Source organism: Myxine glutinosa, chromosome 5 (genome assembly GCF_964187855.1).
Source record: "Myxine glutinosa chromosome 5, kmMyxGlut1.1, whole genome shotgun sequence".
Lineage (NCBI taxonomy): Eukaryota > Metazoa > Chordata > Myxini > Myxiniformes > Myxinidae > Myxine > Myxine glutinosa.
In genome coordinates, this window is record NC_136265.1 from 192,573,046 (window position 1) to 192,645,134 (window position 72,089).

At 43.5% G+C, this 72,089-nt stretch overlaps 2 protein-coding genes and 1 non-coding gene across 5 annotated transcripts; 1 reads left to right on the top strand and 2 right to left on the bottom strand.

Moving 5' to 3' along the window:
- Positions 1–3,577: 3,577 nt before the first annotated feature.
- Positions 3,578–54,712, bottom strand: PTCD1 (pentatricopeptide repeat domain 1). Of its 2 annotated transcripts, none has more exons than XM_078779289.1 (9): positions 54,632–54,712; positions 53,932–54,371; positions 51,261–51,401; positions 47,747–47,965; positions 16,986–17,087; positions 16,049–16,879; positions 4,357–4,473; positions 4,044–4,226; positions 3,578–3,867 (listed from the first exon to the last, which is right to left on the bottom strand). In XM_078779289.1, the coding sequence occupies exons 2-9, from the start codon at positions 54,316–54,318 to the stop codon at positions 3,691–3,693; spliced, it is 2,157 nt and encodes a 718-aa protein (XP_078635415.1). In that variant the 5' UTR covers positions 54,319–54,371; positions 54,632–54,712; the 3' UTR covers positions 3,578–3,690. The 2 variants fall into 2 exon arrangements, with proteins under 2 accessions (XP_078635415.1, XP_078635416.1); XM_078779290.1 differs by having other exon boundaries at positions 54,475–54,659.
- On the top strand, positions 19,473–20,718 carry LOC144892442 (uncharacterized). Of its 2 annotated transcripts, XR_013623655.1 has the most exons (5): positions 19,541–19,655; positions 19,773–20,006; positions 20,093–20,189; positions 20,282–20,437; positions 20,560–20,718. XR_013623655.1 is itself a non-coding variant. In XM_078779291.1 (4 exons), exons 1-4 carry the CDS (start codon positions 19,603–19,605, stop codon positions 20,477–20,479), a joined length of 582 nt encoding a protein of 193 aa, XP_078635417.1. In that variant the 5' UTR covers positions 19,473–19,602; the 3' UTR covers positions 20,480–20,612. The 2 variants fall into 2 exon arrangements, 1 of the variants encoding a protein (XP_078635417.1); XM_078779291.1 differs by having other exon boundaries at positions 19,473–19,655; positions 20,282–20,612.
- Positions 54,713–68,756: 14,044 nt separating the features above from the next.
- TRNAV-CAC (transfer RNA valine (anticodon CAC)) lies at positions 68,757–68,829 on the bottom strand. Its single transcript has one exon. It is a non-coding gene; the product is annotated as a tRNA-Val (tRNA).
- Positions 68,830–72,089: the final 3,260 nt, after the last annotated feature.

Consider the following 72,089-nt stretch of genomic DNA (forward strand, 5'->3'; position numbering starts at 1 on the left):
AATACCTTCCTCTGTACTATACCATAATGTGTGATTTAAAAATGCGCCATAAGTAGAGACATAGCTGTGGGCCATTAGTTAGTTACTTAAATATCTCGAAACTGACTAAGTGGAGTACATCGGAAAAATCTCGAAACCGATTCATTCAAAACAATGTCACATTGCCATTTATTTCACTGGACCATATCACAGGCCGCCTGACCAGACGTGAAGATGGATAAATCTATAAATTAATGGTCTTCTGATCTACAATGCAACACAACTGGAATTGTTTTTATATTTTGTACTGAAACACTGCATTTGAAAATGGAAAGTTTCCAATTTTACAATGTGCTCTGAATATAGAATGAATAGAATGATCGTTTTAAGGCCATTTTCCCCGCTAGAGCGGGGTTTGCCTTGCGGGCCCCATGACAATCATGGTTCCCTGTTTGAGGCAATGTTTTTATGGCCGGATGCCCTTCCTGACGCCAACCCTTGGTCACGCTCTTACGATGCGCAGGGATACTGTGTACCTATTCTAAACCGGGGTACACACCGGGATCATTCATCCCAGCAAGCTGGTACTCAATTTGCCGACCTCGGAAGGATGACAGGCTGAGTCAACCCCCCTGGTGTTAATTCAGCGATCGACAGGGATTCGAACCCAGGATCCTAGGATCCCAAGCCGGCACCCTAACCACTAAGCCAACAACAGCTCTGAAAACTAATAATTTTCATAATTCTTGCAAACACAAAAATAACGAGAAAGGCACTCGGGAGAGCACATACCTCCTCCAGGCTGAACAATTTATGTTTCTATCCCACCGATAAACCGCATCTGGATCTTAACCAAAATCGAATCGGCTTGTTCTTGTTTTCTCACGTTTTGAAATACCGTGATGTGTGTGTGTGTGTGTGTGTGTGTGTGTGTGTGTGTGTGTGTGTGTGTGTGTGTGTGTGTATGTATGTATATATATATATATATATATATATATATATTTCCACACGCGCGCGCGCGCACACACACACACACACACACACACACACACACACACACACACACACACACACACACACACACACACACACACACACACACACACAGCCAAAAATATTGGCACCCTTGCACTTTTTTCAAATAACTTACAATCTTCTCGAAAAATAAATTGAAATTGACAAAAGTGTTTTGTCTCCACAATTCTTGATTTCACTGTTAATATTACCGAACCTTTGTTTTTGATTCAGAACTTGGTATATCTTTTAAATCAGAAAATAAATAGAAATGGCATCGACAAAATTATTGATAGCCGAGACTTAATATTTGGAAGCACAGACTTTGGACAAAATAACTGCAGTCAAGTGCTTCCTATAGCCATGAATGAGCTTCCTACACCTCTCTACTGACAGTTTGGTCCACTCTTCTTGTGCAAACTGCTCCAGTTCTCCCAGATTTGAAGGGTGCCTTCTCCCAACTGCTGTTTCCAGATCTCCCCACAGGTGTTCAATGGGATTTAGATCAGGACTCAATGCTGGCCACTTCAGAACAGTCCAGTGTTTTGTCTTGAACCATTCCTGGGTGCTTTTTAAAGTGTGTTTGGGGTCATTGTCCTGCTGCAAGACCCATGACCTACGACGGAGACCCAGCTTTCTGACCCTGGGTTGAACATCGCGCTTCAAAATACCTTGGTAATCTCCCGATTTCATGATTCCATGCAAACATTCAAGGTACCCAGTGCCAGAAGCAGCACAACAACCCCAAAGCCTCACTGAACCTCCTCCATGTTTGACTGTAGGGAAGTTGGTCTTTTCTTTGAAGGCTTCATTATGTTTTCTATAAACATAGAGATGAGGTGCTTTACCAAAAAGCTCTAATTTGGTCTTATCTGTCCATAAGACATTCTCCCAGAAGGATTTTGGCTTGTTCAGGTGTGTTTTGGAAAACTCCAGTTGGGCTTTCTTATGTCGCTCTCTCTCTCAGCTGTGGGGTCCTCCTGGGTCTCCTACCATAGAACCTCCTTTTATTGAGTTGGTGGCGGCTGGTGCGAGTTGAAACTGTCATACCTTGTGTCTGAAGGTCAGCTTCAATCTGTTTGGCAGTTGATCGAGGTGCTTTCTCCATTTGAAAAATCCTTCGCTGCAATCTTCGGCCAAGTTTTCTCTTGCGGCCACATCCAGGAGGTTGGCTGCAGTGCCATGTGCCATAAACTTCCTGATAACATTGTGTACGGTGGACACAGGAACATCTAGGTCTCTGGAGATGGACTTTTAACCTTGAGATTGTCCATGCTTCGCTACAATCTTGTGTCTGACCTCCTCAGACAATTCTCTGGTTTTCTTTCATTCCTCCATGCTCATTGCGGTCGGTACATACAGTGACACAAAACAGCAGAATGACTCCTTTTCTCCATTCAAACTGGTTGATGAGTGATTTTTATATTGCAGGCACCTGCAACTCACCACACATGAGTTCAATTCGAAAGTATAGGAGAATCACCTGCTTGAAATCGAATTATTTCTAACAACTTCGAAAAGGTGCCAATAATATTGTCCGGGCCATTTTAGGATTTCTGTGTGGAATAAGCTAAGAATTAGTTATTTTTTCACCTTTTTTTGTTTTGTTCTATTGGGAACCAAAAAAATACAAATGTGGATACCAAAACATTTTTTAATTTCAACAATTATCTGGAACAAATTGTGAGTTATTTGAAAAAAGTGCAAGGGTGCCAATATTTTTTAGCCACGACTGTATATTACTATATATAATTTAGTGCTCCAACCTAATGAGCGAACGCCGTGACGTCACCGCCACGTACGTCCGTCCTGTCTGCTAAGCTCCAGAAGAAGCATCCCGCAGCACTAACATACATCATAAAGATGTTAATTCAGTTACCGTCACAGGTGCATGAAAAACTGTATGGGACACCTTACTGGCGGCTCTCCCCCCTTACAGTATTCATTATGGATTCATTATGGAGAGCAATGCTCTGGAATAGTTCATATAAAGTGGCACCATTTTGATTCATACAGCTACATGAAGAAGTAAATGTATTTTATTTGCCAGAAGAAGGGCATCCCCCTATAACTTTTCTGGAGCATTACTTGGTTCCTCCTCAGAACACAAGGGTAGTCCAGCATGCAAACGAGATTTTTTGAATGTCCCTTATTTTGTATTGTTTGGCATTTTCTAGAAGCTATGGAATGTCCCTTCTTTTCTATACTTTGCCACATGGCACATACCCTTATATAAAGGGGCCTTTTATATGCCCCTGGCATTTTACCCAAGAATATTTTTGAAATGGATGACCCTGTGACTAAGACATTGATAATGATGTCTTTCACAAAGAGCAAGAGAGGTGTTGCCAAACTGAAATTATGGATTCCAACCCAAATAATCTTCAATCTAACGTAAAGCCTGGCAAGCCAGTTCGTGAAAGACTTGGGTCAAAATTGTTCCCCAGCCAACTCCACAAAGTTAGAATAATCTGGGATTAAAGAAGTAGAAGTCAAAGAACATGTCCACAAAATGAAAGATTTCAATTCTTCCTCCTCTTTCCCCTTGTGCTTATGGAAAACAAGGAGTCAAATTTACCCTGGCCAGCTTGCATATTTTTATTTTTAGGCCTCACTCGTAATATATTGATGGCACAGAGAGACTGAAGATAAAGACGAGTAATGCTGGGAGGGAGAGTAACCCAGTTCAAGGAAGTGCTAGACCATGTTCTCCCACTTTTCCCTTTCTTCCCGCTCCTCTTTTTTAGGCTTCTTAGGGTTCCGAAACTGTGCCCAAGGGTGTGGAGTGTCCACACCACACACCCTGTGCTTCCAGTCCTGGAAATAACCCCGGAAACCATCAATTTTCTCCAGGTAGATGTTTGGTGAAACGTACTGCAAACAGAGAAAAGGACAGTAAAAGAGGTGCATGAGAGACACGTACACAGACAAACATGGAGATGGAAATTGACATGGACATACCAGAGGAGAGAGGGATACAGACATGAGAAAAATATAATAGAATGCAAAGTGAGGTAAAGGAAGGGAACTTCACCATTACATAATCTCACCTTGTCCATACCGGGAGGGTACCGTGATGCAAACTCCAGCTGGTGTAGGATGACCTCATTGACAGGAAGATGAGCCTTCTCCATATCATGAAGCAAGGAAATGAGGTAAGCGTAGTCGAGCCTCCGAACTGCATTGCTCACCAATGCACCCAGGACTTTCTGATTGGGTTCCATGCCCGACATCTGAAACACACAAAGCCACAGGCTCAACAGACTTACTCCACTAAAATCATTGGATATAGCAATGAACTAGGTAACAACCTATCGAGGCATGCAACAGGGCACGATGACCCTCAAGGTAACAATATCGTACTCGCATATCATTTAAGAGGCGTATTCCATCTGCTTCCTTCTTGCAGCCCACAGCAAGGCAGCAGTACGTGGCCATGTCTGGGATGAGGCCTTGCTCTGAGATCAGTCCGATAACCTCCTACAGGGAAATGGAAAAATCAAACTACAAAATGCCACATAAAGGTGTTTTGCCAAAATGCATCAGTGACCAATCATCAAGGGAAGAAAGAAGTCAATCCATGGTCTTTTGTCAGACGTAAGTGAGGTCAAGCAAGCACTATTTTCATGCTACTCCTGATTGCAACTGAAAATCCTGCCTCGCTAGGTGGTAGGCAGATATTAACGTTGATTTATGACATACAAGGTGCAAACAAAAAACATGTTTAAGTAACAAAATGGCTGCAGTCGACCATCTTGGATCTGATCTTGAAAAACAATGATGTGCATATGCAAGCCATCATTCATTATCTGTGTGCCAAATTTGAACAAGATCGGTAAATGCATCTCCGAGAAATGGTTGAGGACGTGTTCAACATCGGGGGGTTTTTTTTACAACTAAAATGGCCACCAGTTGGCCATTTTTAATCGCATCGCGAAACAAAATGATGTGCATATGTATACTATCATGTATTGTCTTTGGGCCAAATATGAACAAAATCGGTCAATACATGTCCGAGATATGGTTGCGGACGGACGAACGCACGAGACCAAATCCAAAAGCCCCCGTTTTGTACTATGTCCAATGGGGGCGAATAATGTAATTAGTGCCTTGAGAAACATGTAACATACAATAACAATCCACATCTATCTATAATTCCAGTAATCTCTGTGTGTATGTTTGTATGTCTGTATGTCTGTGACCGCTGTTTCTCGACAACCACGGGTCCGATATACTTTAAACTTGCCAGGTATATTGCTGGGGACCCAAGGATGTGCCTTTTCAAGGTTTCATATTAATCGGAGAAGTAGTTACCGAGCTATGTCCAAAAAACGATTCAACCAATCAGAGAGCAGCGAGCTATCACGTGTGCCGAACGTGGCGAACAGACTCTGCCTCGGACGGCACATTTGAGAGCGTATTCATTTATTTCACGTTGGAAAACTATGTTGCCGTTAAACTATGTTTTAAAACTAATTAAAACTAATTTGCGATTCATTCGCTTTCCTGCGCGTTTGTGCACGCGATGGCGATTTCTTTACCAAACTCCGCAAGCCGTTCGCTTTGGACCAAACCATTTCATGTAAATAGAGGGGGGGGATTGTCACCGTACTCGCAAGCCGTTCGCTTTGGACCAAACCATTTCATGTAAATAGAGGGGGGGGGGGATTGTCACCGTACTCGCAAGCCGTTCACTTTGGACCAAACCATTTCATGTAAATAGAGGGGGGGGATTGTCACCGTACTCGCAAGCCGTCCGCTTTGGCTTTGTGAATGGACCAAACCATTTCATGTAAATAGAGGGGGGGGATATAATTTTAGATATATATATAGTACGGGCATGTCCTAGTAAAAACAAACTGAATAGCCATAGAGTTAACTATGTTCGTACTCTTTATTTCATAATTCCGTTGCAATTTGTTTAAAGTCAAACCTCATTTCACCTGGACGAAATCGCTTTGCTCCTTTGCCGAGTGACTAGATGAGCAGTTTGCAAAGCGGTTTATACGGAACATCTGGCTTGGCAAGCGATAGCAAGCTGCTTGCTAACGGAACATACCATTTGTGAAGAAAGTCACTTCGCAGGCTGACAGGATGGCCTGGAGGTACGCACACTCACCTCTAAGCCGTCTAGCCTGGGTTTGAATCCTGATCCAGCTATAAACTGTCAGTTTGGTGTTTCACAGACAGGATGATTCATCAATGTGTGTGCCGTCCATCAGATGGACGTTAAACTAGGAGTCCCGTCTGCCAGCAAGGGTGGGTGGATATTAAAGATCCCATGGTGTCCTTCGCAAAGGGTAGGCAAGCTACCACTGGCACCATGGCCAAATTCCAAATTCCTGCCCTAACTCGGTTAATGTCAGGCCTGGCTAGCCAGTTCGTGAATGACTTGGGCCAAGCATCTCCAGGCCAATCCCTCAAGGTGGGATAATAGTGGCCGTTAAAGAACAACAACTTTGATGTTGAATTTTGCGTATAATAAATGCCAAGCAATCCCATGGTGTGCCAAAAATGTAATAAACAAATAAATGAGGAAACACACGTCACCATGTTTCCCGCTCATTTTGTCCAATGAGAATGGTGAGGAGAGAAGAACGAGACGAGATTACCTGCTTGTCCTTGTCCTCAATACCAAAACTCCACACACCGAGTACGCCCACCTTTTCGATCTTTCACAGGATGTTGTCTCGAGTGCTTACATGCTAATTCTAATGGGCAGAAGTGTCAGACGATCTTTCACAGAAGACATGCTAATTAGGTAGGGTTTAAAGATAATTTCCCCAGTGTGTGCCCCCCCCCCCCCCCGTGATTTTTATGCCTCCGCCCCCGAAAGGTGGCTGGAGGCATTGTTTTCGGGTTGTCCGTCCGTACGGGCTAAACCGCGTTTTTCTCAGCAACCATATGTCCGATTGAGACGAAACTTTCAGGGTAGGAGTGACACCCATGCAGAATGTTTTTATGATAATTGTGATATCATATGTCACGTGGTATGGCAGCCATCTTGGATTAAACACAAATAATGAAAATTTCTGAAACTTGGCACATTGTCAGGTACTCCCAATGGGGAACAAAAGCATGATAATGATGACATCATAGGTGAAGTGGTATACCAGTCAAAATGTTTTAATCGAATTCCTTATCCTAAAAATCTGAAATTGCATGCACATGATCTATGACCCATTTGTATTGAAATATTAAATTTATGACATCATAGGTCACATGGTTTGGCAGCCATATTGGATTTAACCTAAAACCTTAACAAAACATTCTCCCAAACCACCAAATCGATTGACTCGAAACTTTACGTGTGTCATTGACTAGGCATGGTGATTAAAATATGATCACCAAAACATCATAGGTCACATGGTGTGGCAGCCATATTGGATTGAAGGAAAATATTAAAAAATTATATCTCAAACTGCTTGCCCTATTGATGCAAATTTCCCAAATATCATCTAACACCACTGTTGCATATTGTTTGAAAATGATGATGTCGTAGGTCACGTGGTTTGGCAGCCATCTTGGATAGAAAAATGAACCTTATCCGATCAACACAATACTTCACAAAGTGATCCCCTACCCATACATATGCAGAGTGTACATTTTTTAAAGGTCATATGCCATGTGGTATGGCAGCCATATTAGCTTGAAAGCCGATATTTAAAAAAATCCCTTCTCTAAAACTGCTTCACCGATCATGAGAAAAAATAATAAAAATAATAAAAGAACAATAAAAAACCTTTAGAGCCTGTTAAAGGTACCCTCCAGAACCCATTAGAATTACCCTCTAGAACCCATTAGAATTACCATTGAGAACCCATTAGAATTACCCTTTAGAGCCCATTAGAATTACCCTTTAGAGCCCATTAGAATTACTCTTTAGAGCCCATTATAATTACCCTTTAGAGCCCATTAAAATTACCCTTTAGAGCCCATTAGAATTACCCTTTAGAGCCCATTAGAATTACCTTTGAGAGCCCATTATAATTGCCCTTTAGAGCCCATTAGAATTGCCCTTTAGAGCCGATTAGAATTACCCTTTAGAATTACCCTTTAGAATTAAACAGTGGGGGTAGAAAGCATTTTTTTTTTTTTTTGACGACTCGATTTTTTACGGACCGGGACTTAGTCGTGGCAAAAAATATTGGCACCCTTGCACTTTTTTCAAATAATGCACCATTTCTTCGAGAAAATTGTTGAAATAAAAAAATCTTTTGGTATCCACATTTGTATTTCTTTGGTTTGGAATGGAACAAAACAAAAAAAGCTGAAAAAATTACTAAATCTTAGCTTATTCCACACAGAATTCCTAAAATGGCCTGGCAAATATTATTGGTATATTTTAGAAGTTGTTAGAAATAATTGGATTTCAAGCAGGTGATTCTCCTTTACTATGGAATTGAACTCACCTGTGGTGAGTTGCAGGTGCCTGCAATATAAAAATAACTCATTCAACCAGTTTGAATAGAGAAAAGAAGTCATTCTGCTGTTTTGTGTCACTGTGTGGATCGCAATGAGAATGGAGAAAAGAAAGAAAACCAGAGAATTGTCTGAGGAGGTCAGACACAAGATTGTAGCCAAGCATGGACAATCTCACGGCTACAAGTCCATCTCCAGAGACCTTGATGCTCCTGTGTCCACCGTACACAATGTTATCAGGAAGTTTAAGGCCCATGGCACTGCAGCCAACCTTCCTGGACGTGGCTGCAAGAGAAAACGATATCGTAGATTGCAGCGAAGGATTGTTTGAATGGTGGAGAGAGAACCTCTATCAACTGGCAAACAGATTCAAGCTTACCTTCAGACACAAGGTATGGCAGTTTCAACTCGCACAATCCGTCACCACCTCAATGAAAGGAGACCCAGGAGGACCCCACTGCTACACACACACACACACACACACACACACACACACACACACACACACACACACACACACACACACACACACACACACACACACACACACACACACACACACACAGACAGAGAAAGACAGAGAGAGAGAGAGAGAGAGAGAGAGAGACAAAAGAAAGCCTGGCTGGATTTTTCCAAAACACACCTGAACAAGCCAAAATCCTTCTGGGAGAATGTCCTGTGGACAGATGAGACCAAATTAGAGCTTTTTGGTAAAGCACATCATCTCTATGTTTACAGAAAACAAAATGAAGCCTTGAAAGAAAAGAACACCTTCCCTACAGTCAAAGATGGAGCCGGTTCAGTGATGTTTTGGGGTTGCTGTGTTGCCTCTGGCACTGGGTTCCTTGAATGTGTGCATGGCATCATGAAATCAGGAGATTACCAAGGCATTTTGGAGCACAATGTTCAACCCAGTGTCAGAAAGCTGGGTCTCCGTTGAAGGTCATGGGTGTTGCAGCAGGAGAATGACCCCAAACACACTTCAAAAAGCACCCAGGAATGGTTCAAGACAAAATGCTGGACTGTTCTGAAGTGGCCAGCAATGAGTCCAGATCTAAATCCCATTGAACGAACACCTGTGGGGAGATCTGAAAACAGCAGTTGGGAGAAGGCACCCTTCAAATCTGGGATAACTGGAGCAGCTTGCACAAGAAGAGTGGGCCAAACTGCCAGTAGACAGGTGTAGGAAGCTCATTCATGGCTAAAGGAAGCCCTTGACTGCAGTTATTTTATCAAAAGGCTGTGTCTGTTACCAAATATTTAGTCTCGGATGTCAATGATTTTGTCAATGCCATTTCTATTTATTTTCTGATTTAAAAGGTTATATTAAGTTCTGAATCAAAAACAAAGGTTCTGTAATATTAACAGTGAAATAAAGCATTGTGGAAACCAAATGCTTTTGTCAATTGCAACTTATTTTTAGGGAAAATTGTGAGCTATTTGAAAAAAGTGCAAGGGTGCCAATATTTTTGGCCATGACTGTGCATAGCCAAATATTGAAGCCGATTCACCGCTTAAAAATCAATAAAATAACATCAACAAATTCCATGTCTGTGGACCTTTAAGCATCAGTGTGAGTGCCCATGGAGAATATTTTGTTGCTAACTCTGACATCATAGGTCACTTGGTATTGCAACCATATTGGATTAAAGGAAAGCATTTTGACATTATTTTCCCCGAAACCACTCAATGAAAAAAAAAAACCGAGCCTTGGCATACAGTCACGTGAAAAAGTAAGTACACCCCATGTAAAGCTTTGACTTTTTCAACATATTTCAACATAGTTATTTGATCTTCATTTCAACAATATTGACAGATAAAGGTGATATAATATAACAAATATCATGAAACATTTACATTTTGTAGTCCATTGTATAATTTAATTAAACATAAATGCAAATTTTGCATGTGGAAAAAGTAAGTACACCCCTACATTTATCACGACAAATACCTAAAATTAGAATCAGGTGCACCAGCTCAGGAGCAAATGATTAGAACATCGTTAGAGAGGATCTTGGAGGAACCTGTCTTATTTAAACCTCAGACATTTAGTTTGGTTTGATCTTTGTTGTTGAAGTGTGCGGCGTCACCATGCCGAGATCAAAAGAGCTCTCTGAGGCCTTCAGTAAGAAGGTTATAGATGCCTACGAGTCTGGGAAGGGATTTAAAAAGATCTCCAAACAATTTGAAATCAATCATTTGACTGTGTTGGAAGATCATCTTCAAGTGGAGAAGATTCCAAACAACTGCCAACTTGTTCAGGCCAGACCACCCCAGCAAGTTCAGCCCGAGAGCAGACCGCAAGATGCTTAAAGAAGTCTCTAAGAACCCCAGAATGTCATCACGGGACCTACAGGGAGCTCTTGCCACTGTTGATGTCAAAGTGCATGGGTCTACCATAAGAAAGAGGCTGCACAAATTTGATCTACATGGGAGGTGTGCCAGGAGGAAACCGTTGTTGTCCAGAAAGAACATCAGGGCAAGACTAAAGTTTGCCAATGAACACCTAGGCAAAGACCAGCACTTCTGGAACAATGTGCTTTGGACAGATGAGTCAAAGGTAGAGCTATTTGGACACAGTACCAGAAGACATGTTTGGCAAAAACCAAAGACAGCATTTGACCACAAGAACCTGATACCAACTGTAAAGCATGGTGGTGGAAATATTATGGTTTGGGGCAGCTTTGCTGCATCAGGGCCTGGGCAGCTCACCATCATAGAATCCACTATGAATTCTTCATTGTACCAGAAGGTGCTTGAGGATAATGTGACGCTATCTGTCGGAAAGATGAAACTCAACCGAAGGTGGACCTTGCTTTTCCTTGCTTGCTTTTCCCTATATACCCCATATTTAACGCCAGGGGGGTTGACTCAGCCTGTCATCCTTCCGAGGTCGGCAAACCTCGGCTTCCGAGGCCGACAACGACAACACGGCTTCCGACAACAACGGCTTCCGAGGTGGCCTTGCTTTTCCACATGCAATCAAATATGTAAATACAGTCACTTAATAATCCATTTTACAATCAAATATGTAAATACAGTAACTTAATAATCCATTTTACAATCAAATATGTAAATACAGGTGGACCGAAGGTGAAGGTGACAATGACCCTCAACATACCAGTAAATCCACCAAGGAATGGCTGAAAGGAAAGAAATGGAGAGTTCTGGAATGGCCAAGTCAAAGCCTGGATCTAAATCCCATCGAGATGTTGTGGGGGGATTTGAAACGAGCTGTGCATGCAAGAAACCCCTCAAACATCGTACAGCTGAAAAAATTCTGCATGGAGGAGTGGGAAAAAATTTCTCCCAGTCGATGTCAGAGACTAGTAGACAGTTATAAGAAACGCCTACTTGAGGTTGTTTCTGCCAAAGGGGGCAATACCACCTATTACCACCTATTAATACCACCTTGCCCAAAAACGCTCACAAAATCCACCCGTAACTTTGCCCTCAACATCGACGGTATCCCAGTATCCACCTCCCCTCACATCCGGAGTCTTGGCGTCATCTTTGACCAAACCATCTCCTTCGACAAATACACTAAACAGATCACAAAGTCAGCCTTCTTTCACCTGAAAAACATTGCCCGTCTCCGTCCATCCCTCTCCTCCACGGCTGCAGAAACCCTCATCCACGCCTTCATCACCTCTCGTCTGGACTACTGCAATAGCCTCCTCTATGGTTCACCGTCAAAAATCACCAATAAACTCCAATACATTCAGAACTCCGCTGCCCGTCTACTCACCCATTCCCGGACCCGTGACCACATCACCCCCGTCCTTTATAGGCTTCACTGGCTCCCCATCCCCCAGAGAATCCAGTACAAAATCCTCTTGACATACAAAGCCCTCCATAACCTGGCCCCATCCTACCTGACTGACCTCCTCTCCAGACACACTCCCACCCGCAACCTCCGCTCTGCTGGTACCAACCTCCTGACCCCCTCCCCCCCCCCCCCCCCATCCGGACCAAATTCAGATCCTGGGGGGACAGGGCCTTCTCCATCGCTGCTCCCACCCTCTGGAACTCACTACCTCACACCATCAGAGACTCCTCCTCACTCACCACATTCAAAACATCACTAAAGACCCACCTGTTCAACACCGCATTCAACATTCAACCCACAGCATTTAACCCCTGACTATCTCTTCTCCTTCTCCTTCCTTTTGCTTTAAATATTTCCCTATTGATTCTTGTCTTTTTGCAATTGTTGTTTTCATGTATTGTTATGCATTATGTTTTGCACTCTGTCAAAGCACCTTTGGGCTTCTTGAAAAGCGCTATACAAAATAAATGAATTATTATTATTATTATTAGAGCCAAGGGTGTACTTACTTTTTCCACAGAATGAAATGGCATCTCTGTTAATTTTTTGTTGAATAAATTATTGCAAAGTCAATTCTTCATTGTTTTTTGTTCAATTAGATCACCTTTATCTGTAGATACTGTTTAAATGAAGATCAAATATTGATATGCCCACATATGTTAAAAAGATTTCTAAAAACATTTCATGGGGTGTACTTACTTTTTCCACATGCAAAATTTGCATTTATGTTTATTTAAATTATACAATGGACTACAAAATGTAAATGTTTCATGATATTTGTTATATTATATCACCTTTATCTGTCAATATTGTTGAAATGAAGATCAAATAGCTGTATGTTGAAATATGTTGAAAAAGTCAAAACTTTACATGGGGTGTACTTACCTTTTCACATGACTGTATGTCATCAACTCCCCATGGGGTATAAAACCACCGTTTAGAGGCCATTTTTCCCCGCAAAGCGGGGGTTGGCCTTTTCGGGGACCGTGGTTGTTGTTGTTTTTTTGGTTCCCTTTTTGAAGCAATGTTTTACGGCCGGATGCCCTTCCTGCCGCCAACCCTGTTTGTCGCCTTTTTAAGATAAACAGGGAATTACCAGTGTACTGGTACTCAATTTGCCGACCTCGGAAGGATGACAGGCTGAGTCAACCCCCCTGGCGTTAAATATGGGGTATATAGGGAGATAATGATGACATAATCGGTGAACATAATATACCGCGGTTAGAGCAGAGGGTGGTAGCCACTTGACAGAGGAGTCTGAAGTGAAGGCCCGCTGGGCCGGTCACTTTGAGCGGCTGTACCAGGCTGACCCACCGGCTGTTGAGTTGGATGTCAGGGGTGTTGCTATCCCAAATGCTGACCCTCCCCCCATCTCCGCCCTCCAATTACCTGTGAACCACCTTCACTTGTGGAAACACATGCGGCTGTGAACTGGTTGAAAGGGGGGCAAAGCTCCTGGGATTTGTGGCATCCATGCTGAGTTTCTCAAGATTGGTGGAAATGCTGTACTTGAGTCGCTGCATGCAGTTGTGCTCTGTTTGGAGCACAGGCATCGTCCCAACTGACTGGAAGAGGGGCCTTGTTGTCCCCCTCTGGAAAGGGAAGGGCGATCACCAGGACTGCAACAACTACCGAGGGGTGACGCTACTCTTGGTGCCGGGCATGGTCTTTGCTTGGATCATTCTTGAGAGGGTTCACCACCATCTGCTCAAGCACCAGCGACCAGAGCAGTCAGGCTTTACACCAAAGAGGTCAACAATTGACTGTATCCTTGTGCTTCGGGTCCTCACCGAACGCAAGTGAGAGTTTCACCAGGTACTGCTTGCAGCCTATGTTGATCTCCGCAAAGCGTTCGATTCGGTGAATCGGGATTCCCTCTGGAGGATTGTTGGTCTTCGTGGGGTGTGTACCAACTCTGATCAATCTGATCTCTGAACTATACTCTGGTACTGAGAGTGCTGTCAGGTGTGGTGGCCCCATCTCTGACTTATTTCCAGTTGTTATTGGAGCTGGACAGGGGTGTGTACTGGCTCCCACACTCTTCAGCGCTTGTATGGACTGGATTCTGGGGAGGATGTCAGAAAGGTCAGGCTGTGGTGCATCGTTTGGGAGTGTCAAGATCTCGGACCTTGATTTCGCAGATGATGCAGTCATCTTTGTGGAGACGCTGGATATTCTTACGGGGGCCCTCCAGGCACTTAATGAGGAGGCGGAGCTGCTGGTATTACGGCTTTCCTGGGTCAAAACCAAGATCCAGGCTTTCAATGACATGTTATATGCTGCTGTCTTGTCTGTGCCTGTTTGTGGCGAAGATGTGGAGGTCACAAAGAGATTCACTTAACTTGGCAGTGTTATTCATGTCTCCGCATGTTGTGAGCCAGAGGTTGATAGACATCTGGGTCGTGCCTGGGGAGTCATGGATTCACTGGATCATGAGGTGTGGTGCCGTCGGTATCTATGCAGGAGGACGAAGTTAGAGTCTTTAAGTCCTTGGTACTTCCAGTCTTGCTCTATGGATGCAAGACTTGGACCCTCACCAAGAGCCAGAGAATGAGACAACTCCTTTGGAACCAAGTCTCTTCGGAGAATCCTTGGCTATCGTTGGTCAGAGTTTGTGTCCAATGAGCGGTTGCTGAGAGAGACTCAGATGAGATTTGTTACCTGCAAGTTCCATGAGCGTCAGCTGCGGCTGTATGGACGTGTGACTCGTTTTCCGGACGATGATCCAGCTCACCAGATACTCTCAGCAAGGGAGCCTTGTGAGTGGAGGAGGCCAACGGGCCGACAGCATGCTTCGTGGTTGCAGCAGGTTGATCGGTATTCTCAAGGAGATAGGATGGGCCAGGCATCAGCCTGGGGGATGGCCAGACGGAGGCTCCTGGAGTACTGTCGGAAAGTGGATGCGGCGACGCGCTGCTCCGGCACATGCTCCCATACCTGAGCTGACCTGAATCGGTGAAGTATTTTTCCAGCCATAATTGGTTGAATTAAAATCTTTATCCGAAAAATCGAACACTTTATATATCTGATCTATGACCTGATGTGAGGGAAGATTTTAATTCATGATTGTTCATCATAACCGATACTAAGAAACTATGTGACATAATAGGATGCATGGATGATATGGGTATATGGGCCATAATAGTAGCGTGTTCAGTTGACGATGGTATTTTTGTTCAGAATGAACGCGTGAAGCGAGACTACGTGCTGTACGAGTGCTGTTCTTGTTAACTATGCATAGTAACCCAAACCGAATGATTCCTTGAATCACAGAATGCGAGACAGTAAATGGACAAAGAGTTCAGCTTCACTGTCAACCATGGCGAAGAGATCAGACTCGTAAGGATCTCACACAACAACAACAACAACAGGCATTTTAAGGCCATTTTCCCTGCTAGAGCGGGGGCTAGCCTTGCGGTCCCCATGACAATCTCGTAATCATGACTCGTAAGGATCTCACAAACAAAATAAAAACGCCATTTTGAATCGTCAAAACATCCAGGCCCATGGTTTATAGCAAATAAAGGATTTTACCTTCATGCTTCTTACTGGTCCAATTAAATCATTGAAGTTATACAATGGATACACACCCAATCATGCTGAAAGAAAACAGGCACCCAATCACAGACAACACATGGCAACACAACAACAACAAAAGGGCAAGCAAACGTTCAAAATCGCTACTCATTACTTGCTCATTTATGGGATGCAAAATGAAAAACTCTTAGTGATCAGACAGTAATTCTCAGTTGCTGATCCAAACCGTATGCTTCATGTCAGTAAGAAACAGCAGCGATATCTCACCTTTGCTGCATGCAGGTCACCGCGCCGTGCTCGTCTCCGTAACAAAATATTGTAGAACCCAAGGTCAAGGCGCAGGTTGAAGATGGCTAGTTGTTGGAGGAGGTTCAGTTCAGCCTCAACGGTAGGCTCCAAGATCTCCAGAAGCAATGTGGAGGTACGCACGTCAGGGGTAATGGCGTCATCTTTCATACGGCCGAGAAACGCTTTAGGGCCGCCGAGTATAGCAAGCCGTTGCCACCGTAGCGGTGAGGGCATCATGGCAACCATCCGCCGATCCACAAGGGCGTCTTCTGGGTGGAACGTAGAGGGCGGTAGTAATTCTGCTTTCTTCCGTTCATAAGTGGTCAGTGTCGCACTTGCTGGAACACGCTCCTGTACATTGAGGACTTGCTCAGTCCAAGATCGGTCATCAGGTTTGCACCGCACCATCGGTGGCGTAATTGCTCCCGATGTCGGCTTGCAAGGTGTAGTTCCCAAACCAGAAGTCAACAGTGCCTTCCCTTCATGGTCCACTTTTCTTCTTTTCAATTTATTTCCCCCCATCGCACCCAAATCACTATTTATGAGTAATCGCTGTTTCAGCGATACTACATTAAGCTTAACATGTGCATGAGAAACCTTTTGCCCACTCCTGTCCTGCCTGTCCGATACCAAAAGGAGAGGTGATTGTGTGTCCCCACATTCCATCGAGAGCACAGGCTTTCCGGCCTCCAGCAACAGACGTGTGGCGACTTTGGGGTCCCCAAGCTCACAGTCCCGTGCAGCAATGAGCAGCAGGCTGTAACATTGTGCGGATCTTTCCAACCCCAACTGAATCATTTCCTGCCACACCTGCAGCACAAACAATTTCATCGATTAATGGAATTTAAACTTGGTGGATGGAAGCATCGTTATTTCCAGTAGATATCGAGTTTGTGTGGTCCGGTATCCTTCAGACCTGAAGAGCACATCGAAACCCGGTCTTGCCATCCTTGCTGCAAGCTCGAAGAAGCAGGGCAAAGGTGGTGTTTGTGGGCCAATGGCCTTCATCCTGCATACACTGGTGGTGGAACATGACCTCAAGACGTTAGAGGGAAATGACAAAGAACAATGCAATCCTCATCTTCTGGAGGATATAGAGCAAGAAGATTTTAGCTTGCGTCAAAATGAAGGTGGGGGAGGGAGAGAACATAGTGTTTACAACTTTTATAATACACTGAGTATAGAACTCAGAAATTTTATGTGTGGGAAGGGATGTTAGTAGGGAATAAATGTTGTTCCTGGACCACCACCCATTTCCCCATTCACTGACATGTAAATTTTCCTCTCACCCTCATTTTCCCGAAACACCTCTATTTCTCTCACCCTGTTCTTTACGAACCTTTTAGCCTTTTGACATACTAGCTATAGCACCTATCCTTAATGTTGTTCATTAGACCACTCAAACAATGACCCTACAAATATTTGTTTATGTGTGGGAAATAATTGAATTCTCTTACCACTCTCTTCACCATCTAATATACAGACTTGGCATTTAATATGGAATTTTTTTTTTTTCTTGACTTGGGTTTACTTTCTTAACTCAGTATATCAATCTAATGAGTTTCTTTTACACTTTGGTGATTTATTTGTTAAAAGAACCATGTCACTGATTGTCTGTCGCAGCAAGAAGTCAACAACAGGATTATATCACAGGTGGCGTGGGAAAATGTACGGACAGGTGCATTTGATGATTGGCTTCACAGTCGGGTATACAAGGGTTGTTGCATTCTGTATTAGTGGAAAACAACTGCTGCACGTCTCCAAAGGTTATCGCCGCTTACTCTGGAGATAGTCCGTCAACTCGACAATGCTGTTTGTCATGGAGTGGTGGCTTTACGAAATTACGGCATGAAACAGCATGCTATTGCTCGGCAGTATGGCATCACTCAAGGTCAGGTGTCAAAGATCCTGAAACGAAATGCTCAGAGGGGTGTCCCTACTACAATACCAAGGCCAGGACGTTCCTGCAGAACCACAAGGAGGGATGATCGCCAGCTGCACCGGTTAGTCCGCAATGGCTGTACCAAGTCAGCTAATCGGCTTGGGGCTGAGTGGCAGCAACTGGCAAATGTGCCTGTATCCAGAAGGCTATTCAACCAACGACTGGTTCAAGCAGGCTATCGTGCCAGGCGTCCCCTGAGAAAGCCACGCTTGATCAGACAACACCGCCAGCGCCGATTGCAGTGGGCCAGAGAGCACCGTCAAATGGCAGCCAGGACACTGGAATCACGTGATCTTCAGTGACGAGTCTAGATTTCTGGCCTATCGTCAAGATGGCCGCGTCCGAGTGCACAGACAAGTGCATGAAGCCTACAACAAAGATTGTATAGTGCCAAGAGTCCAAGCTGGAGGTGGTGGGGTGACCGTTTGGGCTGCTTTTCATGCAGGCGGCAAAACTGACCTGGTTGTTCTGAATGGAAACCTGAACCAGTTCAAGTACAGGGCCATTCTGGAAGAAACATTGCTTCCATTTGCTCGTGCAGCCTTTCGAGGAAACTTTGTCTTCCAAGATGACAATGCATGGCCTCATCGTGCTCGCATGATCCAACACTTTCTTGCTGACCGTGGTGTAGAGCATATGGAGTGGCCTGCCATGTCCCCGGATATGAATCCGATAGAGAACTTGTGGGCAGAATTAACGCGTCAAATCGACCACTTGGACCAGCAGCCGACCTCTGTGCGTGAATTGCAGCAGGCCGTTGTCACTGCATGGCAAGCGATTCCTGTCCAAACCTTGGCAAATCCCGTGAACAGCATGCCTCAACATGTACGTGCTCTCCTGAATGCTCGTGGGGGTTACACGAAGTACTGAACTGTAATTTTACTGTCTGTAATCCCAGTCGTAATTTAACTTTTGTTTTTGTTAAAAAAAAATTTTTGGCTAATGTGCAAAATAAAGAGATACTTCTGGAAAACGTACAGAAGTTTAACACAGTACTGTCCATGAATTGAGTTCGATATCAGTTTACATCACTTTCAAGGATCAATTTATTTGTTTCGAAATGTCAAATGTGGTTTTTCTTTCTTTTAAAGGTCACATTAACAAAATCTAGAATAATTTCAACATAATTCCAATGAACTTTTGGTTCTAAGACATCTTGAAAAGTAAGTTCACCGCCAGAAAAAAATATTCCATATTAAATGCCAAGTCTGTATTAACAAAGTATATGTTTGATTTTGGCTCTTTTTCAAGATATTTTATCTGAGCTAAGATAAAATGGTAAAACCCCCTCAATGTTCTTGTTTGAGCATCTCCAGTGCCACGCACCATTTTTTCATTATATACAGAGACTCAACGAACATGAATGTTTTACCAGAGAAACCAGTTTTACCCTTCTCTTGCCTGAAGCAAAAATATTATGTCTTCGTCAAGTGATATTTTAAAACATTAAATCCTATGAAGAATGTTAATCCCCTTCCTTGAAGGGACACACCCGGAATTTTCAAGAAACTCATTGCCTCCATGATGTCATTAAATTTCCTCATCCCGGTTATATTAACTGGACCTCACTTGAGGTGGTTTCATTTGAAAAATGTTTTCCAACGTTGAAGATGGCATTGAGTTTGAAGCTTTATCGCAAGACAGGTACGTTTTTTTTGTTTTAACGATTAATTATTCATCGTTTTATATAGAACATGATTAACAATTGTTGTTTTTTAACAGCCTCTCAATAATTATTGTTTTTTTCTATTTTTTTAACAGACTCGCTTTGTCAAAGTTGGTGGTTGATGTTGAAAATGAAGCCAATAATTATCACCAACAAAGGGAGAATCTGAATGAAACCCTTACAGAATTAACTGAAGTTCGGAGGCATAATGAGATGGCTGAGTGTTTGGACAGCCTCTCTCATCCTTTAATATTCCCCAAAGCTGTCTCAACAACAGAACAAATGACTGACAACGAATTAAGCACCTTGTTTGAGATGTTATGTGAGAGGTAAGATATATAATTAATTATTCACAAACTTTGATACTGTGTGTATGTGTTTTATTAACTTTAACTAACTGTTTGTTTTATTCCAGCATTAAAAACCAACCAAACAACATGAAGTTTGATGATGAAACCAACGAATTTCACAACCTTGAAGTTCCGAGGAGTGCTAATTCATTCCCTGCCCATGTGAGTTTAAAATTTCCATCTTGATAAACCTGAGGTAAGATTCAACTTTACTTATTACAAATTTTATAGTTTCTCGCTTTGTTTTCCAACAGAACATTACTTCAATAGCAGAGATGATAGTTGAGATTGATGACCACAACACATCCACAACAACAACCACAACCCCAAAGAGTGGTTATTTACTACCAACCTGTGATACCTTAAATTTTCATCTCGATGCTCTTGAGACCAAACTCAATTTTTTAGAAGTATGTGTGCATAATGCTCATCATTTAAAATCATTGATGTAATCTCAATTCACAATGCTCATATCAATTCATAATCACAATGCTCATATCCTCTCCTTGCTTCACCCCCTTGTCTTTAACAGAAGGAGATTCAGAACCTGGAGACATCTGGTGCCTTTGACTTGTGCTGGGAAGAAGTTGGATATATACCTCAAGAAAAATGTTTTAATAATATAAAGATTTTAATGTTTTCAATATTAATATATATTTGTTTTGTCTACAATTATTTAATTCTTAATTACAAAAAGAGAATAAAGGAAAAAAAGGAAAGGGAAGCACACCCCCACCCTTGATTCCCCCCTCATCCCACCCCTCCCCTCCCCTTGTGTGTGTGGGGAAGGTGGGGGTGGGATGAGGGGAGAATGAAGGGTGGGGGCGCACAAGGGGGTGGGGGATGATGGGTGTGGTCTGTGTGGGCGTGGTCTGTGTGGGCGGGGTATGTGTGGGCGGGGTCTGTGTGGGCGGGGTCTGTGTGGACATGGCTTATGATTTTTTTTAATTTTTTTTTTATTACGACTAATTAAATTAGCTAATCTGGGTGGGGTGGATGAAAGTATGGATGGTTGTTGTTTAATGAATTATTAGCTTTGTTTTTTGTAATTCCTGTGAATAAAATGACCCTAATATTTCTTCCTCATTCATATCATATAATTTGTAGGTCCAAGGGACTGTATCCATTACATCAACAATTTTAAATAATTCATCAGTCCATTTTTTGGTATAACCTTTCTCAAAATGACTTTTCCATCTATATATTCTTACAATATCACCAACTTTGAAGTTCGGTTTTCTCAAATCAATCTCCTTTTCATATTCTAATTTTGTAAATGTTTCCGATGGTTTTGATTTTGTTGATGAATGAACTGTATTATTGTAATTATCTACAATATCCTGAATTAAATACACCCATTGTTGAGAACCGAGTTGTGTGAATTTTTTATATAGTCTCTTTTTCAAAGTACGATTAAAATGCTCAATAACAACTGCCTTTCCTTCATTAAAGGTGCTGTGTAATTTAATACCCTCCTCCTTAAGAAATTTCATAAATATTTTGTTATAGAACTCTGTTCCCTCATCAGTCCACAGTTTCTTTGGTTTTCTTTTATCCCTATCAAATATTAGCTTAAAGGCTAACATTAAAGTACCACCCTTTTTATTTTTTAAAGGAACACAGGCAAATCTACTCCTCAAATCAATAACGGTTAAAGCATACCTGTATCCCCTGTCATTATTCAATTAAATTAAATCAGCGGACCATATCTGGTCAGTGTCTTTGGAATAAACCTTCCTTCTTTTAAACTTGGTGATTATAGGTTTATGTAATTCATTAGCCAAAAGCTCCTCAGTCTTGATAACATCATTGGAGTTTAATAGTTTTTTGGGGAATAACCAAGACCAAGTTTCAATTTAGCACTTATCATTTTTTTCACAATAAACCTATCAACTTTCTCTCTCAATGTAGGATTTCGTATCAAAGACAAATTATACAACATTTCTCTGTCTGCTTCATGTTTTTCATCCAATGTAGTGGTATTCCCATAAGCAATATCATGCTTCATACACACTTCATCAACCCTATTTATAGGCTTAGACAAAGGTTTAGGATTGTCAGCCTCATCTAATCTTTTATCCAGGTTTGTTCCAGGACCACAGAAAGAATATCCAGGTGGATGTAGTTCCCCAGGAATTCCAGTTGTTGTAAATTTACTTCCTGACAGAAACTTTTGTATGTCTCCTCCACTTTTAGGAGAGATAAATTGACACTTTTTAGAGCCACACACTTGACATATTCCTTTTTGATAAACTCTATTATTTTTAGCTTTAACATAAGAGATATTTTTGGATTTAGTTTTCTTTTTACATTTGAGACAATAACTCATATTTATTTATGAGAAAAAGTCCTACATAGTGCCAAAACCTTTTTGGTTTTCAACATATACATTTCAATCTTGATTTTTAAAACAAAGAATCCTTAGGAATGCCTTCACTCTCTCCTCCATTTATTTACAAATAGAACTAACTAAAGTTAATAACACCAACATCATGAACGATATGACCTTTCTCTTCTTCATGTATAAGTCATCTCAGCCATTTTTTAAACCATTATCTTCCTAAGAGTCGTTAATTCTTTATCTTCCTCTTCGGTGCGTTGAGATTGATTTATTTGCAGTAATACATCCACTCTTTTATAAATCTCACTGAGTTCCATCTTTTTATATTTTACCTCCCTCTCTCTTTCCTCCACCTCCTCCCTCTCTCTTTCTTTCTTCCCTTCTTCAACTCTTTCCTCCTCTTCTTCAACTCCTTCCTCATCCTGAGCTACCCTTGAGTTTGAGCCCCAAATAATATTATACATATACTCATCTGGATTTTGAGATATTCTTGTATCTATAATTATTTTTCTCATAATAGGATACCAATAAGATTTGTTGATGATTTCTAAAAGAGTTTTATATTTCATAACTTTGAGAAGTTCATTTTTATTTAATATTTTAAACAAGTCTCTATTTGTGGGTTTAGCAATATCAGTATAAGGCCAGTTTTTAACGATAAAATTTCCATGTATATGCTCCAAATCATAAGGTATGTAATACCGAGCACCCTTTTCTTGTAGGTATCCCTGAATACAAAAATGATAATTCTCTTGTAGTCTTCTTCCTGCCATTTATGTATCAGAAATATATGTGAGATTAATATTATGACAGGTAATACCACCCCATCTGCCCACTACCAAATCGGTTTGTATTCCTCGGCTTTCTATCCTTATCTCATTGCCTTCCTTCTTTGTCATGCTAACCATCGCTATACTATCATATATTTTTCTTTTCTTAAAATCATGCATTTGTTGTTTACTAATTGTACTTCCACATAAATCCTTATCCTCACCAAGCGGATAATATTCTTCTTTACGAGACTGATTAAAATCATGTAGGTCTTCTAAGTTTATTGAAAAAGACCAATTATACCCTAAATCAGGCATATCATTCCCCCATTTATTAATTCGCATATTAACTATATCTCCTTCTTTATAAAATTCAATTGTAAGCAGATAGTTAAATTGAATGAGGAAAGGTGTATGGTCAGTATAACCAGGTGTTGTGGTTGTAAATTTTACTTGTTTAACAAAACGTGCTGTTTTATTTAAAGATATATATTGTGATAAATCACTGAATCTAATTAAGTCGTTCGCATCTGTAGGGTTTGGATAATTGATTAATTTATAAGTATTTTTCAGATTAATATTTTTACTTATACTATATTTTTGTCGTTCAGCCTGTGCCTTTGTATAATAATTTGATAAATCAATATCCTGAGAGGATTCTCCAAAGATAGAACCATCTTTTCCTACATAAGTCATTTATATTAGATTTAAAATGACATCATTAAAAATTTTCATTATTGTTGAGTTGAAATAATACATATAAACATAATTGGCCACAACATTTAGAATTAATTTCTTTAACTTGAAATGTTTGATAAACACCATTCTGTAAGAATTGTATTACTTCAACAGGTGGTGGTATACCATAACTATCAAAATAATATTTGTCCTGATTATTATGAATACAAAGCCAATGAGAACCATTCTGTGTGTCTAAATTCATAATAATATTCTTTGTATTCTTGGACAACTTTGTTAATTCATCTCTCATACAAATAACCACATTATCAATTTTTAGTTTTTTTACAATATTTAGTAAGTTCTACATTTGATGTTGTATTCTTTCCAAATTGTTTAAACCATTTATCCATTTATTTATGAGAAAGATATAACCCATTACCCCTTTTAGTTAGTTTAACACCCGCTTGAGCGATAGAGGAAAGCATATCTTCAACCAACAATCTAGCTTTATTAGGTAGACTTTCAAGTTTTTGAGCAAAATCTACAATTACACCACTTCCACTAATTTGTTTCTCCAACTCCTTGTTATGTCTTTCCAATTCTTTTTGAGCTTTTAGTTGTGCCTTCCTTTCGTTAGCAGTTTTTACCGCTGCTGAAATACCACCAGTCAATGCTCCCGCCGCACTTAAACCAGCAAATAAAGGAATTAGAAATGGGAGAAATCCTCCACTCGTTTCCCTTGTTGAATATTTCTTCAACATAGGTTTTGTCATTTTAATTTTAAGTGAACCAGCATCATTTAGTGTTTTCACCTGCTCTCTTGTGAGTAAAACATCAATTCTTACTGCTCCTTTTCTTTGAATTGTATTAACATTAATAATACAAGGCTTTTGATTTTGGATTCAAGATGTTAATTTATTAAGATTGATTTGATTAACATATACTGGTTCTTTCCTACTCATTTATTTATGAGAAAAAACCTATGTGATATTAATCATAACACCATTATCTGTATTAATCTGTAATTCTGTTTCCTCCAAAAGCAAACAATAAGCATCAACTTCTTCATTCTCTCCTCTTTCAATGTATAGAGAAGTATCCACTCTATTTGACTTTATAGTTTCCTTTTGAGAACTCAGGTCAATTGCGTAGATTGTATAAAGTTTTTGAAACGCAACCATATCCAAAATTGGATCATTATTACCGTTGCTTTCACACACATTTTGGTAAGACTTGTAGGCTTCCGCATAATCATTTTTTCCCCAATCAATTTCCAATCTATCTCGCAGATAAAATGTGCCATCAAGAGAAACCCGAAGTTGTTTCACCTTAGCATTATCACTCAGCGCATTATTCTTATCAGTACCCTCCTCTCCATCTGGTTGAAAAAAAAAATGAGCCAGAGGTATCGTGGCTTTCCTTGAAGAACACCCAAATTCCAAGTGTAGGTAGTGTGTTCCAGTTTAACGTGTTGACATCTTCTTTTAAGGTATGATACATTTAGCGGTTTCTTTGAGTTAAGTCTTTTATTTAACATCTCTTCCGTTTTAAGATTAGGAGTATATTCACTAATATACCAACACAAATCATTAATAACAAATTTATTATTGTCTCCAAAAGCATTTTCAGCCCCAAAAAGCAACCTATTTACATTATCATTCCTTTGGAGTTGAAATCTAATTTTAAGCCCATACAAAACTTTGTCATAATCACAAAATCCAAATATGCCTTTCAGAGGTACTGCTATGGTAAAACTATTCTCTGCTTTTGCGTCATCATTCTACATTGACTTCCTTTGACTATAACCAGGGTCTGCGTTTGTACCCGTTGACATATCAGGAATAAAACCTTCAACAGCTCCCTTACCCATTCTATCACCAAAAGGTCGAAAAGATCGACTGGACAACCCTCCCATCTACTTTCTCAACAATCCTCTCGAAGAAGTTCTGTCGCTCAAGCTTTTGGGTCTCACTATCTGCCATGATCTTTCTTGGGAAAACCACATTTCCAAGCTGGCCTCCAAAGCCAGTCGCCGACTGGGCATCCTCCGTCGTGCGAAGTCCTTCCTCGGCACACCTGAGCTCCTCACCACATACAAGGCTTTCATCCGCAGCTCAATGGAATACTGTTCTCCCCTATGGGCTGGTGCTCCTGCCTCACACCTGGCTCGGCTTCACGCTGTTGAATCCAAAGCTTTCAAAATCATTGGAATCTCCCGCGATGAAGCTATCTCTGAGGGCCTTTCACTCACTCGCTCACCGCAGGCAGGTTGGTGGTCTTTCCGTCTTCTACCGACTCCTCTCTGGCCTTGCCCCCCCCCCCATCTCTCTCTGGGCTCTGTCCCCCAAATATTCCTACAGGTCGCACAAGATCTGTCAGCAACCCTCTGATGGTTAAACTGCCGAAACCTCGGCTCTCTGTTCACCTTCACTCTTTCATTCCTCTTTTCTCCCGCCTCTGGAACAAACTCCCACACTCCCTTCAATCCCTCTCCTCCCTCCAGGTCTTTAAAACAGCTGTTCACCACCATCTCTTATCTTCTCCCATCCAAAACCTTGATCTTTTCTACCCCCACTAATTCACCCCAGATCCACCTTGTTTGAAATTCCAACTTCTTTCCTGGAAATCCTGGCAGTGTCCATATGTTTATACCTCTCCCACCCCCCCTCCTCCCCCCTTCACATGCCTCCCCCCCAAAGCCCTCTCCCTCCCACAGATCTCTATGTCTCCATGTCTCTCGGTCCCTGCTCTCAAATGTTGTGTTTGTGTCCTTCCCCCTCTCTCCCCATCTTGTCTACCGCTCCCGATGTTATTTGTTTTATGTGTCTGTTTGTCTTTCTGTGTGATTAATATTCGCTCTTTCACGAGCCGCGATCTTGTATACAAAAAACAAAAAAAAAAAAAAACGAATATCGTGTAAATTTCATCATTTCAGATGTAGCAGAGACATAATCAACCGCTTCAACCTCTTGTGTTCCAATATACAGGCGGACACTATCAAACATTTTCCAGAAGAAATCATTTACAAGTGTAGCATTAGTATTATTCGCAGCCTTAGTGAATTTAAATTTACACAGCAAGAAACTATCAGCTAGATTCAAGTAAGTTTGTTGATTATTTATTTCAAAACTTTTTGTTCCGTTTGAATTCCAGTCTGTTCCTGTTATAGCATTTACCTTAAAATAGTCTTCCTTTTTAGTGGAGTTTGAAATGATAATCGTATCATCCAAATCATTGATACTATCAATCGCTTCCATACTTGTATTTATATAGCATTAAAATCGTTGAAACCATGACCCAAGTATTTTAATGATTTTTTGTCGTTCTTGTGAAGATAGTTGAGTTTTACCTTTTTTAATTTCTTTGATTGCTTGTAATTTATGAGACTCCTTTTGAGCATCTTTTATACTCTATATAGCACCCGCAACTGAGCCCACGGCAGAAGCAGTTGAACCAATAAGGTCTTTATGTTTAAGGATGGTTGAACCAATACCCATTAGAGTATCAATTATACCATCTCCTTTATTTCTAAATTGATGACCCACACCCCGTTGTCTCTTTGGTTTATAGTATCCTCCACCAAGAAACATACCTTCACCCTTATACACTACTCACAATAAGTTAGGGATATTGTGGGAGTGAGTTTATTTTTTTTTATAGGGGTTAGGGTTAGGGTTAGGGTTAGGGTTAGGGTTGTTAGGGCTAGGGTTAGGGTTGTTAGGGTTAGGGTTAGGGTTAGGGTTAGGGTTAGGGTTGTTAGGGTTGTTAGGGTTAGGGTTAGGGTTAGGGTTAGGGTTAGGGTATTGAAATCAAGAATGCTGTGTTTGTTCACACTCATTAATAACCATAGAATTAGGTCCAACAACTTTTTTCAACATAATTAATACACAAAATCAACCAACCAAAGAACCTGTCAATATCCCTAACTTATTGTGAGTAGTGTAGTATGGTGAAAGGAACATCCCATCCCCTGTAATTATTTTATATTTTCCCAACTCGTGTTTTCTCACAATAACCATTATTTATTTATTGAAAAACTTCACGTAGGTGAATTCTGATGGATATAATTTCATCATTAAAGGATATCATACGATTATCTTGGTCGGTTATCCCAAAATTTACTCTGTATATGATTTTTCCTGACAGGTAAATAGACAAGATTTTTTGGTTCCATATTAAATTTATAACCAATCGGGGTTGAGTATGCGCTGAATGAAAATATTGTATTTGTTCTTATTCCATCGTTATAAGCACCATCAATCAAATCACAATGAATTAATACTGAATTTATACCGGAGGATATTTGAATGACATTATCACTGTAAAACGTCCCGTTAGTTTCAATCTTTTTTGAAGAGAAACCCAATAGCTCTCTAAACGATTTTTCAATCGTGAAATCAACTTTATAATTATTTTTAAGTTTAATAGTTGATTTTGAAGTGTGCTTTTGAATATCTATTACCATATTTTTTGGTTCATCACCTTGTTCTTTCATAAGGCGAGAGACTTCAGGAGATATTTGAGAAATCTCGTAAGCTCCGGGTGAAACGGTTATAGTTTTATATCCACTTCCTGGATTATAACTAAACTTGTTGTTTTTCTCTGTGATATTAAAGAAGGTATTATAAGTTTCCATCGACAATAAAGATGCCTCATATTCTTTTGTGGGGTCAAGTTGTAGTGGGAAAGGGAATGATGCTGTGTAATCACTTGTTGTGAAATTAAAACTAAGAATTGTGCTTCTCATCTGATTTAATGTCTAATAAAATATCTTTGTATTGACATTTATTAATTATTTTCATATTCATCAACTGGTCTAAAATGGCGGATGTTTCATTAAAACAATTGTTGTTTCCAGCCTTCTTACTACCTAACAACAATAATAGCCTATTAACTAATTGTGATGGGTCATTTGGAAGAAAGCTAACACCCGAACCAAGCTTACTTAAAGCATCAATAATATGTTTCTCCTTCTCATTCTTCTTACTTTGACCAGCAACAGAAACTCCATAATCAAGTGCATTTAGCAACTCAATATACTCTCTATCTTCCTCTCTTTCCATATCAAGTGGTTCCTCAAAATATTTTGAACCGCTGAATCCGGAGTTTGTTAGAAGAAACATTAATCTTGGAGTTAATTCAACATTTGGTTGAGCAGAACTTAAGAACACCCATTTATCATTAAATATCAATAACTTTTCTTTCACAAGATGGAACTGTGCTGGTTCTTCTGTTGGAATGAGACCTGCTCTGGTTTTTGAACCCACCGAATATTCATTATTTTGAAGAGCTTCCACAACATAATTAGGTTGATTTACCTCCTCATGTTTCCGAAATAATCCTTCATCATCATATTATAATTCTCCAAGTTCTTGCTCTGTCATTTGACTAAAATCTTTGAGCATTTGAAGTTTTTTTTGGAGTAAATTCTAATGTGGGAACTGTAGGTGAAATCGTTTGTTGAGTTTTTAAAAGTGGTTTAAAAAATTTCTCTTGTTTTCTTTCAAAGGCTTCTTCACCAGTTAGTTTCTGTCTCCGTTTCTTCTTTATCTCTTCCTGTTGCTTTACAACTTGTGAAACCAACTCTTGATGTTCTTTAAACTTTTTTGCTCTTTCTTCGGTATTAATTTTCTGTATTTATTTATTGAAAAATATCATTTAATGAATTGTAAAGGTCAATGGGCCTTTTCTCATCATCTATCTATAATTCCAGTAATCTCTGTGTGTTTGTTTGTACGTTTGTTTGTCTGTGACCGCTGTTTCTCGACAACCACGGGTCCGATATACTTTAAACTTGCCAGGTATATTGCTGGGGACCCGAGGATGTGCCTTTTCAAGGTTTCATATTAATCGGACAATTACTTACCGAGCTATGTCCAAAAAACGATTCAACCAATCAGAGAGCAGCGAGCTATCGCGTGTGCCGAACGTGGCGGACACACTCTGCCTCGGATGGCACATTTGAGAGCGTATTCATTTATTTCACGTTTGCAAACTATGTTGGCGCTATGTTGGCGTTAAACGATGTTTTAAAACTAATAAAAACCCCGGGGGGATTGTCACTGTACTCGCAAGCCGTTCGCCGTTCGCTTTGGCGTTGCGAATGGACCAAAACATTTCATGCACCAAACCATTTCATGTAAAGTGTTCGCCGTTCGCTTTGGCGTTGCGAATGGACCAAAACATTTCATGGACCAAACCATTTCATGTAAATAGAGGGGGGGATATAATTTTAGATATAGATATAGTACGGGCATGCCCTAGTTATAGTAAATGTGTTGAAATAAATCCTTTTCTTTAAATATTTCATCAAATTCTTTATTGGTATTAATACGCACTAATACTTGTATCTCTGCTTTTCATACGTTTGCGTTGAGTCTCCTCATCGATATCAAAACCGAATGATAAAATCTTAACTCCATCACCACACAAATGTTTAATAATTTGTCCCATTTCTTCAGGCTAAAATCCCAAGACCGTTAGATTTTACATTATTTAACTCACTCTTACAATGTAAATATTTTGTAGAACCAAGAGAGACCTCCTCAAATATTTGACCTTCGTTCCTCAATCGCATATGTTTCTCCATTGAAATGTAGTAATAATCTTTCCCTTCTACTTCTCCTGGTCGCATTGCTCTGGTTGTAGTACCTACAAAACGAATCATAGGGTGTTTTTTTTTTAACTTACAATCTTTTCATTTTTACTATTCAAGAGTTTAGATTTATGAAAGTTCTTTCCTGAAGCAGATTTACCCACAAGATTAATAATAATAGTTGTCATTTATGTGTGTAAAATATCAGTTAGTATCTCATCTTGTTTCACAACAATATATTTATATTTTCCAATCGTGTGTTTCATATAATTTTCAAATTCTTTTTTTACTACATAACGTAGAGCAATTATCCCTCCAAAAATTGTTTACATCTATTGTATTTAACTTAAATAAAATAAAAGTATTAGCATTGTTTCTTATTGAGCGCCGAGTGAGTTGAAAATATGACTGACTAAGATAAATACAATTACAAGAAGAATGTCTCCCTCTTGTATAGTAGCTATCCATTACTGTTTGGTTTCTCTCATTAACACAATCAGCAAAGATAACGAGGTTCTTTTTTGATTTATCTAAATCTTGAGGTGAAGGTATATCATCCGTATTATCACTGAGAATACAAGTTATGGGTTTTGGTTTCGGTTTCTGTGTATCACAAAATAATTGTATTATATCTTCAATATTATAATCATTTAGTTTGTTTTGAAGTTTAAATAAACCGATAATGTCTTCCTTTTTAAGACCCGCATTAAAACCCTGTGAGAGTAGTTGATACTCAGGTTGAAAACTTGACTTTGTAAAAATTATTAAATTATCATAATCTAAAAAATTAGGGCAAAGGAGCATCTTTAAAAGCAAACAGGTTTTTCCACATCCGCTTGAACCAACTATTAGACATCTCGATGAATTTGGAATATTTTTATGGTTATTAAATTTTATCTTATTTTCCCAAACGGGTAAAAAATCAATCATTTATATATTTGGAAAACAAGTTATCTAACTTTTTTAAAGTTATTTTAGAAACTCTATATTTTATCCTGAGTTCAGGTTTAATTTCAAAATAATTCATTATTTTATTTATATAGTATCTTGTATTAACATTTCCATTAAAATTATTTTGAATAATAAATATCATTAAACCCTTATACATTTCCCCAATACAAATAGTCTCTTCCCTTGAAAGAAATGGTGTATTAGGCCGAGAAAAATATATTTCCGGTCTCTGGTCAGCGCGCGCATCGATTTTGAACCTGCGCGTTAACAATTTTTTTTTTTGAATTTCCAGCGGTACCTTCAACAGCACGCGCCTGTTGTTGCCGGGCCGGTGCGCTATCTCGGGAAATACGGGTCTGTGAGGGTCGCCATTGGTATCGACGTTCGCGCACAGTTCTGCTCGACAAAACTTCCTTTAGTTTGTTCAAATCCTCCTCACTGCAGCCTCCTCACTCTCTGAAGACCTGGACAAAATCACAGACTGGTCAAACAAGTGGAACATGTCTTTCAATCCTGACAAATCTCACACTCTTACTATGTCTCTCCGAAAAGATCGACTGGACAACCCTCCCATCTACTTTCTCAACAATCCTCTCCAAGAAGTTCTGTCGCTCAAGCTTTTGGGTCTCACTATCTGCCATGATCTTTCTTGGGAAAACCACATTTCCAAGCTGGCCTCCAAAGCCAGTCGCCGACTGGGCATCCTCCGTCGTGCGAAGTCCTTCCTAGGCACACCTGAGCTCCTCACCAGATACAAGGCTTTCATCCGCAGCTGAATGGAATACTGTTCTCCCCTATGGGCTGGTGCTCCTGCCTCACACCTAGCTCGGCTTCACGCTGTTGAAACCAAAGCTTTCAGAATCATTGGAATCTCCCGCGATGAAGCTATCTCTGAGGGCCTTTCACTCACTCACCGCAGGCAGGTAGGTGGTCTTTCTGTCTTCTACCGACTCCTCTCCGGCCTTGCTCCCCCAGCTCTCTCTGTGCTCTGTCCCCCAAATATTCCTACAGGTCGCACAAGATCTGCCAGCAACCCTCTGATGGTTAAACTGCCGAAATCTCGGCTCTCTGTTCACCTTCACTCTTTCATTCCTCTTTTCTCCCGCCTCTGGAACAAACTCCCACACTCCCTTCAATCCCACTCCTCCCTCCAGGTCTTTAAAACAGCTGTTCACCACCACCTCTTATCTTCCCCCATCCAAAACCTTGATCTTTTCTACCCCCAGTAATTCACCCCAGATCCACCTTGTTTGAAATTTCCAACTTCTTTCCTGGAAGTCCTGGCAGTGTCCATATGTTTTATACCTCTCCCACCCCCCCTTCCCATGCCTCCCCCCACCCCCAAAGCCCTCTCCCTCTGACAGATCTCTCGATGTCTCTCGATCCCTGCTCTCAAATGTTGTGTTTGTGTCCTTCCCCCTCTCTCCCCATCTTGTATACCGCTCCCGATGTTATTTGTTTTATGTGTCGGTGTGTCTTTCTGTGCGATTAATGTTCGCTCTTTCACGAGCCTCGATCTTGTATACATAAAAAAAAAATTAAAAAAAATCCAACCAGCCGTTCCAAGGATATGAGTAGTTTTGTGTGCCATGACGTCATGAATCCAATCGGCTGGATATTGTCATTTATTGAAACGATGACGTTTTTTTTCGGGTTCGTGTGAAGCAACCAGAAGGCCGAGAGAGCTGCGGGTGGTCTCGTTTAGATGAGGTGGAGGGATGCTGAATGGGGTGTTACATATAAGGGGGTCATGAGGTGGAGGGATGCTGAATGGAGTGTTACATATAAGGAGGTCATGAGGTGGAGGGATGCTGAATGGGAATGGGGTGTTACATATAAGAGGGTCATGAGGTGGAGGGATGCTGAATGGAGTGTTACATATTAAGGGGTCATGAGGTGGAGGGATGTTGAATGGAGTGTTACATATAAGGGGGTCATGAGGTGGAGGGATGCTGAATGGGGTGTTACATATAAGGGGGTCATGAGGTGGGGGGATGCTGAATGGGGTGTTACATATAAGGGGGTCATGAGGTGGAGGGGTGCTGAATGGGGTGTTACATATAAGGGGGTCATGAGGTGGGGGGATGCTGAATGGGGTGTTACATATAAGGGGGTCATGAGGTGGAGGGATGCTGAATGGGGTGTTACATATAAAAGGGTCATGAGGTGGAGGGATGCTGAATGGGGTATTACCTCAAATCTTCCCCCTCCTCCTCAAATCTCCCCCCTCACCCCTCTCCTTCAAATCTTCCCCCTCCTCCTCAAATCTCCCCCGTCACCCCTCTCCTTCAAAACTCCCAAACCACCCCTCCCTTTCAAAACTCCCAACTCACCCTTCCCCTTCAAAACTCCCGACTCACCCCTCCCCTTCGAATCTCCCCCTTAACCCCTCCCCCTCAAATTTCGCCCCTCACCTCTCTCCCTCAAACCTCCCACCTCACCACTCCCCCTCAAATATTCCCCCTCAAATCTCCCCCGTCACCCCTCCCCCTCAAATATCCCCCCTCACCCCTCCCCTTCAAAACTCACCCTCACCATTTCGTTTGTCATGAATTTGTAAGTGTCTGTGATAATCTGGTGGACTGGGAGAAGAGATCGTGGGAGACCATCGGTCTGTTAGACCACTTGCGCATGCGCAGTGTTGATGCGATCGACGCATTGGAATGTTTGATGGTACTTCGAGCCTTCGAGGCGATCTCGAGAACGAAATGGCAGTCTATAATAGGCTTGAAGAACTTAATGATTTTCAGAATAAATACATTTTAAAATAACTTAAGCTTGTGTTCATTATTTACAAAATGGCCTACCAGTCCCATTGGCTGTCTTTAATTTCTCTCTGGACGGCGCCACAGCAGATGAGGAGGACCGCAAGGCATGAGGACACACAAAACACCTTTATATGTGCAATCCATGCTTTTCAAAAAAACCAAAAAAAAACCGCATCGCCGCATCAATTTTGGAACTTTGGTCTGACCAGAGACCAGCAATATATTTTTTTCGGCCTTATCATCATAATGCTTAACATTCATCTCTCTTATTAATCTTGTAAAGTAATTCATTTTTGGTTCTAATTTAAAAGAGTTATATATATATATTTTTTTTTTAATTATCATTAATTAAAATTAAATCACAGAATATACATTGTTTATATGAACCCTCATTATTAAGCCCTATTCTACCACAATGGTGGCAGATTTCTAAATTATCATATGGAGAGTCTGGAAATTCTAAATCTCCTATCATATTTAAACAGTAAATTTTTACTTAAACTAAACGCAAGTTTATTAGTTAATAAATACAATGTTTCAAAGCACAAAAGACAAATTTTAATCAATCTCTACTTCGGTGAAAGATATCGAAAAATATGTCAAAGATGTTAAATTGAACAAAGATAAATATGGAAATTTTTGGGTAAAACCAGTTATGGAAAATAACATGAGCCCCTCTATTTCATTTAAAGGAAGAGCTCTAACTATACCTGGAAAGACATCCATTAAAGTAAATCTAACAAAAGTTTCTCCTCTACTCCTGGCAATTTATTCAAAGCTTTAAAAAGTGATTGACCACGATACTTTGAAAAAGAATGATAAGACCATCAACAATACTCGTGGAGAAATTTGTATTTACTTTAATAATCCAAAGGGTGTAAAAAAAAAAAAAAAACACCTTTAGAGGCCATTTTTTCCCCGCAAGCGGGGGTTGGCCTTTTTCGGGGACCGTGGTTGTTGTTGTTTTTCGGTCCCCTTTTTGAAGCAATGTTTTACGGCCGGATGCCCTTCCTGCCGCCAACCCTTTTTGTCGCCTTTTACGACAAACAGGGAATTACCAGTGAACTGGTACTCAAAGGGTGTAGATCCAAAGGGTGTAGATGGTACTCAAATGTGAACTCAAGATGGTAGTGAACTGGTACTCAAAGGGTGTAGATCCAAAGGGTGTAGATTTAAGTAAAATGAATGATGTTAATATTTCTGGTGAAATGTCATTTCGTTCTATGATAGTTAGAGATTATTTAAAGATAACTTTTGATATTAAAAATGGAGAGATTGAATCCGTTAATGAAAGAAAGTATATTGGTATAGATGGAAAGGTTTTTTTCTGCTAATTAAATATGTACAGCAGTGAAGATTTTAGTGATACATTAAGTGATAGTGATGATAGTATTTCATTGAACTCGGACGATGGTGATGATAGTATTTCATTGAACTCAGATGATAGTTATGATACTAATAGTTTGTGCTCAAATGATAGTTATGAGAGTAGCTTTATTGATGACTCCGAGTATGATTCTGAGTATTCATGTGGTAGTTATGACTCAGATGATTCTGAGTGAAAAAGTGTTTTAGTTTGAGCACAGCGATATACATAAAACGTAGCTGTAAAGCTCAAAAGCGTTTTATTTTAAACACAGCGATATATATAAAACGGAGCTGTAAAGCTCAAAAGTGTTTTATTTTAAGCACAGCGATATATATAAAACACCACGTTTTCTCACGCTATAAATATGGTTTATTGTGATACTTGCGAGAAGGAATTAAAATATTATAAACAACATATTCTCACCGCAAAACATACACACAACATTCTTAACAAACTTTCCCCTCTTCCACCTAAAACAAAATATTGTAAGGTCTGTAAAACAACCATCCTCAAGAAGGGGTTTAAAGCCCATCTTAAAACAAACAAACACTTGTCAAAATTGTGTACTATTAAGAATACTGATGGTGCTTTCAAAAATCATATCAGAATACACATATTTGACTTTCATCCTCCTGGCCCCAACTCAATTGCTGAGGCTGTGGATATCATCAAACCCTCTGTGAAAGATTTTATTGAAAAGACTCTTATTGAGTTGAAATCAATCAAGTTCTATATGGGTATTAAAATGAAAATCTCAAAAGAAGATCCATTCACTGGTGATGTTTTCAATGATACAGCTTACATGAGAACAGGCACACACTTTATAACAACATACAATCAGGTTAATCCCGTTTATGATGAACTTATCCAGCAAGAACAAGAACTTGAGCATACTATTACTGGAAGTGGTTTCAATATAGATGAGATACTATTTATTGACATTCATATTCTTAAATCAGATCCTCTAAACGCTTCTTCTTACATTGATTTACCTAGTGTTATCAAAAATAGAAAAGCAGTTATCAATATCAAAAATAAAGACAATAAATGTTTTCTCTGGTCTATTCTAGCACATCTACATCCACAAGATAGTCATGTTGAAAGAGTATCTCATTATAAAAAATATGAGAATACGTTGAATACAAAAGATCTAAATTTTCCAATGACTTTAAATGATATTCCTAAATTTGAAAAGATGAATAATTTATCAGTTAATGTTTATGGTTTGACGGAAACAAACAACATTCAGATTTTAAAGCTTTCTGAAAATTATAATCAAACTCATATTAATCTTCTATATTTGAATTCAGAGGAAAATTCACATTATGCATACATCAAAGATATTACAAAATTAATAAAACCACAAGTATGTAAAAGAACAAATAAAATATATATTTGTATGCGTTGTCTTAACTTCTTCCATACACAAGAAAGATTAGATAAACATTCAAATTATTGTGGTGAACATAAATCAACGGTAATCAATATGCCTAAAAAAGGCACAAAGATCTCATTCAAAGATGAAAAGAAAACAATAAAACATCCATTTGTTATATATGCTGATTTTGAAAGTATTCTAGAAAAAATTGATACTGCTTCTCCAGATCCAAAAGAACCATACACAAATAAATATCAAAAACATACTTCTTGTGGTTTTTGTTATTACTAGGGCATGCCCGTACTATATCTATATCTAAAATTATATCCCCCCCTCTATTTACATGAAATGGTTTGGTGCATGAAATGTTTTGGTCCATTCGCAACGCCAAAGCGAACGGCGAACGCTTTACATGAAATGGTTTGGTGCATGAAATGTTTTGGTCCATTCGCAACGCCAAAGCGAACGGCGAACGGCTTGCGAGTACAGTGACAATCCCCCCGGGGTTTTTATTAGTTTTAAAACATCGTTTAACGCCAACATAGCGCCAACATAGTTTGCAAACGTGAAATAAATGAATACGCTCTCAAATGTGCCATCCGAGGCAGAGTGTGTCCGCCACGTTCGGCACACGCGATAGCTCGCTGCTCTCTGATTGGTTGAATCGTTTTTTGGACATAGCTCGGTAAGTAATTGTCCGATTAATATGAAACCTTGAAAAGGCACATCCTCGGGTCCCCAGCAATATACCTGGCAAGTTTAAAGTATATCGGACCCGTGGTTGTCGAGAAACAGCGGTCACAGACAAACAAACGTACAAACGTACAAACGTACAAACGTACAAACAAACACACAGAGATTACTGGAATTATAGATAGATATCAAATCATCCGTTGGTGATGAATATAACAAGAATATAACAAGTAACAAGAGGTGTATAGAGGCTCAAATACCCCAGAGGAGTTTGTGAAACGACTAGAAAAAGACTGTTCGATTAACCAAGATAATGAGAGAAACCAATAAACCAATGTCCTTGACGAGTGAAGAGAAAAGGGAATTTAGAAAAAACAATGTGTCATATTTGTGAGAAGAAAATTGGTAAAGGTCTAAAGGTTAGAGACCATTGTCATCTCACTGGTAAATATAGGGGTCCGGCTCATCAAAGTTGTAATATTAATTATAAACTCCCCTCTTTCATTCCTGTCTTTTTTCATAACAATGCTAATTATGACACTCATCTATTTATCAAGGAACTCTCAAAGACTTCTGGAAGTATCTCAGCCATTCCAAACACAGACCAAAAATACATTTCATTCACAAAAACAATTTTCACAAATCCATTTACACAGATTCGATTTCTAGACACTTACAAATTCATGCGTTCTCCTCTTGCTGAACTGGTTAAAAAAATGGATAATTTTCCATGTCTTTCTGATTATTTTGAAGATGTTAGTCTACTTACACAAAAAGGAATTTATCTGTATGATTATATGGATTCATTTGCTAGATTTGATGAAACAAAACTTCCAACTAAAAAGTCTTTCTTTAACAAACTGAATAACAAACACATATCAGATGATGACTACAAACATGCTAAAAATGTATGGAAACAACACAACATAAAGAACATGGGTGAATATCACGATTTGTACCTAATAACTGATGTTCTTCTTCTTGCTGATGTATTTGAAGCATTTAGAAAAATTTCTCATGCTGAATATGGACTTGACCCAGCACACTACTACACCGCTCCAGGACAAGCTTGGAGTGCCATGCTAAAGATGACAAAACAAGAGTTGGATTTGATAACTGACGTTGACATGTTGTTGATGATTGAAAAGGCAAAGAGAGGAGGAATATCACAAGTATGTTCTAGCCGATATGCTAAAGCTAATAACAAGTACACTCCAAATTATGATTCATCTGTAGAGAGCTCCTACTTGATGTATGACGCGAATAACTTGTATGGTTGGGCAATGTCTCAGGCTCTTCCATATGGTGGATTAAAATGGGTAAAAGAAAAGAATTTCAACAAAGTCTTTGAGAATCTATGTATATCTACACAAGCTGAATTAGATGAAGAAAAAGTTGGTTAGTATTTTGAAGTTGATTTGAAATATCCAGAGGAAGTTCATAAATTACATAAAGACCTTCCATACGCATGTGAGAAGGGAACACCTGAGCAAGAGTGGTTGAGTGATTATCAAAAGCCATTTAACTCTAAATCAACAGAGAAACTTCTTACTACATTTTAGGATAAGAAAAACTATGTTCTCCACCAGAGGAATTTGAGACAGTATCTTTCTGTAGGTCTTCGTGTTGAAAAGATATACAAAATTCTAAAATTCAATCAGAGTCATTGGCTAAAAAAGTACATTGATTTTAACACAATAAGGAGGAAAGAAACAAAGAATGATTTTTACAAGCTTATGAATAATTCCGTATTTGGAAAAACGATGGAGAATGTAAGAAAGAGACAAAACATTCGTTTGACCACAAGTTGGAAACGAGCATCAAAACTGATTAACCGACCCAGCTTTACAAAGGCTGAGATTTTCACAGAAAACTTTTGTGCAATACATTTAATGAAAGAGAGTGTTGTAATGGATAAACCTATATACGTAGGAACATCAATACTTGACTTGTCAAAATCGTTTATGTATGATTATTTATATTTAAATCTCAAAAGGAAATATAATGATGATGTAAAGCTTTTGTACATGGACACCGATAGCTTTATCTTGAAAATTAAAACTGATGACGTTTATTCTGATATGAAAAGCGACATTGATGTATATGATACGAGTAATTATGAGAAGGGAAGTGAATTGTTTTCATCAAAGAATGATAAGGTTATCGGAAAGTTCAAAGATGAATTAGGAGGATATGTTATGAGTGAATTTGTGGGATTGAGGTCAAAGGCCTATGCTTATAAATACATTGTGAATAACGTTGAAAAGACTGATAAGAAGTTAAAAGGTGTAAAGAAAAATGTTATTAAAGAAACAATAAACTTTAAGGATTATTATAACTGTTTAACAACAAAGAAAGAAGAGTTTAGAAAGATTAATGGAGGGGGAGGGGGAGGGGGAAAAGGGAGGGGGAGGGGGAAATGGAGGGGGAGGGGAGAAGGGGAGGGGTAGGGTGGAGGGGGAAGGGAAGGGGGGATGGAGGGGGGAGGGGGAAGGGGGAGGGAAGGGGATGGCCAGTCAACAATGACGTTGCAGTTCTCATGGTCGGAGAGCAGCACAACAATCGGACATAGTCCTGCATATTCACAACAGCACAAAGCGGATTTTGGAGACTCTCCGATCCTGTGACGTCCTACAGTACCGGCGTTGCCGGGCGGGGGAAGGGAGACCCGTACATTCCCAACCCGTACATTCGCCCTCTCGACTCAAGCTCACTCGGACAAAAGCCTCGCACAAATTACACCGTGAAGGCCCAATGGTCATGTCTATGCCACAAATCAAGGGCGCACTGAATTGAAAATATATAGAACGCTCATACTCCATGAAAAGTGAAGCCGCCGTGTCGCCATCTTGGTCAGCACGACTCGACCAACTCGCTTCGCGGATCTCGTTTTATGCGGCAATAAACTGCTCCAATCGGTTACGGAGGGTTGTGGAAAGACGTTTCACAGCTGTTTCAAAGACATTTAATTCATATCGCACAAAATCGATACAAAACACGATCGCATAAAAGGTGAAAAAACGTGTGACGTGTGACGGGATGGAACATCACGTGATCGCTCTGAGCGAAACGGCTCGACCAACTCGCTTCGCGGATCTCGTTTTGTGCGGCAATAAACTGCTCCAATCGGTTACGGAAGGGTTATGGAAAGACGTTTCACAGCTGTTTCAAAGACATTTAATTCATATCGCACAAAATCGATACAAAACACGATCGCATAAAAGGTGAAAAAACGTGTGACGTGTGACGGGATGGAACATCACGTGATCGCTCTGAGCGAATCAGTCTGGCAGCAGTAATGGAACATCACGTGATCGCTCTGAGCGAATCAGCGATCTGCTCTGGAACCGGCTGAGATTAGCGGGTACTTCGCTGAAATGCGCTGAGGTAAATATGAATAAAAAATATGGATCGTCAAATATTTTGAGTTCGGCCATGTTCGTCCCAGGCTCAATGGCCATGTCTATGTCAAATATCAAGCATGTAAGCCTCTCCGTTTAGGAGTCTATCGGTAACATTACACACACACACACACACACACACACACACACACACACACACACACACACACACACACACACACACACACACACACACACACACACACACACACACACACACACACACACAGTATTTTATCTATCTATAATTCCAGTAATCTCTGTGTGTATGTGTGTGTGTATGTGTGTGTGTGTGTATGTGTGTGTGTATGTGTGTGTGTGTGTATGTGTGTGTGTGTGTCTGTGTGTCTGTGACCGCTGTTTCACGACAACCACGGGTCCGATATACTTGAAACTTGCCAGGTATATTGCTGGGGACCCGAGGATGTGCCTTTTCAAGGTTTCATATTAATCGGAGAAGTAGTTACCGAGCTATGGCGATTTCTTTACCAAACTCCGCAAGCCGTTCGCTTTGGACCAAACCATTTCATGTAAATAGAGGGGGGGGATTGTCACCGTACTCGCAAGCCGTTCGCTTTGGACCAAACCATTTCATGTAAATAGAGGGGGGGGATTGTCACCGTACTCGCAAGCCGTTCGCTTTGGCTTTGCGAATGGACCAAACCATTTCATGGACCAAACCATTTCATGTAAATAGAGGGGGGGGGGATTGTCACCGTACTCGCACCCACGTACCCACGTACCCACGTACGGGCATTGCACCCACGTACGGGCATGCCCTAGTATATATAGATAAGTATATAAGTGATAAGATAAATAAGTGATAAGATATATATATATATGTGATAAGATATACAAGTGATAAGATATATATAAGTGATAAGCTAATGGGGTTGGGGATTTTAAGGGGCTACCGCCACCTTTTTTATGAATATATAAATGATAGAACCAAGTATCAACCAGACTAAAGGGTGGTGGTGTAACCAACCTTGGTATATACAGACTTCGCATTTAATATGGAATATTTTTTTTGTGGGGGTGAACTTACTTTTCAAGATGACTTAGAACCAAAAGTTCATTGGAATTATGTTGAAATTATTCTAGATTTTGTTAATGTGACATTTAAAAGAAACAAAAACCACATTTGACATTTCGAAGCAAATAAATTGATCCTTGAAAGTGATGTAAACTGATATCGAACTCAATTCACGGACAGTACTGTGTTCAACTTCTGTACGTTTTCCAGAAGTATCTCTTTATTTTGCACATTAGCCAAAAAAAATTTCAACAAAAACAAAAGCTAAATTATGACTGGGATTACGGACAGTAAAATTACAGTTCAGTACTTCGTGTAACCCCCACGAGCATTCAGGAGAGCACGTACACGTCGAGGCATGCTGTTCACGAGATTTGCCAAGGTTTGGACAGGAATCGCTTGCCATGCAGTGACAATAGCCTGCTGCAATTCACGCACAGAGGCAGGCTGCTCGTCCAAGTTGTCGATTTGACGCGTTAATTCTGCCCACAACTTCTCTATCAGATTCATATCCGAGGACAGGGCAGGCCACTCCATATGCTCTACACCACGGTCAGCAAGAAAGTGTTGGATCATGCGAGCACGATGAGGCCGTGCATTGTCATCTTGGAAGACAAAGTTTCCTCGAAAGGCTGCACGAGCAAATGGAAGCAATGTTTCTTCCAGAATGACCCTGTACTTGAACTGGTTCAGGTTTCCATTCAGAACAACCAGGTCAGTTTTGCCCTCTGCATGAAAAGCAGCCTAAACGGTCACCCCACCACCTCCAGCTTGGACTCTTGGCACTATACAATCTTCGTTGTGGACTTCATGCACTTGTCTGCGCACTCGGACGCAGCCATCTTGACGATAGACCAGAAATCTAGACTCGTCACTGAAGGTCACGTGATTCCAGTGTCCTGGCTGCCATTGACGGTGCTCTCTGGCCCACTGCAATCGGCGCTGGCTGTGTTGTCTGGTCAGGCGTGGCTTTCTCAGGGGACGCCTGGCACGATAGCCTGCTTGAACCAGTCGTTGGTTGACTAGCCTTCTGGATACAGGCACATTTGTCAGTTGCTGCCACTCAGCCCTAAGCCGATTAGCTGACTTGGTACGGCCATTGCAGACTAACCGGTGCAGCTGGCGATCATCTCTCCTTGTGGTTCTGCGTGGACGTCCTGGCCTCGGTATTGGAGAAGGGACACCCCTCTGAGCATTTCGTTTCAGGATCTTTGACACCTGACCTTGAGTGATGCCATACTGCCGAGCAATAGCATGCTGTTTCATGCCAGAATTTCGTAAAGCCAGCACTCCATGACAAATAGCATTGTCAAGTTGACGGACCATCTCCAGAGGAAGCGGCAATAACTTTTTGTAGACGTGCAGCAGTTGTTTTCCACTAATACAGAACGCAACAACCCTTATATACCAGATTGTGAAGCCAATCGTCAAATGTACCTGTCCTTACATTTTGTCACGCCATCTGTGATATAATCCTGTTATTGACTTCTTGCTGCGAAAGACAATCAGTGACATGGTTCTTTCAACAAAGACATCACCGAAGGGTAAAAGAAACTCACCAGATTGATATACTGAGTTCAGAAAGTAAACCCAAGTCAAGAAAAAATATATATTCCATATTAAATGCCAAGTCTGTAAATGGAAAACATAACAAATGTGAAAAATATCAAATAGGTATAATTGAAAAGACAACTGGTAAAAAAGTTCACAAAACAAATAAGAGAATTAATTTAAATACCGGTGAGTTGGGCAAAAAAGATGGAAATACTTTTGAGTGGACGGAAAACTTTGATGGTTGTCAGGAAAATATATACTTTAATTTAAAAATGGTGTGTGGCAATGGAGGTGCTCAAACAAGAACATTGAGGGGGGTTTACCATTTTATCTTAGCTCAGATAAAATATCTTGAAAAAGAACCAAACTCAAACATATACTTTGTTAATATATTAGATGATGAAGAGAGTGGTAAGAGAATTAAATTATTTCCCACACATAAACAAATATTTGTATGGTCATTGTTTGAGTGGTCTAATGAACAACATTAAGGATAGGTGCTATAGCTAGTATGTCAAAAGGCTGAAAGGTTCATAAAGAACAGGGTGAGAGAAATAGAGGTGTTTAGGGGAAATTAGGGTGAGAGGAAAATTTACATGTAAGTGAATGGGGAAATGGGTGGTGGTCCAGGAACAACATTTATGAGATATATATGCGCAATTTGCATTTATGTTTATTTAAATTATACAATGGATGACAAAATGTAAATGTTTCATGATATTTGTTATATTATATCACCTTTATCTATCAATATTGTTGAAATGAAGACCAAATGGCTGTATGTTGAAATATGTTGAAAAAGTCAAAACTTTACATGGGGTGTACTTACTTTTTCACGTGACTGTATATATACAGACGCTCCTCGAGTTACGACGACTTGCACTTATGACCGTCGCAAAAATCTCAGTTGCTCCTCGTGCCTTGCGCTGACAACATCCCTTAAGCTCCATCACCTATAAGTGTGTGTGTGTGTGTGTGTGTGTGTGTGTGTGTGTGTGTGTGTGTGTGTGTGTGTGTGTGTGTGTGTGTGTGTGTGTACCGAACTGCCATCAACCATCATCATGTCGAGGAAGAGTGCATCCACTGATGGATCGGAGAAAAAGAAGAGGAAGGCGATCAACCTGGAGTTAAAGATGAAAATAATCGTGCAGCTCGAGAACGGTAAAAGCGTGGCCGCCATCTCACGTGACTTAGGCAATTGGACAGAGAACCATCAGCGTAAGCTTTTCTACGCCAGGGCAAGGGCACTTGGGTCGAAAGTGTAGATGATGCGAAGAATTTTCATGTCACGCAGGTGGCCTGTGATTTATTTTCAAATGTGACTCACATCGTATTTTACTGTAAGCATACATCTCGATCAAGCTCAAATGGTGAAGGTAGGGATAACTGGATTACTGATAGAACTTTGGTGAACGACATTGAGGGTAACGTTTCTCCAATATCAACCAATGGTTTAACCTCCATCGAGCAAGCATCTCCATCGTGAAACTTCTAAAGAAGGTGCTTTTTCCCCCATAATTGTTCTTCCACCTAACCTGTATGCTCACGGCTGATACAATATCTCAGCTTATTGACGAGTGAAGAGGAAGACGATCCTGGTATACACCTTCTCTGTCCTCTGCCTCACCACTGATGGATGACCAGCCATCTTGTTCAAAAGACTGATTTGTGTGTTTATATGTGTTTATGTTATGGGGTACAATATCACTTCTTATGGCAGTACCACATTATTTGTGTACCTCATTAGTCATTATGTACCTGTATTTTTGTAAGCTTTTTTTGTACAGTAAAACGCATTGTAATGTCATAGTCTTTTATTTCAACCCTTTTATTTATTTCACTTATTGTACAGTGTATGGATTGGATTGGATAATGGGATTTATGCTGTATGACTTAACAAATGATGCTATGGTGGAATACGGACTTGGAAATATTTAATAAGTAATATATAACAAGTCCATGGTCCATGGTGTGCATGGTGTGCATGTTGTCCATGGTGTCCATGGTGTGCAGGAAGGGTGTCAGAGTGAATTCCATTCAATGTACAATGTGCGGAGTGGGTTCATCAAAAATGTAGTGGTTTGAGAGGGTCATTAACCAGTGTGGCAGCTACATTCAAGTGTGAGGTGTGCACAGAGGGAGCTGCAGATGGAGGAAATGTTGAGTTGGATCTTGGAGATGGCGTGAAGCTGGAAGGTGTGAAAACATTTTGTTACCTAGGAGACATGCTGAATGGATAAGGTGGATCAGACTCGGCAGCGGTTGCGAGAGTGAGATGTGCATGGAAGAAGTTTCGGGAACTGAGTGGCGGGCTGACGAGGAGGGGAGTGTTGTTGAAGCTGAAGGGAAAGGTGTATGCTGCATGTGTGAGAAGTGTTATGATTTATGGGAGCGAGACATGGGTAATGAACGTAGAGCAGCAACGAAGGCTGGAAAGGGTGGAAATGCGAATGGTTCAGTGGATGTGTGGAGTATCTTTAGAGAAATAAAAAATGATGAATTGCAAAAGATGATGGGAATAGAGCCTGTGATGGATGCTGTGAAGAGGAACAGGTTGAGATGGTTTGGTCATGTGTTGAGGAAGGATGAAAGTGACTGGTTGAGAAGAGTGATGGAAATGAATGTAGAAGGAATTAGAGGACGGGGAAGACCGAGAAAGACTTGACTAAAGATGGTCGAAGAAGAAATGCAGGCAAGGGGGTTAACGAGGGGAGATGCAGAAAATAGGGCAAAATGGAGAAGATTGTTATGGGGACCGCAAGGCTAACCCCCGCTCTGGCAGGGAAAATGGCCTTAAAATGCCTGTTGTATATAATAAGTCCATGAGGGGTGATTCGACTTACGACGACTTCGACTTACGACCTGCTTGTCGGAACGTAACCCCGTCGTAACTTGAGGAGAGTCTGTATATGTGTGTGGGTGTGTATATATATATTATATATACATATATATATATATATATATATATATATATATCTACATATATATATATATATATATATATATATATATATATAATCGTTAGATTAAATAAGACGCGGACGTAGCTTCAGGACGTCGATCTTTAATTGTCGACCAAGCTATATATATAGTATATATATAGTCACGTGAAAAAGTAAGTACAAGTAAGTACTAGCCACTCTGCCATAAAGCCCAGATCGGTGGAGTGTTGCAGTGATGGTTGTCCTTCTGGAAGTTTCTCCCATCTCCACACAGGATCTCTGGAACTCAGCCAGAGTGACCATCGGGTTCTTGGTCACCTCTCTTACCAAGGCCCTTCTCCCCCGATTGCTCAGTTTGGCCGGGCGGCCAGCTCTAGGAAGAGTCCTGGTTGTTCCAAACTTCTTCCATTTAAGAATTATGGAGACCACTGTGCTCTTAGAAACCTTCAATGCAGCAGAAATTTTTTTGTAGGCTTCCCCAGATCAGTGCCTCGACACAATCCTGTCTCTAAGCTCTGCAGGCAGTTCCTTCGACCTCATGGCTTGGTTTTTGCTCTGATATGCATTGTCAACAATGAGACCTTATACAGACAGGTGTGTGCCTTTCCAAATCATGTCCAATCAATTGAATTTACCACAGGTGAATTCCAATCAAGGTGTAGAAACATCTCAAAGATGATCAAGAGAAATGGGAGGCACCTGAGCTAAATTTCAAGTGTCATAGCAAAGGGTATGAATACTTATATCAATGTGATATTTCAGTTTTTTCTTTTTTATAAATTTGCAAAACTTTCTAAAATCCTGTTTTCTCTTTGTCATTATGGGGTATTGAATGCAGATTGATGAGGGAAAAAATGAATTTAAACGATTTCAGCATAAGGCTGCAACATAATAAAATGTGAAAAAAGTGAAGGGGTCTGAATACTTTCTGAATGCACTGTATGTGCCACACCATGCTTGGTCCACGATCTGAGACCAATCAACACGATAGTTTTCTGCCTGTCCTTGATTGTTTAGCAGCTGCTGTTTGATTGCAGAATCACAACTTTGGCCAAGCATTTTGTAGCCACATAGACCTCAATGCCTGTTCTACATAATGGCTGCATACATCGGCAGACTTTACAAAGATTCTACACGACCCGCGCTCTCAACTGCATGACACAAAAACACGTTTCATACAATTGAGTGGGGGAAAGGTGGACAGTGTAACAGTATGTCCACCTTTAAACTATCACGGTACCTGTATAGCATCCAATGTGTGCTCCAAGTTCGCACAGTGGGCATAAGCCTTGATAAGTGCATGCCAAGTGGCTTGATTAATCTTGTACTCGCACCTAACCAACTCCTGTCGCAGCTTTTCCGCTCGTGCAAAGCCATCCGTTGGCCAAGGGGACTCGGCACACGCGTTGAATAGAGCAGTGTATGTGGCATCTGTCGGCACCAAGGCTCTCTTCTTCATCTGTGTACAGAACGTTCCACCATTAATCACAACTCTGCTCATCACATAATCACACTACAGGTGAATCGCATCTCCGAAGAAGGCTGATCAAAACTTGCTGGTCACAGCAAAACAGCCATACATTTTGAATATTGTTACATTTGTGGGGGTAGAGGATGGAATACCATAGTACAGATAGGATTGTATCAAGGTAGCATGGACCGTAGACACGTAGGACACATATCAATATATTAAGTAGGGAAACTGAAGCTTAAGATGGTTTAAGTGTCTTCACACGGGGGGGTGGAGCTATGTTAACTAGGTAGGGATTAAAGTTAGTTTTTCCCAGTCTCTGATTGCTCCCTGTGGTTTTCCCTATGTTTTTACAATTATAAAAAAGCCGGACATAAAAGCTCACGCTCGTTACAACAACAACACCAACAACAACCATCAATTAACCAACCATAACCAACACCATGCCGACAGCAGCCGAACATTCTCGATCGACAATTGAACCCCTCCTAGGGATCGTAACCGACAGGCCACGCCCCGAGCTTCGTCATTGGTTAGGCAAGACCATGGGGCGAGTCGACGGAGCTCGGGAATTGGACAGTGACGTCAGAGCCGGGAAGCAGGAGAGACAAGAGCTCGGAAGAAAAGTCTCTTGCTCTCTCGGTCTCTTGGCACAAACAAGAAGGCTGCACCATTTGCCCTTGGTTTGTGCTGGTGCGATTTTGTTTGTGGGCTTGAGCAGGACACGAGCTTTGGTTGTTCGGCTGGGTCGTGGATTTAGTGCGCTGGAGGAGGGAGGAAGAAGAACAGCATTCTGTCTTTGTTCTCAGGCGGTCGATCTTGTCTCACGTGCGCTTGTGAAGATAACTTTTCGGAGCTTTTGTGGAGCCTTTGCAATGTTGGAGGAGGGGGTGTTGTTGGACTGTGGTGCTTTTCGGGGGAGCTGGAGCCGCATTGCATTTCGGAGGGGGTGGAGAGCGAAAGAGGACTGGCCGCACAAACTATCTCACGTTCGTAGCGACGCGGAGAGCAACTTCGCAGCATCTTGAGCATTGACTTCGAGGTTCGACAACCACCAGGCTCCGAAAGGCCATTTCTGGACGCAAAGCTGAGTGCCGGCCGGCTTAAAACATTTTACTTTATTTTATCTTTCCCCTTGTCTGTTTTCATGTCTGAATGGAGACGTTTCAAATTAGGATTTAGTTTTACCTCAACATTTATTTTGCCGTGCTTTATTTCATCAAATTAATTATTGTGGCATTTCATTTGTTGTGTTGTTTATTCGTTGTGGGTTTGCAGCAGAAATCAACCCGTGTGGCTCCTGTCCTGGTAAGCACCCCATTGCCTTCTGCCCCGTGCACGCCATAAAAACCACCGCCATAATTTCGGCTATGCGCCTCGGAATTAAGGACCGTTACGGCTATTCGTCATTCAGCGGTGTTAACCGCCAGGCTGATAGGACAATATTATTCAGCATAACAATAAATGAAGAAGGTTAACAATTCAAAAAGTAGAAAAAAAAATCTGTCTAGATTCCAAAATGGGGTTTTAAAAAGAATGCTACGTAGGATTTCCTCAACGCCGGCAACGAGTCAAAATGAGCTCCACATTCCAATACAAGGTGCAATGTGTATTACTTCTTCTGAGGTCATCAAACAAACAATTGCGTTCATCAAATAGAGAATACCTGAAATAGCAAATGAGTATTAAATCATATTAAATCAAATTAAGCCAAATCATAATAAAAAGTAGAACGGCACTCTTTGACCAACATGCCTCCGCCCACATCATTAGATCATTATACATACCTGTACCAAATTTGATTTAAATACCTTCAGCTGTTCTCAAGTATCACATTATTACCTGACATGACCTCTGACCTTTGATGCAGAAATGTAATGTTTATCTTTGCATCATAAAATATACTTATACCAAGTTTGGTCCAAATCCCATCACTGGTTCACAAGTTAGCTCGGTTACAGAATTTTTACCTAACGGGACCTCTGGCCTTTGACCCTATAATCGAAACAGTTAATCTTTGCATTATTATACATACCTGAACTAAGTTTGACTTGGATCTCTTCAGCCTTTCTCAATGTATCGCAGTAACAAAAACTTTTCACGGATGCACGGACAAACGGACAGCAAGACGGACAACCAGGAAACATAATGGCTCTGGCGACGTTGTCGGCGGAAGCATAATAAATACGGATTACCGATAATTCCTGAAATTCTCACGTTGACCAATACAGATGTTACAAAGTAATTTTCCACTTTCAAGGGTTTTGTAGTGGGGGACACAGCTGGCAGGATGGCCTAGAGATATGCACACTCGCCTCGAAGCTGTCTAGCTTGGGTTCAAATTCCAACCCAGCTAAACACTGTCAACCCGCATGTGCCGTCCCTCGGATGGATGTTAAACGGGTGTCCCGTGTACCGGAATTTATTTGTGGGCATTAAAGATACCACAGTGTCTTTCATGAAGAGTAGGAGAGCTATCGCCAGCACCCTGAAAAAATTACAAATTCCTGCTCTAACCCACAGGGTACACTGCGTAAGTGGCAAAGCTGTGGCCTCAGCCAACAATGCTACCCCGCAGCCTTCTGCTGCATACAAATGAAAAAGAATAAGATTTTTCAGATAATCTTTGTTATCCTCTGTGTGATTGAGCATTTCCAAAGCAACATCTTGTGTTTCGGTCCGTCATTTGGTTTGAGTTCCTGCAGAACCTGCACCTTACAGACATAAAGCTTCAGTTTTTTTATGCAAAATCCCGTGTACAGTGGTGGTTGGTCGTCCCAGTTCTCTGGATGCTCATCGGATTGATTTTCTGTGACTTTGTTGAAATGATTCACGCACTTGTTCAACGTCTGCTGCACCTGTGCTTGGTTGAGCGGTACTTTTCTGTTTCTGACAACTTCCAGTCTCCTTAAACCTCTAGTACCAATCTCTGACACTAGTCTGTGATGGCAGATTCCTTCCATACCTGGTACAGAAATTACGCTGAACTTGGGTGTCGGATCTCGTCGAGATGAACCATTCGACGAACTGAGCTTTCTCCTGTGGAGTCGCCATTTTATTTTACATTAAACCCACAAGACCTGAAAATAAAGAAAACTTTATGAATTTCTGTATCACGCAAAACCACGGGTAACGTTGTATCATTTGTGGAACTAAATATGTGAACAATCAAAGTTGTCCAGGACTTTTGGAAACACCATGAATATTGGATCGCCCCAAACTACGGTCAGTGGAGATCATTCAAAAGGAGAGCCACGGACATGATGGAAAACGAAAATCTTACGTCGTTGTATAAAATGAAAGCTTTCTTCACATATCCACAGCGCCCACATCCTCCGATGATTACGGTGTAGTTAAACTCCTCAGGTTGGACTCGCTCTTCCTTCAGCATCCTCTTCTCAAACATGTCCAGTGCATCAGAAAGCTAAACACAAAGGGGGCAGAATATAAGTAAATAAAAAACAAACTAAAAAACAAACTCAAACATGCCATCTCCACCCCAGCACAGTGCATGGGTGGTACCCTGGGAACACCACCTCAGGTAGGACGTCACACACCGCAGCGATGATGTGGTTTATTTTTACGTTCTACAGACATATTGTTTATTATAGACATATATAGACATATTTAGACATATTTATACATATTTATACATATTTATACAGACATATTTAGCCATATACATATTATTTATGACATATACATAGACATATATTATAGACATATATATAGACATATTTAGCCTGGTGCTGGCTTAGCGGTTAGGGTGCCGGCATGGGATCCTCGGATCGAATCCCGGTCGATCGCTGAATTAACACCAGGGGGGTTGACTCAGCCTGTCATCCTTCCGAGGTCGGCAAATTGAGTACCGGCATGCTAGGATGAATGATCCCGGTGTGTACCCCGATATAGAATAGGTACACCATATCCCTGTGCATCGTAAGAGGCGACTAAGGGTTGGCGCCAGGAAGGGCATCCGGCCATAAAAACATTGCCTCAAACAGGGAACCATGATTGTCATGGGGCCCGCAAGGCTAACCACCGCTCTAGTGGGGAAAATTGCCTTAAAACGATCATTCATTCATTTCATTCAGACATATTGTTTATTACTTATTATCCAACTAGGTTTACTGCACCTAATAAGGTTACACCAATTATGGGGTAAACAGAACCTCAATTTCCTCACATGGTTACACCAACGATGGTGCAACCACAACCACCACCACCTCACATGGTTACACTAACAATGGGGTAATCACAACCTCCTCACATGACACATGGTTGCACTAACAATGGAGTAATCACTACCTCCTCACATGGTTACAACAATGATGGGGTAATCACAACCTCCTCACATGACAATGGTTACACGAACAATGGGGTAATCACAACTTCCTCACATGGTTACACTAACGATGGGGTAATCACAACCTCCTCACATGGTCACACTAATGATGGGGTAATCACAACCTCCTCACATAGTTACACCAACAATGGGGTTATCACAACCTCTACCTCTTCAAATGGTCACACAAACAATGGGGTAATCACAACCTCCTCACATGGTTACACTAACGATGGGTTAATCACAACCTCCTCACATGGTTACACCAACGATGGGGTAATCACAACCTCCTCACATGGTTGCACCAACGATGGGGTAATCACAACCTCTTCACATGGTTACACGAACAATGGGGTAATCACAACCTCCTCATGATTACACTAACGATGGGGTAATCACAACCTCTTCACATGGTTGCACCAACGATGGGGTAATCACAACCTCTTCACATGGTTACACGAACAATGGGGTAATCACAACCTCCTCACATGATTACACCAACGATGGGGTAATCACAACCTCCTCACATGGTTGCACCAACGATGGGGTAATCACAACCTCTTCACATGGTTACACTAACGATGGGGTAATCACAACCTCTTCACATGGTTACACGAACAATGGGGTAATCACAACCTCCTCACATGATTACACTAACGATGAGGTAATCACAACCTCTTCACATGGTTACACTAACGATGGGGTAATCACAACCCAACCTCCTCACATGGTCACACCAACGATGGGGTTATCACAACCTCCTCACATGGTTGCACAAACGATGGGGTAATTACAACCTCTTCACATGGTTACTACACGAACAATGGGGTAATCACAACCTCCTCACATGGTCACACCAACGATGAGGTAATCACAACCTCTTCACATGGTTACACTAACGATGGGGTAATCACAACCCAACCTCCTCACATGGTCACACCAACGATGGGGTTATCACAACCTCCTCACATGGTTGCACAAACGATGGGGTAATTACAACCTCTTCACATGGTTACTACACGAACAATGGGGTAATCACAACCTCCTCACATGGTCACACTAACGATGGGGTAATCACAACCTCCTCACATGGTCACACCAACGATGGGGTTATCACAACCTCCTCACATGGTTGCACCAACGATGGGGTAATCACAACCTCTTCACATGGTTACACCAACGATGGGGTTATCACAACCTCCTCACATGGTCACACCAACGATGGGGTTATCACAACCTCCTCACATGGTTACACCAACGATGGGGTTATCACAACCTCCTCACATGGTCACACCAACGATGGGGTAATCACAACCTCTACCTCTTCACATGGTCATACAAACAATGGGGTAATCACAACCTCTTCACATGGTTACACCACCGATGGGGTAATCACAACCTCTTCACATGGTTGCACCAACGATGGGGTAATCACAACCTCCTCACATGGTTACACTAACGATGGGGTAATCGCAACCTCCTCAAATGGTTGCACCAACGATGGGGTAATCACAACCTCCTCACATGGTTACACTAACGATGGGGTAATCACAACCTCCTCACATGGTTACACTAACGATGGGGTAACCACAACGTCACCTCCTCATACCTTGCCTTCTTTAACAAGCCGCTTGCACTGTAGAAAGAACCAGTACGGAGTATTTCTGCGTCGTCCGCGGACTCGCTGAGACTCTCTCACGTCCTCCTCGGGTTTTTGGACATCGTCCCGATCCCCGACGATGTCGACCTCATCGCGCAATTTGGCGCTTTGCGCCGCCCGGACCGCGGTAAACCGGCCAGACCACGATCCAAACGGCTCGTCATGCACGTCGCTCTCATCTTGGACACCAACCCCTGGATTTGGAACCGGTGTCTGCGAGAACCTTGGGGGGACCGGACGTCTTTGGGAGAGCGGTTTTGAACCGAGTCGGAGTCGCACAAGTTTCAAGGCTCGAACCGGACCGATCAAGCAGCGGACGGTCGAAGTACCCCACATGGCGGCAAGAAGGAAGACACTTCCGATCAAAAATCAACGCGAACAGAAAATCCCTGAACAACACCCACACGGAGGAAGAAGAAGAACAAGATGAAGAAAAGAAAAAATAATAATAAGAAGCACCAAATTTATTATTCTAATGTGTTGGTGGAGTACCTCTCACTCAGCACTGTACCAAAAATCAAAATACTGTATTTAAATCGCTTACATATTTTTCAGGTTTAATGAGCAACACAGATCAGAAACCCAGTGCAAAAGCAAACAAAACTGGGTGACATTTGAACAATATACTGAGGTGAAGACTGTACCGTACTTAACTATCCAACAAAGAAAAAGACTCTAACGCTGCGCACCGCACACCAACATGCCCGCTATAAACCGCTCCCTATTCTCCACCTCCTCGACGTCTTATTTTCTCCCAAAACACACTTTATTATCCTCTTGCTTCCAACATTTACTTTTGCTTAAAAAAAAATTCCCCTTTTAAAACGTTGTATTTAGATTCTCTTTCTGTGAGAACTTTCGAAACCCTGGACGCATCGCGTTGTTTGACTTCTCGATTTGGTTTTGGGGGGAAGGAGGGCAGAGGGCAGTTTTGGGGATCGCTGAATTAACGCCAGGGGGGTTGACTCAGCCTGTTCATCCTTCTGAGGTCGGCAAATTGAGTACCAGTTCACTGGTAATTCCCTGCTTGTCGTAAAAAGGCGACAAAAAGGGTTGGCGGCAGGAAGGGCATCTGGCCGTAAAACATTGCTTCAAAAAGGGGACCCAAAAAACAACAACAACCATGGTCCCTGAAAAAGGCCAACCCCCGCTTGCGGGAAAAAATGGCCTCTAAAGGTGGTTTTTTTTGTGTGTCTGTGAATGAAAGAGAGGGATAGAAATGTAAGGAACAGAAATGAAAAAACGAGATGTGTGTGTGTGTGTGTGTGTGTGTGTATGTATGTGTGTGTGTGTGTGTGTGTGTGTTTGTGTGTGTGTGTTTGTGTGTGTGTGTTTGTGTGTGTGTGTGTGTATGTGTGTGTGTGTGTGTGTGTGTATGTGTGTGTGCACCTGTCCAGGCCGTAACTTTTTTTTTTTTACCATTTCAGCTGTTGCCATGAAATTTTCACCAAAGCTTTAATAATATACAGACTTGGCATTTAATATGGAATATTTCTTTTGTGGGGGTGAACTGACTTTTCAAGATGACTTAGAACCAAAAGTTCATTGGAATTATGTTGAAATTATTCTAGATTTTGTTAATGTGACCTTTAAAAGCAACAAAAACCACATTTGACATTTCGAAACAAATAAATTGATCCTTGAAAGTGATGTAAACTGATATCGAACTCAATTCATGGACAGTACTGTGATAAACTTCCGTACGTTTTCCAGAAGTATCTCTTTATTTTGCACATTAGCCAAAAAGTTTTTTTAACAAAAACAAAAGTTAAATTACGACTGGGATTACGGACAGTAAAATTACAGTTCAGTACTTCGTGTAACCCCCACGAGCATTCAGGAGAGCACGTACACGTTGAGGCATGCTGTTCATGAGATTTGCCAAGGTTTGGACAGGAATCGCTTGCCATGCAGTGACAATAGCCTGCTGCAATTCACGCACAGAGGCAGGCTGCTGGTCCAAGTTGTCGATTTGGCGCGTTAATTCTGCCCACAAGTTCTCTATCGGATTCATATCCGGGGACATGGCAGGCCACTCTATATGCTCTACACCACGGTCAGCAAGAAAGTGTTGGATCATGCAAGCACGATGAGGCCGTGCATTGTCATCTTGGAAGACAAAGTTTCCTCGAAAGGCTGCACGAGCAAATGGAAGCAATGTTTCTTCCAGAATGGCCCTGTACTTGAACTGGTTCAGGTTTCCATTCAGAACAACCAGGTCAGTTTTGCCCCCTGCATGAAAAGCAACCCAAACGGTCACCCCACCACCTCCAGCTTGGACTCTTGGCACTATACAATCTTCGTTGAGGGCTTCATGCACTTGTCTGTGCACTCGGACGCGGCCATCTTGACGATAGACCAGAAATCTAGACTCGTCACTGAAGATCACGTGATTCCAGTGTCCTGGCTGCCATTGACGGTGCTCTCTGGCCCACTGCAATCGGCGCTGGCTATGCTGTCTGGTCAGGCGTGGCTTTCTCAGGGGACGCCGAGCACGATAGCCCACTTGAACCAGTCTTTGGTTGACTAGCCTTCTGGAAACAGGCACATTTGTCAGTTGCTGCCACTCAGCCCTAAGCCGATTAGCTGACTTGGCACGGCCATTGCGGACTAACCGGTGCAGCTGGCGATCATCTCTCCTTGTGGTTCTACGGGCACGTCCTGGCCTCGGTATTGGAGTAGGGGCACCCCTCTGAGCATTTCGTTTCAGGATCATTGACACCTGACCTTGAGTGATGCCATACTGCCGAGCAATAGCACGCTGTCTCATGCCAGAATTTCGTAAAGCCACCACTCCATGACAAACAGCATTGTCGAGTTGACAGACCATCTCCAGAGGAAGCGGCAATAACTTTTGGAGACGTGCAGCAGTTGTTTTCCGCTAATACAGAACGCAACAACCCTTGTATACCCGACTGTGAAGCCAATCATCAAATGCACCTGTCCGTACATTTTGCCACGCCACCTGTGATATAATCCTGTTGTTGACTTCTTGCTGCGACAGACAATCAGTGACATGGTTCTTTTACCAAATAAATCACCAAAGTGTAAAAGAAACTCACCAGATTGATATACTGAGTTAAGAAAGTAAACCCAAGTCAAGGAAAAATATATATTCCATATTAAATGCCAAGTCTGTAATATGGAGAATGTGCATATTGGGTCACTGAATTGGTTCACCAATCAAACGCTTGAAGCTGATTGGTTGGTTTTTTTTTAGATCAAAAGAGCAAAGTTGCTAAAATCACCAATTTTCACCCAATTGACCTGAAATTTAAAGAATTAGCAAATCGGGTCACTGAATTGGTTCACTAATAAACAGCTTTCTAGTTTGACATGTTTACTAGCTACCACCAATATTAGCATAACAAATTCTTGAATAAAACAAGACCAAAAGTCTAACAGCGGCGTAGCCGGGCTTGTAAAATATTATAAACCACAAACTCATATTATTAGCTTTTTAAACAGTCGCTAATGCTGTTTGTTAAACATTAAACATTAAACTGAAGGAGCTGGGGCTCCCACGTCGATCGGAAGAATGGACGCGACAAAAAGCTGGAATTCATCCGAGTTGCTTTAATCAAACCAAACACTCAGGCACTCTGAAAACTCCGTTTATCGGGCAGCAATATATATACCTATTATCCCGGAGCGTTTGCCCAGGCCCGGCGAGAGGGGGCGTGGCCCAGCGTCCTGGCTGCGGCCTGGCAAGTTGAGGGCGAGCCTGCCCGGGCATGCCCGGGCATGCCCGGGCGTCCCGACCGAGGCCTGGCAAGTTGAGCGCGGGCCTGCCCGGGCGTCCTGAACGAGCCCGGCATGGTGATCGCTCCGCGTCCTTGATAGGTGCAAGGCGATTGTGAAACCCCAGCGGCAGCCGCTACACACGTCCCCCCAGAATCGACTTGCACTGGCAGGGTCAACTTGAGGGGGGTCCTGATGACCCGGCCGAAGCGACCCCTGGCGGGTCGTGGGAGGGGGTCCGGTGAGGTGGTGGGCGGTCGAGTGGGGGGCACCGTGGACGGGGGGCGGCCTCGCCGCGGCGGAAGGGCCACCCGTGGTGGGTGGTCGACGTCCACGTGCGCCGGCTTGAGGCGGTCCACTGCAATCCGGTCCGACCTGCCGCCGATGTCGATGACGAACGACTTGTCGTCCCGTCGCAGCACCCGGAAGGGCCCGTCGTACGGCGGCTGGAGTGGCCACCGATGTGCGTCGTGACGCACAAAAACATACTCCGCTGTGCGGAGTGCTGGGGGGACGTAGGACTGGGGGTCACCGTGGTGGGATGTCGGCACGGGGGCAAACCGTCGGGCGGCCTCCTGGAGGTCCGAGCGCTGGTGAGCTGCGGACCAGGGACTGGTAGCGTCGGGCACGAATTCGCCCGGGACGCGTAGCGCCTGGCCATAGACCAGCTCGGCGGTGGATGCCTGGAGGTCCTCCTTGGGGGCCGTGCGAAGGCCCAAAAGGACCCACGGCAGCCGGTCGGCCCAACCGCCGTCTTGAAGGCCGGCCATGAGCGCGGCCTTCATGGAGCGGTGGAATCGCTCGCACAACCCGTTTGCTTGGGGGTGGTAGGCCGTAGTACGGTGGAGCTTGACCCCCAGGTTGCGGGCGACCGCGCCCCACAGCTCGGAGGTGAACTGTGGTCCGCGGTCTGACGAGATGTCCGCCGGTGCGCCGAAGCGGGCGACCCAGGTGGCGATGAAAGCCTGCGCCACGTCGGCGGTGGTGGTGGAGACGAGGGGAACGGCCTCCGGCCACCTGGTGGTCGTGTCCACCATGGTGAGCAGGTGTGTGAACCCCCGTGACGGGGGGAGGGGGCCCACCAGATCCACGTTGACGTGGTCGAAACGTCGTTCGGGCACGGTGAAAGGTGCCAGCGGGGCCTGGGTGTGTCGGTGGACCTTGGCCCGTTGGCAGGCCGTGCAGGCGCTGGTCCAATCGCGGACGTCCCGACGAAGGCCGTGCCAGACGAAACGCGCCGACACCAGCTTCTGGGAAGCTTTCCGGCCCGGGTGGGAAAGGCCGTGGAGGGAGGCGAAGATGCGGCGTTGCCAGGTGACGGGCACGATGGGGCGAGGCTGGCCTTGGGAGACGTCGCAGAGCAGGACAGTGTCCGCGCAGGGGATGTCGGCCAGGCGGAGGCCCGTGTCCGCCACCCGGAGGGCTTGCACCGTGGTGTCGGTGGTTTGGTCCGCCGCCATAAGCGCAAAGTCCACGCCCAGGTGGACCGCGTTCGCGCTGGCCCGGGAAAGACAGTCGGCCACGGCGTTGTTTTTGCCGGCGACGTGCCGGATGTCCGTGGTAAACTCCGACACGGCGGAGAGGTGGCGCTGTTGGCGGGCCGACCACGGCTCCGTGACCTTGGCCATGGCGTAAACCAACGGCTTGTGGTCGACGAACGCCGTGAAAGGTCGGCCCTCCAGGAGGTGGCGGAAATGGCGCACGGCCAGGTGTAGACCGAGGAGCTCCCGGTCAAACGTGCTGTATTTGAGCTCGTTCGGCCGGAGCTGCCGGCTGAAAAAAGCGAGTGGCTGCCAAAGCCCGTTCACCCATTGCTCATGTACGGCGCCCACCGCGTAGTCGGAGGCATCCGTGGTGAGGGCGATGGGAGCGTTGAGCACCGGGTGAGCGAGCAGTGTTGCGTCGGCGAGGGCCCGCTTTGAGCGTTGTTAGGCCGCATCCATTGCTGCGGACCAGGCGATGTCGTGCTTGGCCGGCTTGCCCCGGAGGGCTTCGTAGAGGGGCCGCATGAGTTGAGCAGCGCGGGGCACGAAGCGGTGATAAAAATTCACCATTCCCAGGAATTCCTGCAGGGCCTTTATGGTGCGGGGACGCGGGAACGTGGTGATGGCCTCGACCTTGGTTGGCAGCGGCACGGCCCCGTTCTTGGTGATGTGGTGGCCCAAAAAATCAACGGCCGTCGTGCCGAAGTGGCATTTGGCCGGGTTGACGATGAGGCCGTGCTCGCTGAGGCGCCCGAACAGTGTTCGGAGGTGGAGGAGGTGCTCGGCCCGGGACGTGCTGGCGACGAGGATGTCGTCCAGGTAAACGAAAAGGAACGGCAGGTCACGCAGCACGCCGTCCATCAAGCGCTGGAACGCCTGAGCCGCGTTCTTGAGACCAAACGGCATTCGCAAGAATTCGAATAAGCAGAACGGCGTGATGACTGCCGTTTTAGGGACGTCGGCCGCCCTGACAGGTACCTGGTGATATCCCCGTATGAGATCAATTTTCGAAAAAATGACCCGTCCCGCCAGACGGGCGGAGAAGTCTTGCATATGCGGGATCGGGTACCTGTCGGGGGTGGTAGCGTCATTGAGACGGCGGTAGTCGCCACACGGGCGCCATCCACCCCCCAGCTTTGGCACGATGTGCAGTGGCGAGGCCCACGCGCTATCGGAGCGCCGCACGATGCCGAGGTGCTCCAACGCGTCGAATTCGGCCTTCGCCACGGCGAGCTTGGCTGGGTCGAGGCGGCGGGCCCTGGCGTAGACCAGCGGGCCCGTGGTTGGTATGTGGTGCTCGATCCCATGCCGTACTGGGACGGCCGAAAACGTCGGCCGCGTGAGGGCCGGGAACTCCGTGAGCAGGCGAGCAAACTCGTTCGCCGCCGGGACGGTGCATGCCAGCTCGGTCGGCGCGGAGCTGCTCAATGTGCATGCCAGGGAGCTGAAGGTTTCGGCGTTGATTAAACGACGCCGTTGGACGTCCACCAGCAGTCCGTGTGCGCAGAGGAAGTCGGCGCCTAGCAGAGCCATGGGCATGTTTGCGGTTACAAACGTCCAAGCAAAGCGTTGGCCGCCGAAGCAGAGGGTGACGTTGCGCGGGCCGAAGGTGCGGATGGTCGATCCGTTGGCCGCAACCAAGGAGGGGCCGCAAACCGCGGATTGCCTGTCCTGGTCAGAGGCGGGTATGACGCTCAGTTGGGCGCCGGTGTCGCACAGGAAGCGCCGTCCGGACGCTTTATCCGTGATGAACAGTAAGTTGCCCATGTGGCCGGCGCTCATGGCTGGTAATGAACGCCGGCCCGGCCGTTTCCCGGCCTGCCGAAGGTGCACGGGGGTCGGCATGTCCGGGCCTTCTGTCCGAACCTGGCATGATAGTAACACCACACTTGGTCAGGTGGAGGCCCCGGTCGTCGTGCTGGAGGTGGTCGGCTCGGTGTAGCGGCCGCCAATTGCGTCGGCAGTTCGGTCGTCGACCGTGCCGGGTGCTCGGGCGCCATGGGTGTTGCGTCGGACGGCGGTGGGTCCCATGTCGCCGCTGCGATGCGCTGTCCTGCGGCGGAGATCTTGTCGGCTTCTCTGGCAAGGGTCCGGGGATCTGTGATCGTCGTGCTTGCCAGGGCGAGGCGTACCGGGTTAGGCAGCTGACGGAGGAACAGCTCCCGGAACAGGAATGCCGGAGAGTGCTCGCCGAGCAGTGAAAGCATGTAGTCCATTCGCTCGGAAGGGCGCGTGTCGCCGAGCTCAGGCAGGTCGAGCAGGCGCCGTGCGCGTTCCGCCGATGGGAGGGCGAAAGCATCGAGGAGAAGCTTCTTAATCGCGCCGTATTTGTCAGCGGCTGGTGGGCTCTCGAGGAGGCTCAGGGCGCGGGCCGCGGTGGCCGAACCGAGCGCAGCTACCACATGGTGGAAGCGGGTGTCGTCGGCCGTGATGCCTCGCAGGGCGAACAGGGACTCCGCCTGTGCGAACCAAACCGCCGCGTGAGCCTCCCAGAAGGTAGGCAGTTTAAGGGCGACTGCCGTGTCCATGTCGGTAGGTCACCAATGAAGGAGCTGGGGCTCCCACGTCGATCGGAAGAATGGACGCGACAAAAAGCTGGAATTCATCCGAGTTGCTTTAATCAAACCAAACACTCAGGCACTCTGAAAACTCCGTTTATCGGGCAGCAATATATATACCTATTATCCCGGAGCGTTTGCCCAGGCCCGGCGAGAGGGGGCGTGGCCCAGCGTCCCGACCGAGGCCTGGCAAGTTGAGCGCGGGCCTGCCCGGGCGTCCTGGACGAGCCCGGCATGGTGATCGCTCCGCGTCCTTGATAGGTGCAAGGCGATTGTGAAAACCCAGCGGCAGCCGCTACAAAACAAAGAAATTTGGAGGAATCCAGGCATTCGCGAGGTAAGTTTTATTTGCAGAACTGAGGGAAGATCTACTGTAATCTAGATTATACCCCACAAGGTTTGGGTACTACCGTTTTGTTGGAAGAGACGTAACGCCGATGCTTTCGATATTTGATGGTCATTTTAACAATAGCTTTGTTTGTGTTTCACACTGAATGAAAAACGTAAAAGTAGAGCATGGCCATTGTGATATATGACAGGTTCGACGATATGTTTGGCATGAACGGCATATTAATTAAAATGGCGGTGTGTGGAGAGTCAGCTGCAGCACCGCCATAATGACATCAGACGTAATCACATCACCCTGTCATGTGACCAGATTCTCAGCTCTGATTGGTATACATTTGAGGGGACATACATACATACATACATACATACATACATACATACATACATACATACATACATACTGTTACGGTTTTGCAATTAAGGACACCCCCTCTAGGTAATTACATGACAACATGTAGCCTGCATTAGTCAGTTATTTCTTATTAAATGTAAAGATTAGCTCCCTTCCCATTGTGTAGTAATTAAAGCAGATATGCGTTGAGTTCGGCAGGATTCCAACCCTTCGTATGGTTGAAAGAAGACGTTGGTTCGTGGGCGGGGAGAAACAGTCTACATGATCAACAGCGACAGTGGTAGGCGTGGAATGAAACCTTCCAAAAGGAGGCTGGGAATTAAACCTTCCAGGAGGGAGGCGGGGCAGAACGACCGCACGTGACCAACAAGCTACGAATCGTAGGTCGTGGAACCTTCCAGAAGGGGATAGGGGGATGTGGGGGGGGGGGGGGTAGAGGGGGGAGGGAATTACCGCACGTGACCAACTTCGGCCAATGGGAGGCCATAGAACCTTCTAGAAGGGGATTCCACCCGATAAAGGTCCGTGCCGATCATCCTTCGAACTCTCTCCTCGTTCGTCCTTCAAGCTGGCTGTCTTATGAGCTGGCTCATCCGTGCTGCCCTTCTCCTTCGTCTTCCAAGCTGGTTCTTCATCCATGCTGGGTCGGCCGCTGTGCTGGGTCATCCTCCGTGCCGATTCTCCTTCGTGCTGTCTGCCGGATTGATCCGTGCGCCACACGCGAGAATTGCCGGACCCAAGTCATCGTCGGCCTGTCCACCGGAACGAGTCTCACCAGTGTGTGATTCACCCCATGTGTGAATGTGCCAGGTGCCTGTGTCGGGATTAGATAGGTAGGAATTGTTAAGTCTGCTTCTCGTCCTTTTTTCTGTGCCATTGTAAATAAAAGACGTGTACATTTTGTTTCCTTTCGACCTGCTCGTGTTCGTCCTTTTCCCCATTGACCCAGCATCATCCGAAACCAAATCCAGTTGCTCAATTAGGCCCGTATAACACTCAGGGTAAAGCCGCTACCCACACCGTGCGACCTACTTGGCGCACCTGATTGGAATACGGTGTGGGAACGCGAGGGGTTCAATTCCCGGTCTTCCTGGCCACGTGGTCTCGAAGGTATTCGGGTCACGATTGATAACCCTTCGACCCATGATTGGTGGATTGGCGATTGGTGGACGCAACCCGATGATTGGTGGACGCAACCTGCCAACCAAGAGTTTTGTCGCGGTCGACGGCCTGTGGGCCGTGGGGAAACGGGGTCTCAACCCCACCCTTAGTACGTCGACAGACCCGGGATCCAGAACAATACATACAGACGGACAAACACTGTTTGAGACGGCTTTGCCCTATGGGCTACGCAGTAAAAAAATAAAATGGAGCACTTTATGAATCATGTCTCCCCAGTGTTACACATCACAGCTTCAGCAATTTCCATTGGTTCTTTTGAGAATGGTCTCTCTAACTCTGCAGTGACAGCATCCAAAATGGGAATGTACACCTGCTGATGACACCTGTTTCTTTGAGGTTGGGTTATAGTCGTGGGTGTTTCATGTGCATTTGTTGCGTTTTCCTCATGCTCTCTTTGACCCAAAGTTGTTAATCTGATTTGAAAAAGGATGCAGCCAATCACATCACTCTATGCAAATACCGTGATGTCTGCCAGTGGCCGGAGGAAGAAATCCACGCATTTGGGTTCCGTTTCGCTTTGTTACTCACGTTTAAATATGGGATGTTTTTTATATCTTAATTGTAAACTACTGAAAAAAATAGAGGAGGGGCATTTCCCCTCATGCCCCACCCCACCTAAACTCTTCCGGTGCATGGACATGGCTTTACCAACTGTCAGAGCAAACACAACTCCATTGGGCCAACGATGGCATTTGGTCAATTGGTCGCAAGCAAATTGTTGACGTCTGGGTGACATTGTTTATTATTATTTTTTTGTATACAAGATCGAGGCTCGTGTAAGAGCTAACATTAATGCCAAAAAAAAAAAAAACGGATACATGACACAAAATATAGGGAGCGGGAGACAAGATGGGGAGACAGGGGGAAGCACACAAGTACAACATTTGAGAGCAGGGGCATCGGGAGATCTGTGGGAGGGAGAGGGCTTGGGGGGAGGAGGCGTAGGAAGGGGGGTGGGGGTGGGAGAGGTAAAAAAAAACACATAGACACAGCGAGGAATTCCAGAAAAGAAGTCGGTATTTCAAAAAAAGGGATCTGGGGTGAATGAACGGGGGTAGAAAAGATCAAGGTTTTGGATGGGGGAAGATAAGAGATGGTGGTGAACATCTGTTTTAGAGACCTGGAGGGAGGAGTGAGATTGAAGAGAGTGAGGGAGTTTGTTCCAGAGGCGGGAGAAAAGAAGAATGAAAGAGTGAAGGTGAGCATAGAGTCTTGATTTTGGCAGTTTCACCAGAAGAGGGTTTTTGGCAGATCTTGTGCGACCTGTAGTAGTATTTGGGGGACAGAGCACAGACAGGGCTGGGGGAGCTAGGCCAGAGAGGAGTCAGTAGAAGACAGAAAGACCACCAACCTGCCTGCGTTGAGTGAGTGAAAGGCCCTCAGAGTTAGCTTCATCCCGGGAGATTCCAATGATTCTGAAAGCTTTAGTTTCAACAGCGTGAAGCCAAGCTGGGTGTGAGGCAGGAGCACCAGCCCAGAAGGGAGAGCAGTAACCCATTGAGCTGTGGATGAAAGCCTTGTATGTGGTGGGCAGCTCAGGTGTGCCAAGGAAGGACTTCACACGATGGAGGATGGCATTGGAGGCCAGCTTGGAAATGTGGTTTTCCCAGGAAAGATCATGGCAGATTGTGAGACCCAAGAGCTTGAGTGACAGAACTTCTTGGGGGGGAATGTTGAGAAAGTAGAGTTTTCCTGTCGGTCTTTTCGGAGAGACAAAGTAAGAGTGTGAGATTTGTCAGGATTGAAAGACATGTTCCACTTGCTTGACCAGTCTGTGATTTTGTCCAGGACTGCAGAGAGTGAGGAGGCTGCAGACTGCCGATCTGAGGGATGAGGAATGGAGCGGCAGAGAGTGGAGTCATCAGCAAAGACATAGAGAGGATTTTCCAGAGAGTCAGAGAGATCATTGATGAAGACCAGAAAAAGCACAGGGCCCAGAACACTACCTTGGGGAACTCCAGCCAGAACAGGAAGGTGAGATGAGAGAAATCCATTCAGGGCCATATGTTGACTACGACGAGAGAGGAAGTCCGCAAGCCATGCATGGAGATTTCCATGGATACCACAGGAAGAGAGTTTGGTGAGCAGAGTGGGGTGCTCGACCCTATCGAAGGCACGTGATATGTCAAGGGAGACAGCTCTAATTTCCTGTTTTACATTGAGCACCTCCATCCATTTTTGAGACAGCAGAAGCAGTATGTCCAGAGTAGAGTGGCCTGGTCTGAATCCAAATTGATGATCAGAGATCAGGCCATTGGAGAAGAGGAAGGAGTTGATATCCGAAGCAATGATGGATTCCATGACTTTGCTGATAATTGGGAGCAGGCTGATTATCTGTAGTTGCAGGTATCTGTTTTTGCACCTTTTTGTGTTAAGTGGTAATGTTGGCTGATTTTCAAGCTGATGGCAGATGGTCTTGAGAAAAAGAGAGTGTGAAGAGAACGGAGAGAGGGGTGTGCAAAGGGATTTTAGGATGCGTGGGCTGATGCCGTCTGGTCCAGTTGCAGAATCAGAGTCGAGGATTGACAGAAACTTCTCCACCTTGTCAGGAGAGAAGGGCACAGAGCCCAGGAGCAGCTGGGTACGACTGGGTACGGTGGGTACAGAGAGAGACGGCTTTGGGACACAATATTTTTAGGCAAACACAGAGTTGAGGTATTCAGCGTTTTCACGTGTGGAGTCTGCTGTGTCGCCGTTTGAGGTAAGGGGGGGATGGATGGGGAACAAACACCAGAAACAGATTTGACCAGACGCCTCCAGGATTTGGAAGAGGGAGACAGGTTTTAGAGTTCACTCTTGAGAGAGGAGATATATTGTTTCCTGGCTCTTCTGAGGGTAGACACACACTTGTTCCGGGCTTTCTGAAAGGAAATGAGATTGCCTTCTGTTGGATTTGCATTCCAGGAGGAGAAGGCAAGTTGTTTTTAGGGCAACCGCCTTACCACAAGATTCCATGTACCATGGACGGGAGGAAAGGTATGACAACTGAAGACGGGATGGGATAAATCTGTGCATGAGAAAGACCAGTTTACTTTGGAAGAATTCCCAGGATGAGTTTATGTCAGAGGTGGTAGAGATGGGAGATCAGTCCAGATGATTGATGGCTGCTTGAAGACCATGCCGGTTGGCCTGAATGAAATGTCAGACTCGTCGACGCTGAGGAGGCTCTCTGAGAATGGCCAGAGAGATGTGCACTTTAACAAGCATATGGTCAGATGAACTGATTGGAGCAGAAGAAGAGCAGCAGACATTTGCAGGGAAGTACAGTGTGTGAAGGCGCTGTGTCATATCAAGGCATACAGATCAGGTAGGATTTGATGTTGGTGGAGAAGTCATCAGCGATCTATTCTATGCAAATGATGTTGCCCTATTTGTGAGAGACCCTGTCCACTGGCTAGTCGTGTTCACTTGCCCTGAATCGGTTGCTGAAAGCCAAGGCCTCATGCCCTGCATGGCAAAATAAATCAAGGCACAGAATGTTGCCATGGGTCGCCGACACCCACCCTTCCCCAAATACCCCTTCCCCACCACCAGTACCTACTACCTCTGGCATGGTCATGGAGTCATTGGACCACTTCACCTACCTGAGCTCCAACATTCATCCATCTGGATGCTGAGCCCTGAGGTGTCTGGTTGAATCGGAAAGGCCGCATCATTGGGATTCCGGGGTGTGACTGAGTCTCAAACAGGACCATTTGTGAGGTCACGAAACTCAGCCCGATCGCACTCGATATTGCAGGAGACACTCTCTGTTTGGACATGTCCACCGCTTCAGTGAACATCATGTACCGGTCCATATCATTCAGAAATTAGCCATGGACCTTTACCACGGTCAACGACCCATCGAACCTGGAGCCTCGAGAACGCCCAAGGCTCCCAAGCTAGGTCAGATTGGTCGGAGGCCACGTAAATGTGGGCAGAGGCGGAAGACGGAAAGTTGTGGGGTTCGCGAGCCCCCTTAGTGAGGCATGCAGATGAGAAGTAGTATCAGTAGTCGTAGGTTACAAACGGAGTGCTTGCTTGAGCGCTTAGGTGAGTGCTCTGCAAGAACTTCGTAACTGAACAATGCTGGTAATGGAACACACGCTTGGTAATGGAAAACACCCTTGGGAATAGAACACACCTCTGGTAATGAAACACACCCCTGGTAATGAAACACACCCCTGGTAATGGAACATCATCCCTGGTAATGAAACACACCCCTGGTAATGGAACATCATCCCTGGTAATGGAAAACACCCTTGGGAATAGAACACACCTCTGGTAATGAAACACACCCCTGATAATTAATCAAACACACACCTGGTAATGGAACACATTCCTGATAATGAAACACACCCATGGTGATGGAACACACCCCTGATAATGAAACACCCTCTGGTAATGGAACACACCCCTGATGATCAAACACACCCATGGTAATGAAACACACCCATGGTAATGGAACACACTCTGAGAATGAAACACCCTCTGGTAATGGAACACACCCCTGATAATCAAACACACCCATGGTAATGAAACACACCCATGGTAATGGAACACCCTGTGAGAAAATGAAACACCCTCTGGTAATGGAACACACCCCTGATAATCAAACACACGCCTGATAATGAAACCCACCCATGGTAATGGGACACCCCCTGAGAATGGAACACCCCCTGAGAATGAAACACACCCCTGATAATCAAACACACACCTGGTAATGGAACACATTCCTGATAATGAAACACACCCCTGATAATGAAACACACCCCTGATAATGAAACACACCCCTGGTAATGGAACACCCCCTGAGAATGGAACACCCCCTGAGAATGAAACACACCCTGAGAATGAAACACAGTAACACACCCCTGGTAATGAAACACACCTGGTAATCAAACACACCCCTGATAATGAAACACACCCCTGATAATGAAACACTCCCCGAGTCATGGGCAGCAACATCACCAAAGGAAATCATCAATAAATCCAAGTTGAAGCAGGTGTGTCAGCAGAAAATATCCTCAATGAGAGATGGCAGAAAATGTGTTGTTCGCTTTGAACAAGATCGCCCAGAGGGTCACCTGTGGGGTGGGTTCGCTGCTCGTAATAATAATAATAATAAAATGTTTCCGCCCGGTTTCGAACCGGGGACCTTTCGCGTGTGAGGCGAACGTGATAACCACTACACTACGAAAACTCAGTTACTGAAACGACCTGACGGAAGGTGACAATGGGAATTTACCAAGTGGAAAGTTTCAAAGGAACTGGATCTTCATCTTCAGAGTTAGTCATAAGTCCCAGGACAGGGTTTTACCTGTTTATGGAAGATTTCTTTTTTTCAGATAATACAAATAATAGGGTAGCATGGGGCAAGACGCCCCCATTAAGCAAGATTGCTGATATCTGCTCCTGTTGCAGCTATAGAGAACTAAAAGTAAATGCAAACAATAAGGACACATTAGCGCTACATAATAGCACAAGCACACCAAGATAGAAAAAAACGAAAAAGAACAAGTAGTGAAACTATGTTGTTGTTTTTTTGGCCTCTTTGCCCCATGCCGGAGGTAAAACGCCCACCAGGTTGGGGCAAAACGCTTACTGTGGGCGTGTTGCCCCTGAGAAGTGAGCGTTTTGCCCCTTACTTCCGAATTACATAAAAAGAAGATAATACTAACGTCTGACTAGAAAAACATAGTCTCCTACATAGAGGAAATTTCACTGTAAATACAAAATGTCATGAATTGTGACTTGGTCAAATTCAAACAGTCATGGGCACATGTCAGCTGGTTGCTTGAGGCTGCCTGAGGGTGAAGTCGTGACGGGAGAGAACGATTTCTTTTATTCATAACTTAGCGGAATATATTCAAATGATAGTCACTTTTACTAGCATAGGAGAGAGAGAGAGAGAGAGAGAGAGAGAGAGAGAGAGAGAGAGAGAGAGAGAGAGAGAGAGAGAGAGAGAGAGAGAGAGAGAGAGAGAGAGAGAGAGAGAGAGAGAGAGACAGACTTTTGTATCTTTTTATTATAAAAGTATAAAACCATTCCACAAAGCAGTGTCAAACCAAGCAACGAGTTCAAAGAAACATTGTATAAGGATCATAAACACACCAAAAAAGAACAAAGGATATTCAAAAGAAATCAGCAAGTAAAAAAATTTTACCAACCAAAGGTGAGGACACAAACAGTAACCACAAACAATTTTAAAGGAAATGCTCACACAAGAACTATGAACACATCAAGAGCAAATTAAGCGTTTGATTAAATAAAGTGAAAAATTGAGAAAGGGAAAGGGAGGGGGGGAGAGAGAGAAGGGGAGAGAGAGAGGGGGAAAGAGGGAGGGGGAGAGAGAGAGAGGGAGAGAGAGAGAGAGACTTTTTTTCTTTCTTTTTTTTATTTCTTTTTTTTTTTATTGGTGATCCCAATGCGATCCAAATGGACAGACCAGGAGACAAACCTCGCACAACCAGTAGCCGGGAGCGACAGAGCATCCGTGTCCTTCCCAACCGTGTCCTTCCCAACCGTGTTCCTTTCTGAATGCACCATGTAACACGTCACCATGTTCACTGTTGGAGGAATGTTTGTGAACGCATTACATCATAACACTTTTCAGATATGTTTTCCTTGATGAACTTGGGGACTTGTGAGCCACTCCAGAGGTGTTGAAAAAAGGCCGATCGTAATGGGCAGGTGCTCCATCTTGGAGGTGCTCCATCTTGGAGGTGCGCCATCTTGCAGGCACGCAATGTTGCAGGTTATTCATCTTGCAGGTCATCCATCTTGCAGGTGCCCCATCTTGTAGGTTCTCCATCTTACAGATGCTCCATTTGTATGAAGCTTTGGAGTTGCAAGCTTTCTGGGGCTACAGCGGTGATCAGTTCACTCATTTACCCCCGGGTCGAGCTGTAACCCCCCCCCCCCCCCCAAATTTGGAGAGAGAGAGGGGGGGAGAGAGAGAGAGAGAGAGAGAGAGCGAGGGGGAGAGAGAGGGAGAGAGAGAGAGAGAGAGAAACATTCGACATTTGTCCCCGTTTGTTGCCAGGAAAACATTGTTCACAGTGAAAACCCAAAAAAACAATTCAAGGCGATGGCTGTACAAGTTTAAAATGGGAGACAAGATAAATCATAAATTCATTGCAAGAGAACCATCAGCCAGTTGACATAAGGATGCCTTGACACACCACCGTTGTGAGAACACTGTGCAATCATTCGATTGAAACTCGAGATTTACACGCGATGTGACGAAGGCTTTAAAGAGGTGAACAGCATCATCAGCAGAATTACAGGCATTTTGCATCCTGTGTTTTCTCGACAAGTATATGGCAAGTTTTGCTTCAGAAGACAAATAGTTGGCTAAAAGGCACTCATCTTTACACAGGCGGGAAGTGGTGAAACCGAAGATAAAAACACAATGCGTAAAAATTAGGCCAAGCCCCCGGACCACACGCGATAAAACTGTAAAAAGGGGTGCCAACCGAGGACAATCAACAAAAATGTGAGAAATGGTTTCCGTCGCACCGCAAAACGGACATAATTCCGTGTTATCGGAACATATGCGATGCGATAAAACATTTGATGGTAAAATGTAGTGCGCCAGCCGCCATTGTAAGTCTCCGGAGCGCTTGGCGATGGGGGCCTTGTACATAGTAAGCCAATTGATGGTGGTGAAAGGAGTGGTCCGGAACATTCTCCCCCAGTGCGCTTGCGGTTCTATCATGAACAAGGGTTAAAACACACAAAGCATAAACACAAGATTTCTCCATCAAATGAAAAGAGGTGAAGCCCTGAAAATGAAGTAGAAGTCTAGGAAAGAGAAATTCGGATAAAGAAGGGCTAGCTTCCGCCTGTGGGGCCCATTTTAGCCCGGTTCCCTTGAAAAAACGCAGGATCACAGAAAAGATCCTTCCTATGACTCGAATGGATCGAACTCCGGTGGCTACAGCAATGTCAGCAGCTGGCTTCCATTTGTAAGGAAAAGGGGTTCTGAGATGTTTAACCTTGATGCATCCAACGTCGATAAACTTTTGCATAAAAGCACGGTTACTGCAGACCCCTTCAAATATGGGGTTTAGAAAGATGGGCTCGTTTAAAAACAGCTCAAGAGAATAGTTCCTGTTGTCACGGCGAACAGGAACCGCTTGCCATGCCTTCAGCATACTCCTATAAAATAGAGGAACTGGTGTTACATCAACTTTCATGGTGTCTATAAGGAACAGTTCTTGGTCGTAGTTGAGTTTCCCTGCTTGCTGAAGCAGGCAGTGAGCCGACGCTTTCCACGAGACGTCGGTGTACAGCAGCCTACGAAGTGAAAGGAGGCGAAAAGCCATCACTTTGCTAGAAACAGCAATCAGTCCATGTCCTCCCTGAGCAGCAGGCAGGCTGAGCACACCAGGTCGAAGCCAGTGCTTACCTCCCCAAAAAAAGTCGATAAAAGTAGCTTGTAGCTTTTTGAGAACGGGA

What these genes read in the sequence shown, in the direction of transcription:
- LOC144892442 (XM_078779291.1), top strand. Translation starts at nt 19,603, where the DNA reads ATGTTTTCCAACGTTGAAGATGGCATTGAGTTTGAAGCTTTATCGCAA. An exon ending in GAAGCTTTATCGCAAGACAG is followed by an intron (nt 19,656 to 19,772) that starts GTACGTTTTTTT and finishes TTTTTTTAACAG; the next exon opens with ACTCGCTTTGTCAAAGTTGG. An exon ending in TTTGAGATGTTATGTGAGAG is followed by an intron (nt 20,007 to 20,092) that starts GTAAGATATATA and finishes GTTTTATTCCAG; the next exon opens with CATTAAAAACCAACCAAACA.
- PTCD1 (XM_078779289.1), bottom strand. Translation starts at nt 54,318, where the DNA reads ATGTGGGGTACTTCGACCGTCCGCTGCTTGATCGGTCCGGTTCGAGCC. An exon ending in GCCTCTTAAATGATATGCGA is followed by an intron (nt 4,227 to 4,356) that starts GTACGATATTGT and finishes TGTGTGTTTCAG; the next exon opens with ATGTCGGGCATGGAACCCAA. An exon ending in ACCCTCCCGGTATGGACAAG is followed by an intron (nt 3,868 to 4,043) that starts GTGAGATTATGT and finishes CTCTGTTTGCAG; the next exon opens with TACGTTTCACCAAACATCTA.